Source organism: Pinus tabuliformis, chromosome 6 (genome assembly GCF_031772625.1).
Source record: "Pinus tabuliformis cultivar Carrire ecotype Pingquan chromosome 6, CPIR1, whole genome shotgun sequence".
NCBI lineage: Eukaryota > Viridiplantae > Streptophyta > Pinopsida > Pinales > Pinaceae > Pinus > Pinus tabuliformis.
In genome coordinates this window covers 1,237,308,382-1,237,380,470 of record NC_142292.1, presented here as the reverse complement: position 1 = coordinate 1,237,380,470, position 72,089 = coordinate 1,237,308,382, and the positions used below count along the sequence as shown (strand labels likewise).

General features: G+C 37.2%; 1 pseudogene; it reads right to left on the bottom strand.

Moving 5' to 3' along the window:
* Nucleotides 1-25,042: 25,042 nt before the first annotated feature.
* Nucleotides 25,043-52,079, bottom strand: LOC149263162 (uncharacterized; annotated as a pseudogene).
* Nucleotides 52,080-72,089: the final 20,010 nt, after the last annotated feature.

The following is a 72,089-nucleotide window of genomic DNA, read 5'->3' as shown; positions in this document are numbered from 1 at the left end:
CAAATGAGGCTGTCTCAAGGCAGAGTGCTGTTGCAGTCAACTTGTGAATGCCTTCCTCAACTCAAAATTGAGCTCATGATAGCTCATTGGAAAGATATTTTTGTCTAATTATCCTTTGACTCATCAAGAAATTTATTTGGCCAACCAAGCTAGGAGAAAACCTGATTTTCCCAAGGTCACTTCAAAGGTGCATCAATTCTCTCGAGGCGATTGTATTTTTGACATTTCTCCAAAACCATGACACCTGTGTAAAAAGTGAAGGAGGTTTTTCTTCTTTGGCATGCGTTGGACAAAAACCTCTCTCCGTTTTCTAAAATTCATCTTTGATTTCTCTAAAACATCTTTTGAATGAAACTTATCCCGATGTGTGAAACTAGGAATTTTGTGGAAATGAAGCGAAATGAAGAGGATGAGGGGCTTGTAAATTCTTGGGGAAATTTTGGGGAGTAGGGAGGGATGTTAGGAAGCAAGGGAAAGTGGAATCATGGAGATCGAGTGAGCGGAAGGGGTCCAAAAGGGCAAAACACAAGCCCAACCTAGAAAATTGCCAAGTTGTAGCAAGAAACTAGGGTTTGCGCGAAAATGAGGAATTTGGGGGATCTCAGAGATGGGAAGTGTTTGATAAGGTACATGAAGGATAGGGGAAGGTGTATGAACATCTGGATACCAGGTTTTCTAATGATTTGACCATCCAAGAGAAATTGTCTTCAAAACCCTAGGAGAGGCAAATGAACCTTGCCTAGGCGCAACTGAAGCATGAACAAGGTGTAAAATGACCCAATGGAACCTGACATGATAATGACAACCCTTTGAATGATGATACACTCAGCTGAATAGTAAAATAGATTGACATTTGGGCAATTTTGAAAGGAGTGAAAGCAAACCCTAGACCTAATGCCTAGTGACCAAATTTTGCTTGAAGACTCTTTGAAATGACAAAATTTGACCTTGACACTCTGAGACCACTTTGTAAGAGCATATTTGATCACTGGAGGAAGGCTGGAAAGAATGACACTAACAGGGTGGTTGAGTCAAATATGTATCCCGATTTGGTTGGGTGATTGATGTAAGTATGATTCCTTGGTGATAGGAAGGTAATACTCATTTGAGTTATAGAGTCATGTTCTTCATTGAAAATCTTTCTGAAGATTCAACATGTGCTCAGGGGGAGCATGGACAATATTGTGCAAATCAGATTCAAAGGGGGGGCTTTGGTTTTCCCTTTGCCCATGATGTCAAAGGGGGACAGTATCTTGGTGTTTTAATAATGGTTATTTGATGTATCTAACAGGTTTCTATAGGTTGAGGTGATCAACGCCAACATGATTTCCATCAAGCCCAAAGGGGGATATTGTTGGCATTATTATGCATGTGTTTTCCTTGATGGAAACTCACTTATAACAGAATAAGTATATGGTAACTAGATGACTCCACAAGCTAGTTTAGAGGTGACCGAGTGATGGAACAAAATAACAGAATGATGGGACAAAGGTTTACATAGTAGAATCAAAAGTTTGATACAGGTGAACATTTGAAGATCTATATACGGGTTCGTCAAGGCCAAGTCACGTATGCACACAAGTAACTTTAAAGAAGAAAAAATGCAAGTATTCTTAAAACCAAGTGTACTTACCATGGTATTTCCATGTGGTATTGAGCCCAACAACGGTTGTTTTGATCTCGTATAAGAAATCCATTGGTTGGAGTATTGTTTTGACCTGTGGTATTGAAAAAGGCTAAACTATATAAGGAGGTGAAGATCAAAGTGCTAAGTGTGCATGTGAAAGGTTTTTTTATGAATACTTCAATCTGAAGTATATTTTCATTGTAAGGGCCATAATTGACACATAGATCTGAAATAATTATGCACCGATGAATACAATGATGTATCAGGATCATGAGACCTGAAATGAATTTCCATTGTATGATCTTCTCAAGGATTGACTAGATCTAAGTATTGACACATGTTTTTATCTTTGAATATTATGATTTGGGTCTTTCTGAAGTTTTGAAGAGCTGTGTAATTTTAGGTCAAAATTTTCAGATCTGTATGCAGGTTGGTCTCAGTGAAGTCACGTATACATGCGAGTTCATTTCTTCAAATTCATGTATATAAAGGAACAATTTTTGTTCAAATTTGTAGATCTATATACATGTTGGTCTTGGTGAAGTCGCGTATACACGTAGGTTCATTTCTTCAAAGTCGCATATATAAAGGAAGGGTTTCTGTTCATAAATGACTGATTAGTGTTGTTGTATCTCTACTGCCTATCAATGATGTCATCATGTAGATTTGGGTTGAGTGATAATGTCTGAAGTAGAACTGATTGAATGATGAATTTGAATCTGGTAACATGTTGATTGGTTGAAAAGATTATTGATGTTGCTAACTGTTTGAGGATTCTGCAAGTAAAAAAATATTTCGGAATAACTCTGGTCAACTCTGTGTCTGATTCAGAATTACAAGTTTTTAGTATATTGAGATCTGTACAGAGGTTTCTCTACAGAAAAGCGTGTATACATACATGTTTCCTTAAGTGAAGTAGCGTATACATGTTGCCATATGAATGATCAGGGTTGCAATTGATTTTGTGTGTTGATGCAGTATTCTGAGTTTGGTTATGTGTTCTGGTTACATTGATTTCAATGTTATGTTTGAATTAAGTTGATATTTTCTTCGGTTGATATAAAAGTTGTGATGTATTAAAGCAGGTTGATCCAGTGTGAAAATTTATGAAACATGGTCCATGGATGTTGCTGAGGGTTGGAACCTTTAGTGAGGAAGTCGAAGCTTCCTACTAGTAATAGTTGGTAATCATATAAGGGGGTTGGAGCTCCCTTCCAGCAGGAGCTGGAGAACAAGTGAAGGTTTTAGCCTTCAACAGGTGGGTGCCTGCGTACTGGCATAAGCTTGCACCAGTACAAAAATGTAAGAAGTTTTTGATATTAATAAGTTTGAAGATTGAGACAACATCAGCTGTGGTTTTCTCCCACATTTGGTTTCCACCTTAAATCCCGGTGTTCATGTGTGTTGCGTATGTGTGATACTTTATTTTGTTCTTATTGCACTTGCTTGCTGCTTATAAAATGCCTGATAAATCTCTTACATTTTGGTTTAAGTTTAACAGATAAAGAAATATCCATTTTACAAGTTTACTAAGCATATGCTAGTTCTTTTACAATAGTCGTGTACATATGCGAGTTGGGTTTAGTGAAGTCGCATATGTACTTTAGAAAACAAAAAAATATTATTGTGAGTTTTTTTAAATATTGACTCAACCTCCCCCCCCCGGAGTATTTTTCCCAAAATTTCTCCTTGCCATATGTGAACAAGAAGCCTGCAAAAAATTTCACTTTTTTAGTAGGACAACCTATGGGAAGCTTTTGATAAATGTTTACAAAACAAAAAAATGAAATATGGATGTTTCCTTTGAATTGATCCTGTAATAAGGGGAATTGAAATTATTTTTGAATGAGCATGAAATAAGCCTTCCTTCAAGAAATATGAGAAGATTGTTATTTTTTCCTTTGTCATAAAACCCTCATTACATAGGAATATCTAAAACTTCTAACAAAAATAGACAATTTCCTTGCCAACTTTGGAAATTTATATTGAAGGCTATGGGGGGTGTATCTAACCATAGAAACTCCACAACCAAGAATAAGGGGGAGAAGAAGTTAATGAAGAAGCAGAATAACATGGACAAGAGGGAAATTAGCCAAAAGAAAAACTCAAGGAGGAAGAAGCAAGAAAGGAAATTTTTTGCTAAAAACCAAAATAGTAGTGCCTAAGAGAGACCCAATCAAAATAGAGAACTCCAAAGCCCATAAGGAAATCATCTAGGCCACAAAAGAGAAGAAGAAGGCAACAAAAAGCAAGAAGGCATTCTCCATCAAAATAGAACTCAAACTGCAGTGATGAAAAGAGGCTTTCCAAGAGGTCTCGAATCTCTTTCTAGCTTTTGTCGAAAGCCTAGAAGATGTTATAGAAAGGTAAGGGGAAAAAATTAAGCATGACGTGAAATTTTACTCAAGATTTCATAGATTTTGTGATGTGCTACATAATGCTACAGGTCTGCTACACGATGACTTGTGTTGCTATAGGATCTCATCTAAGGGAATTTTGATGGTTTCAAAGGTGTCCAAATGGTGGAAAAAGGTAGTAGGAGATTGGAAAAGGATGTGGAAGACCTTACCAAACCGAAAAATATTCAAGAACACATGTTGCATAAGGGGAAAAAGGCAGGAATGTACAAGAGAGAGGCCACCAGGGCCATGAATGAGGCACAATGAGGTTACTAAGTTGCTCACAGGATGAGCAACTCTTTTAACAGGGGGTATCATGGGCCACCAAATTAGAAATAAATTAAGGCCCATTTGACCATCCTTCAACACATTAAACCTCTATTTTTTCATTAGATATTGTATTTTTAACTTTAATATGTTAATTACGAAGGTTTATGGATAATTGCATATTTGTGCCTAATATTATTTATTTTTGTGGAATATTGTGAGAATATTGGGCAGATTATGAAGATTTCGAGGAGGAGATAATTTAGGGACTTGCTTCCTACTACAGGAGGATCAATATTGAATAACATATCAACAAGATATCATGAAAGCATGCACAAATTTTGGAGCTCCAATCATTGAGAAAATATAGGAATGTGTTCCCTGTCATCAATGTAGATTCCTAGTGTTGGGAACAAGATCCACTATTTGAGGGATTTTGGAGGGGAAAATGTCCTCATTTCATGGGGAATGCTTCCTAATCATTTTTTATAAGTACCAAGTCGAATTTTCCTATAGGGGTTGATTTTTCTTAGTCTTCCTATGGAGAAAACTTGCATTTTTGCATCTCCACTTTCATTTCTTGCAGGGATGTAATTTTATTGATGGAATAATGAAGATTGGTGCCATGTTCAGCTTCTAAAGCTTGGTATCCTTCATAGGAATCTGAGTTTTTTTGAGCTTGGCCATCCTAGGAGCTTCAGAACCCTTTTATATAATTTCCTTTTCTTCTTTTCGCTTCTTATTCACATGCATCTCTTGTTCTTGTTTTTTTCTATTTCTGCATTTAATATTGATGATTTCTTGTTGTAGGGGTTAAGTGGTTGAATTAGGTTCCGTTGCAGGATAAAAATCATGATTTCATCCTTGGAACTACTTTGGAAGGTCACAGTAATCATTGAGCTACTTGGATTAGTTTGCTTATTCCCAAATCTAAATTTTTGGAAGTCCCTTGTGGCAAATCGTAGTAATTTGCTGCTATTTTTAGAACATGATAATGAGCTTCAATTGAGTTGAATCCACTTGCTTTATATCATAAAAACATTCAAGTTAATAAAAAAATTTACCCCATTTCATTTTCACTTGATTAGGTTAGGCATTTGATAGATTAACTAGCTCACTAGTTCTCGAATTTCTAAATTTTAGACCAGTAATATTCTACTATTTTTTAGCATATGTTAATAGGGGTATTTTTGAGTGTTTCCACTTGGAATGGAGACCTAAGAAATCCTATTCAATAAAAAATTTGTCCCATCCAATTTGGATTTTATTTTATTTGTCATTTAGTGAATTATATCTCCTTGTAGCAAATCCTGTAACTTCCTATAGTAGCCTGTAACTTCCTGTAGCAACACTTGTAACTTCCTATAGCGCTTTTTGAGCACATATATACTTGCCTAGATTTTCTCAAAAAGATTGGTTTTTGTCCCTTAGGGTTGAATCATGACCCCTAGGATCTAAATCCATGATTGAGGAAGAGTAAAAACCAATTATGACATGCCTTTTAAAAAAAGTAGATTAGGCCTTTTTATTTGAATTCATGCTCTTAGGATTTCAATTGCAAATTATTGTTCTTGCCTAGGATTAATTTATTTTCAATGTAACATTTCCATTTATGCAATTATTTTAGGATTTGATTTCATTACATTCACTCCATTACATCATGACAAAAAAAGAAGGACACATTATATGATGCACATATAGTGCTGATAACTCTTAAGTTTGTACAAACCCTGAGTTGATAATTAAAGTTGGTAGCCTTGCGAGTTGCAGCATTCTTGTTGAAATACTGAGGCTGATCAGGTTGGTCACCTGGAAAGGTTGGTTAGCTCATGGAGGTTCTGTATCATGTGTGGAAAGCCAATTTGGTTTTGTTTTGTTGGTTCCACTTCCTTAACTATACATGGGGAATTGAATTAGATCATAGTAGCCTATCGTCACATGTTTACCCCACGCACTGGTTAACTTGGGTAAATGTGGGAGGATGGTGGCTACATATTCATTTTTCCTCATCATGATTTTCATAGATTACCTTGTCACCACTGTGTAGCCTTTCTTCTAGAAACTTTTCCAAACCTTCCTTCAACCCTTCCATCTTGATAGTCATCATTGCTTCCATGTCTGCTTTTAAACCATCATCCAAAATTCCCATGTCTCTTTTTATACCATCTATATTAACATTCATCATGAATTCCAATTCATTTTTTGTTACTTTTTGCGAGAGTGAAATTTGTTGCACTTGGTCTCATAATTTTGATATATCATGTTGCATCTCTTCCTCTTCTTCATACATCATAGTAGAAATTTTTGGTTTCTTACTTGGCGTATCCAATTTTTGTTTTTTTTTTTTAGGCATTTGGAATTAAAAAAATATATCTATGCTTCACTATTCCCTTTGAATCACTTCAAACTAATTTTTCAAACAAAAGCTATGCAAAAAAAAATACACACCTTTTTTTGCTTTTAGGAGCTTGATCTTTAAACTATTTTATCTCTATAATTTCAGGCTCCCAAGGTCTGAAATTCAATCCTGTGGCATCCCTATGAGTCTTATTTCCAATGCCACAAGCTAAACCAAGATTGGATTCTTCAACATAAAGTTATGCCAAATATCCCATGATGACCTGATTATGAAATCGTTCAGTAGAGTGAACTTGCACGAGATGCAACGTGTCACAGTTTTAGCCTTCGACCCTAAAATTAATATAGGAGAAAATGAATCCTGTGAAATTTTGATCAATTCTTATGAAATTAAAATCCGATGCTTGATCAAAAAGCTATGATGATTTTCCCTAGGTCATCTATTTGATACTGAATTCTTGAGCATGTAGAAACCCTAAATTATTTGGACCATATCTCATAAAACATAACAAAACAGAATATGAAATTTTTATATGAAGTTGATCAAGATTTATTCTCCACATGGTCGAAATTTCAGCTTCTGAAGCCTCACAAAAAAAAAAGGAAAAAAAAAAAAAAAAAGATGACCTATTTGAAGTTGCGAAACCCTAGAATCCAAAGCTCTGATACCAAATGTTATGCAACCATATCACAAAATAGAAGAAAATATAGATCAACGACTTGAAAATTAGCCTCTTTAAGGGGGAATCTCCTTTATAGCACATAAATAAATAATTCAAATGACAAGACCTCCTTGGTATATATAGGAGTCTAAGGGGTCACAATATAATCAGAGCCTACATAATAATAATAATACAAGGGCACAAAAATAACAATAGTGGGCTTCTATTGGGCACAACAATAAAAATATGGGGGCTACATGGGCACAATAATAACAATAAGAGGGATACACTAACAATAACAATAAGGGAGGTACACTAGTATTTAGGGACATAACAGTGCATTTGTTCTATAGCTGACCAAAAATAGCCAAGAGGGATAGGAGATAGAGAACACGAAGAGGATTTGTGCACTATAGTAGACCATTGGCCACATATCATACTTCTTTGTACTCCCAACCATATTTCCATTCAGAGGAAGGGAGCATAGCAACCTCACCTTCTAGCTAGGTTTTTCTCCTGAAAGGGTTTCCTAGGTCATATCTTTTGTCAAATGTGTGTGTGATATTTTATTTTGTTGTTCTATATTTTCAACATAATTTTAAATTCAAATCCATGCATTATTAATGGCAAATCTATAGATGCAAAATCTAATAAAATTGTAATAATGTAGAATTTCAGATTTTAAATATAATTTTATCAAATTTGTTGTGACAAACTGTATAGTGGCATATCCACGACAGTTTATGGATCAATCACTCAATAGAAAATGGATGAGAATTTGGTACCCTTAGAAGATCATATTGGTTTCTTGGAAGAGACCATATGAGGGCTAACCGAAGGAGATTCAAAGACTTGAGAACAAGTGAAGTCTCTGTGTAAAATATACACCAAGTTGATGTATAAATTTGAAAGGATTTCCAAAGTTGTTTAAAAGGACCAATTCAAAGATGATGTCTATGAATTAGAACCTTACTTCAGCTGTAGAAGTGCAGTCAGAGACGATTGTAGTTTTGAGGAAAAAAGTTGGACATATTTCCTCATGTGATCCAGTGAAGGTGAAGGTGAAAGAAATTGAATCATATGATGGTACGAGAAGTATGAAGGTTCGTGGAAATTTTTATTGAGATGTAGAGTAGTAATTGGATAAACTGGGGGAGTTTTCAAATGAGGTCAAGGTATAGGTTGCTACCCCATTCTTAATAGGGAGCACAAAGTTGTGGTGGGGAATAAGGGTAGAGTAGGTTGCCTCAGGTTAGATTCAGGATGACCTCACCACATGGCCGAAGCTGAAGGAAGGATTGTATGTCCAGTTTGGACTATAGGATCAAACTTTAGATGCAAGAAGTAAGTTGATTTTTTTGAGATAGATAGGCAGTATATAAACTTACACTCAAGAGTATTCAAGTCTTACGTTGGATATTCCAGATATGGCTGAGAAGCAAAAGTTGTTTGATTTCTTGATAGGTCTATAACCTTGGGCTTAGTCGGAAGTGAAGGTGCAGAATATGTAGACTCTTGAGGAAGCTATCGCCATAACATACAAGATTCTGGATCTCTATGTAGTAGGAAAGCCAAAAGGGAAGGAGAATGGTGAGAAGAATAAGAAGTTAGATAAGGAGAAAGGTAGGTCTTTGAAAGAATATGTATCGAGGCAAAATGGCTTTAATAAGGATATAAATTCTCTTTCATGTTAATTGTGTGGAGAGGATCACATGGAAAAGAGCTATTGATTAAGGCAAAAAGTGACAACTTTAAAATACGTCGAGAAAAAGAAGAGAGTGAGGAAGAGTTCTCACGGATATGTGGGAGTGATGGAGCTCATGGGTGTGACTTCTTTAAAGGGGGGGCATTTCAAAGCATGATTCAAACCAGACCGTTGTATGTGCTAGTCAACTTAGTTAACTAATCCAATCGAGTTGGAAATCTATGTTGTAAATTCAACTGCCTCTCTAGTCAAGTTGATGGTCTAAGTCAGACAAGTTGATTCAGTTATGAGAATTAAACTACTGTATCTATCTCAACAAAGTATATATATGAAAATGTATGCATTAATGTAATGGTTTTGATAAACTTTCAAGAGAATATAATATAAAGTATTTTTTGTTGGTTCTTTGCTACTTTGTGTCTCTTCTACTATTCTTATGTTGCTTATGGTTTTGTGAGTGCTTGTTGTCCTTTCTACTGGTAACCATTGCACACTATCTGCTCGACTACAACATTGATTCCATTGTTGGTAGTATGGGACTAGAGTTCTTATAACATGCAAACATAAATGGTAACTTTAGAAGAGATACAACAATGGTGGAAGAAGAAGATTAATAATTACCTGAAGAACTACGTGAAGTGAAATAGACTATAAATTGAGGATGCTAGGGCACATTTTTCATGGAAGCACATGAACAATTCATTGAAGCAATCCATAATAAGATTAAAAACCTCCTCGACTAGACCACTAATGGATTAGAAAGAAGATGAGGGCCCACTGATATTGAAACTCACAAATGGGAGTTAAACCAACCTACACGAGTGGGTTTAAAATATCTTGGATGAATTTTATGAGGAACAAGAAATAGAAGAACAAAATTATATTGATCAAATTAAAACAATTTTTTTTGACGATTTTCAAGACAATTTTTTCTATACTATACTGACCTTGCTCTACAATTTCCTCCTTGATAAAGGAGTCAAACATCTAGTAGAATATTGAACACCACTTCAAGAACCATTAAATTTTGACAATCATTGGAAATAGATCGACTGGGAGAAGTTCCTCGACACTTGCTATAAAAGTAAGAAAGAAGCGTGGGAGTATTTATTGACAAAATAGAAAATGGATGTTGGTTTTTCCTTTGTTGATTGATAGTAAGTCAGCTCCACTGGGGGGGGGGGGTAATTATTTGTGAAGAATAAACAAAAAATGAAAGGAAGGAAAAGAAGAAGTAATATTAAACTGAAATGGGAGGAAAATGGTTGACTATAAAGAAACTATAGGATGAAGACAATAGACAAAATACTTTAGATGGATTTCGACTGTATAAGTAGTCGACCAATATTCAAAAACTAGTGTAGGATAAGAGACGAAAAAGATGAGAGGAAATAGGAGAATAATAGCAAAGGAAGAGAATCCAAACTCTAGAGAATGAGAGTGAAGATGCATAAGACTCCTTTGATGCTCAACATCAAGATTTGAGAGGTGTACCATTTCCTGTTCCAATTTAGACTAATAGTATACAAGTAAGTCCTAGAAGGAAAGTAGATGAGATGGAGATCGATGACTCTGGTTCTTCCTTACCACAATTTCTGGTTGCATCAATGTCAAGTACCGCCTTTAGAGAATTACTCCAACAACGACTGCATATTAATTATGAAGCATCCATAGTTTGGTATAGGATAGATGAACAAGGTAATTTAAGTGATCAAATATAAATTGAAATTCCTACTGTAAACCAATAATAGATTAATAATAAGGAAAATGAAGGCATACTTCTCCATATTATAGATCTCACAAACTTAACCCCCCTACCACAATTATTATCTGTTGAAGAACACAAAGATACAAGTTTAGACGTTGAAGAGTCATGACCTGGAACACGTTGGTTCATTGAATATATAGATAAAGGGTGTCAAACTGATGAAACATTAATAAATTTTGTAGAATTCGAAGTCAAAAAGCAGAAAATTATTCCATACTCAACGCGCTAGCTAGAAGTCAAATTCGATAACATCGACCAGTCAATTAGGGAGAAAGAAACACCTCTTCCAGTAAAAATGGGACTAACTCATATTCCAGTTTATGAAGGAGATGAATACCTAAAGAAACACTAACTCGTTTGTGAGAAGTTATGGGAGCTAATGACATTACAGATGAAGATAAATAAATGGCCTAGTTTGGAGACACTTTTTGAAAGCAAGCACTTAATTAGTTTATGAATACTATAGAAAACCAACCGAAAATAAAAATGATATTAAAATGAGTTTTTTATCCTTTATCAAATCACAATATGTTAAACATATTATGAATCAAAAACTAAAAGAAATTAAATAGTGGCCACATGAGACAATAAGGGAATATGATACAAGATTTAAATATTTACGAAGCAATATTCTATACATTATAGATGAAGCATTATTACACCAATGGTACAATGGTGGCCTATTGCAAAAAATCTGAGGACCACTTAAGATGCACAGAGTATAGACATGTGAAGAGGCCCTCAAACTGGCTCAACACATTGAAAAAAATTGTGAAGGGCGGTCAAACACCTCAATGACTGATAATAAGCTAGAAGAAAGGATTAAACAATTACAAAGTTTTTTATTGGAATTATCTCTCCAGAAAAATAACCTTTGATGTATTACCTATAGAAGTGAAGTGCATATCAAAGATAATTGCAAATTTGCTGACTATTTTGATCAACATTTTTGATGAGTTTAGATGGATGTATACTAGGATATATGTAAAATTGCGTCAAATCACAATACTAAAGAGTGTTAGTATAATTGTGTAATACTATGCCAAAATGGTATGCCATATGTCAGGATAATAACCACTCAACTCAATAATGTTAGTTCAATGTGAAGAGTAAACCCAATTATCATGTTGTTTACCATACTCGGGCTTTAAAGCAATATAATGAACCACCTATCCAAGGAGGAAGAAGAAATAGAAGAGGAGGATATGGTGGTTTATGCAAAGGATATAGTGGTCGAGGTCATGGCTGTGGTGAAGGTCGAGGAGATTATATTGTTTTACATGCTAGAAATAGGGCCACATAACACCTAGTTGTCCATTGAAAGATAAGGGTAACTTAGGTTTTGTAATATGTGCGGTCTGGGTGATCACTCATTGGAGGATTGCCTTAAAATTCCTGAAAAGATATTAAATAAGAGAGTTGTCAATCTATTATAGCCTATTCCAAACCAGGAGATCCTAAATCTGAAAAACCTCTATGTTGTCACTAGGTCCACCATGGGTCAAGAAAATACTCTTAAGAATCAAAAAATCCTCTAACCTACTCAAAGTTCTGCTAAATATCCTGATATGCAAGTTCAGAATGACACTATGGGAAAAGTAGTTAAATTTTTCAAAAATGAAGTCGACAAATAGATATCAACAAAGGATACTTTACTCGAGGAATTTCAGGAATTGCTAAAAGAGGAACAATCAATTGGTCATCTTGTTGAACTTTTAAATCTATTAAAAGATTGGAACAAAAGAAGAAATCCATGCAAAAACTTGCGCCAAATTTGACAGGGAAAACATGCTGTGGTCGACTTTGGATTGTAAGTAAATATACTTTCGAGAGAAGCATGAATTAATTTTAGAAAACCATCGCTTCACAAGATGACTAACTATCTTAAATTGGCCATATAGAGGTTCAATGAGCCAATCAAAATATTGCAACAAGTTAAAACATCGATTATGGGAATTTCAACCTTTGTTGACTTAGTCGATAGAATTCTCGCTTATCTAACTTCAGACGGGAGGCCATGGGGTCCAAGGATGAAATCCATTATATATTTAGAAAAAGAAAGAATTAAATTAAAGGGTAATAATAAGAAGATAATTATTCCTCTTGACCCACGCGAAGGAAAACCATGGGTTGAACCATGGGAAAAATATTTAGAGACAAGGAGGCTATATCAAGTCCTACATGAACACAAAGTTAATGTGGAGCCTAATGAATTCATAGAGATATTAATTGGTTCCCCACTTTCTATTGGGAAAAATTGGAACACCGAGATCTATGAATGGAAAATAGAGAATTGTGAATCTAAAGTGAAAGAATGTTGGACAATTGAAGCAGTACAAAGGAAGAAGGTTCGACCATATTTTACCATACAAGTCGTAGCTATAATCCAAGAAAGGAAAATAAAGTAAATGCCATAATTACTACCATATGATCTAAAATGATGGCTCCAGTGATCTAGTCAGATTCAAGGAATAGGCTTCTCCTGTAAATCACATTGAGAAAGTGACTAAATCTATTGGAGAGAAAGGGAGAATGCAGATTTTAGTGCAGACCTTTATTGGCCAAGCAGCCTGTTGGCAGGATACTCATTCGACCTGACTCCAGACTTGGACAACAACAACAACATATTTTATCAAAATGTTTTTAGGTGGAAATTTATCAAGACACACAAATATCCCAACATTCAATCTTAGACAAGATCCCGCTCTTCATATACAAACATGTGAGTCAAAATAGCGAAGAACTGGATATAGGAATGAAAGGGTGTGGCCTCATATGTTTCCTATTACTTTGGACAATTTTCCTAATAATGATAGAATTGGAGGAAGGTCGTGGTCAATCATTACAATGGAAAGAATTAAGAGACAATATTATTAAAGAATTTGAATTTTGACTAGAAGAGCCGGAACTAGTCAAGACAACTCAGCACATTAAAGAATTTATAAAGGAAAAATCCCCCACTAAGTGTAAAGAAAAACTAGCAATTGCCATCTCATCGACCTTTGTATGTACTAACGTGTCATTCTTATCAAATGAAAAACTTTCCAGTCATTTTGAGATGGAAGGAACTCATATTATTGGTCAAGTTTTTGTTGGAAGAAGTAAAATAATGAGAATCTAAAAAGAATTAAATCAATGTTTAAAGTGGAGAAGTAAGAAAATGAGAAGCCTGATCAATTAGAATTTCCACCCGTGTACAAAAAAAAAAAGTTAGAGATAGGACACTCGACATGTTGAAGGCCCCCGATTGGATGGATGCAAATATCAAAATAAAGGAAGTCGATGTATCAAATGATGACCGATCGAAGATGGCCTGGCTAGGAGACTACTGGTTGGACAAAAAACTGACATAATTATCGACTTACCAAAAGAGTACCGAGATATTTTTTCCTGTGATTATAAATATCTCAAGGGAATTGTTAAGGAAATGGGGGAAATGAAATTTTTCCTCATTCCAAGGGCCAAACCAAGAAAAGACCATATAATATTGCACATAAATATGAGCCCATTTTCCAAAAAGAGATTGAAGGGATACTAGCTGATGGCATCATCTACCCCATTGACAATTCAGAATGGGAAAGTCCCATGGTTGTGCAACCTAAAAAGCACGACCCTACTAGATTGAAAATATGTGTTGATTTTTGTGGACTAAACAATCTCACAATAACTGATCCATTCCCTACTCCCTTTGCAAACGAAATAATAAATGAAGTAGCAGGTCATGAGTGTTATTATTTAATGGATGGTTTCTCAGGGTACAATCAAGTACCTATTGTGGAGGAAGATCAAGAGAAAACCACATTTGTTACTGAAATTGGATCTTTTTCATACAAAGTAATTCCCTTCATCTTAAAGAATGCACTTGCACTATTTTCAAGGATCACAATCAAATCTTTTCAAGAATACATTTATAACATGATGCAACTAAATTTATTTAAGAGAATATAGTAACTCAATTTGGTTTTCCCATAACTATAATTAGTGATAGGGGAACCCATTCTATTATGCTACAATTCTAACATTAATGCAAAATTTCACGATCTATCATAAAAAAACCATTGGTTACCACCCACAGGCAAATGAAACTATAAAATCATTCAATAAGACATTGCATAAAGGAATGATCAAGATATTCAACCTCGACAAAGATTATTGGGATGATAAAATCCTAACTGTCTTGTGGGCATATCACACAACATATAAGCACTCAACTAAGTATATAATATATAAACTAGTTTATGGAAAATAGGTAGTCGTACCACTTCATTATACATCAAATGTTGCAACTGTGTCAACTATCCTAAAATATCATTAAAAAATTTGAAAAGGAATGATTCCATAAATTTCAATGCTTAGAAGAAGATATACTCCATGCATTTCACCAACAACAATTCAATAAGAGTAAAAAAAATCATGGCATGAAACAATCTTGTAGACCAAGGACTTAAAAGTTAGATATTTAGAGCTACTTTATGGCAATTGGTGAAGGGAAAACCTAGAAAATTACAAATTGCATGACTTGGACCCTTTGTCATTGAATACATACGTTCTTTAGGAGATGTCTAGTTAAAGACTTTACAAGAGCACTTATTTAAATCACCTGTCAATGGTGCTCAATTAAAAAAGTATATCTCTTGATACACATTGGCATGTGGCTGGTTAAAACCTCTATGAGGCACTAGTCGCATGGGATAACCTTAAAACCACTTTGTGGTAGGCTAATCTAACCAATTACATGTACATTAGTATCTTTATGTTTAATTATGTCATTAAAATTTCTAATCAAGTCAATTAATATAAGTAGTTCTAAGTTAGGAAGAAGTCATTGAATCAATAAAACAAATACCTATTAAAGAAAGGGATTGCTGATCAAACATACAAGCTTATAAGAAGAATGGATCAAGGCCCGGACTTGAGGAAATTTATAAACAACAAAGCACAAAAAACTACGAACCAACGTCAATACCAAAGCCAAATAAATGAAGACCGACCAAAGAGATTCAAGGAACAATTTTGTAAGGACACCAACTTGACTTGGAGAAACAAATATTAAGCTAGAAGGTGGACTAACTAGACAAAAATATTTGACTCGTCCAAGAAAAGTAATGAAAGGTGTCAAGAAAGAGAGCAACCAAATAAATTTATTTAACTCTGCCACAGGGACTAATGCTGGGAACAAAGAATAGTTGAATGAAACTGAACTGAATAGACAAAAAGGACAAAAGTTAAAAATCAAAATTCAAATAATTTGAGTGGATATGTCCAATTAGCACATGCCACACAATCAAAATGTCACATCACAATTAAAACCATGTCATCCATCACTTGAAATTATAACAAAATCGATCACCATATTTCAAAAATTTTGGCAACCATGTGGATTTCATGAATCAAACAATATGGTAAAATAAAATAATTACATGATGAGAAATTTGAGGAAGGTGATTTCAGATGAAAATTATTATGCATTTAATTCAATTCCTATAAACTCAATCAAACCTCCAGACTTGCCCACCATTCTTCCCGAAGTTTCCCCAAATACAAACTTTGATCTTGATGAAATTCCCGACCTATAGAGTCCTATTATATCAGATTCTAAATTGCTTGATTTCTTGAGGAATGAATAATTCTAGAAGGATTTTGACATGTCAAGGAAGTAATTTCATTTCGAGGATGAAGATATTACTATTGAGCCAAGAACAAAAGCGAGATTCGATCTGATGACTACAATAGAACATGAAATTCAAATCCAAAATACTAAGCAAGAATAGATGTATGAACCTCCACGAGAGAAGCAAAGTGAATCTTTTAAAAATTAGGGAAAAGTAAATAACAATGTAGGTTTTAACCCGGTATAGAAATTTCTTGCAGATGAATTCTAAAAAATAGAAAATAAAAAATGACGAGAATATAAAAAACAAATACACAAATATTTCCCCTGGATCCCAAAATTGGGACTACTAGATTGATTTTTCATTATGTTCCTTTCAATGTTACAATACATATATCTACATGCCGAAGGATTCATAAACCTTGGATTATAACATAACCATAGTTCCCTTGACCAGATCTACAAAATACCATGGGTAGAAAACCATCATGCCCAAAACCATGTGCACAATCCATGCACAAAACCATAGGTAGGTCCACCCTCCTAATATAGGGTCCATTCTTTTTTCCCATGACACTACCCTAGACCCCGTGCAGGGGGGCTATCACCCTACTGAAACCCCCAGATAGGGGGGACTATGCCCCACTCTGACCCCCTTGCTATGCCCGACACAATGATTAGGGGGGCGATAGACCCCCCCCCCCCCCCCCCCCCCGCATGTGCGAGTAGTCGTGGAAATAATATAACACACACATTAAAAAACAAGTGAATTTCAAAGTAAGAAGTACTAAACATAATTGATATTAGTTATATCCTCAATGCTCCCTAGTCGTAGACATGCATGGCCTCAAAGAGGAAGTTGCTAAATTTTTTGTTTGCGAGTTTCACAATGACATTCTCTAGCTCTAAAGGCCAGTTCCAATTATATCAACGACCGTATACATTATCACAGGACTTCCCTACAAAGGTGACAACGTTCAAAATATAATCAATATCACCACTTGGATCCATGAATTCACGGTAGGAATGATTACTAAAAACTCCAAGGGTTTGATTATTACCCAAGTTTAGGACCCAATGGTGAAATGGGCATGTATCATTGTTCCCTGATGCCTTAGTCCATTCAAAAGAGCCTCCAATGTCAAACTAAATATGCTAGAAGCAATTGGGAAAACGACTAAAAAAGGGAGAGTCTATAATTGGGCATAACATGTTGCTGACATGGTGAAGATGCATTGCTACAAATGTCAAAATTCAGGTAAGTTCATTCAATTCCCATATTTGTTAATTTGGTTATTCATAAAACAAACATCACAAGTTGGGGAGACAACATTCACCATGAGGTAGGTCCCCCTAATGCGTAAATTCAAAATATTTACTCATGGTTGGTTGGGGAAGCTAGAGTTGGTTAGCCACCATGAATATTTAAAAATTGGTCGTTGAATGTAAAAGCATTGTTAAACAAATGGAGGGTACCCCAACACATCTGATGAATGTTTCCCACTTTGTCACACATTCAATTGTGCCTCGAAATAACCAAAGTTTGGCATGTCGATTTTTTGGAGGTAGACCCTCAAGAGCTCCCATAGCAACCTAAAGTCAACCAAATATTTACAAAGTTGAGTCAACAGACCACAAAGTATTTCCAATCCCACCACAGGCTCGAGAAGAGTCAAGAGTTATAATCCCACCTCTCTCAAATGCTGAATAGGAAGAAGAAAGGGAAGTAGAATTATATACAAAGCCATTTAAATTCAATCTCTCAATACTATTATAAGAATTTCCCAAGAAGCTTGCAAGAGAAGAATCATAGAGTTCGAACCCAACCAAGACATCAACATTAGTATCAATTGGAAAGAAATTCTAACAGATATTAGACTTGAGGATCCACAACAAAACTAGAAGCTGGACACAATTGCTCAACAAATTTTAGAGGGTAAAGTAGTGAAAAATCCCAAAAAATGACAACAATTCTTATCATCATCTATTGGGCCAGACATCTTGCAATTTCTTGGACATGCTAAAGATGTATTTATTGAAACAATAAGATAGAAGATGATGGAGGATAAACAAACATAGGTGCATCAACAATCGAATCTAGCAAATATCAATACACAAAATGGAAAGTCAACACAAACATAAGCTCAAGGACAGTCAAATGAAACTTGGAATCAAAGGGAACAAGTTTTAGATATCGAATTGACGAATGATTCACCCCCTCTAACCTAAAAATAAATTATAGAAGAAAATGCGGGTCAAGATAAAAATCCACTCAAGAAGAATGATACACAAGAAGTCCCATTCGAGCATACTTGGTCTGATGATATAGAAAGGAAATGCTGGAAAAAAATCAATCCAGAAATAGAAGATATTTCAACTACACTGACAACTCACCAACAAGCTCCACTAGTATAGTCGACTACACCTAAAACTTCCTCTCAAGAGATGAAGAAAGAACCGACATACACAACTAGTAAGATATTCAACCTGAGGCATGCTTCTGACAAACAAATATTTGTATCTCTAAAAAATTCTATTAGAGAAACTAAGAAAAGACTGAAAAGAAGGAAAATGGATAGCAAAAAGCTCCAACAATGACAACAACAAGAAAAGGAGATCTATTTGGAATGTTAGAATTAGGTAACAAAAAAACTTAATATCAACATTCCAACTAGTGTCAATGATTCACTTATTGCAGTCCAACAATTAGTCCATCAACTGGTTGACCATAATGAGGAAATGAATGCTCAAGTCAATGAACTGCAAGATAGAGTGATAATACAAGGAAATTTAGAATTGTCCACCATAATATAGAAGGCCTATCAATAATTTTCTTAGGCTAAATAAGAATTAGAACATACACTAGATCATGGAGCCACACTTAGCACAATTCTTAATAGTTGGCCAACATATTTAGCATCTACATGTAATCAGATATTTGTGAATTTTTCTCTCAACAAGTGACTCAACTTCAAGAAACGTCTGCACATGATAATAAGATTGTACAGGAGAAAAAACTTCATACTTATTTACTGAAAGAGTAGAGGACATGGTTAAGAGAAGGTAAGAAATCATAGATAGAAGCCTCTAATGATACTATCTATTTTCAAGAAATTCTTAGTAAACTACAGCAATTTGAACAACATGTATTAGTTGACCATCGATTATTACAACAAACACCACTTGATAACAAAGTATAGCATCTGGAAGAATTAAAAGAATTTGATGCACAGGAAAGGCTAGTTGTAAAAGAATAGTCCATTTTTATCAACATCTCCAATTTCTTGAACCAATTATCTATCAAACAACATTCCCCAAGACTCCAACACTATCACCTGCACTAGAGAAATCATCTTTGTCATCTCTACCACAACCTAAATTTACTTTCTTTGAACCACATTTTTCAGGATGCGATCCAACTTATGAATAACACTGTAACATTTAGGAATTAAAATTTGAAGGTTCTAACTGATCACCTAGGGAAAGGTAGAGAAGATGAATTTGTATTTGAGATTCAACACAATTAGTCTAAGAAGCACCAGTCAACCAAGAAACCAGACCTGTTGATTAGCCAACTACCCATTAAGAAGCATTTTAATCTCTTTCTAATTTTTTCTTCATGTTGTAACAAATTTTGTATAAGTTTTGTAAGAGTCCAAAGCTCCCCTTCTTTGGGATAAAGAAAGAATTGAGGGTGGGGGAGATGTTGGAGGGCTAGTTGATTTAGTCAACTAGTTGAGTCGAGTTAGAAATCTATATTCTAAAGTCGGTCAACTCTCTAGTCAAGTCGATGATCTAAGTTGGATAGGTTGAGTCGGTTCTGACATTTAAACTATTGTAACTGTCTCGATAGAGTATACATATGGAAATGTATGCATTAACATATTGGTTTTGATCATATTTAAAGAGAATATAATATAAAGTACTCCTTTGCTAGTTCTCTGCTACATTGTGTCTCTTCTACTATTCTTATGTTGTATGATTATGTGAGTTCTTGTTGTCCTTTCTATTGGTAAACAATGCACGCTATCTGCTAGACTACAACATAGACTAATTTGAACTATGTGAAGATTGATGTGAGTGGGATTCAATTAATGGCTATGGTGGATAACGAGGCTATTCACAACTTTATACGGGAGGATGTGGCTAGGAGATTGTTCGAGTCTATGGATCTTTCAAAGAAGTGAATTTTAAGGGCACAAGAGCTCTTGGAACGATTAGTGATGTTCTCGTACAAATTGGTAGTTGGAATGATTAGTGATGTTCTAGGAAGCTTGACTTCATAATTATCAAGATTGATGACTATGAGATTGTATTGGGCATAAACTTTATGGTTGGACAAAATGTTGTGCTAGTACCACATTTGAGAAGATTGTTCATTCTTTCAAGAAATGAATCAATGATTGTTCTGACTGTTGGAGCCATGGTAGATGGATATAGGATGACAACTATCTGTGTGGATACATGACAGTCAGATGGTGAGATTTGTGAGATATTATATTGTGTGGAGTCCATACTCATGCAATATTCAAGGATGATGGTTAAATTGGAAGATGGGATTTTGAAGATGTCAAGAGACCCTAGATGTTTGATGTTGATATTTCCATGGTTAAGTGCGAGAATGTTTATGTTGAGACTTCTTAATTTGGTGATAGCAGAGGAGATGATCAGTATGTTGATGATGTAGAGGATGTTGATGCTTTGAATTTGAGCTTGCACGGAGACCTAGAACAAGATGATGGAGATTGCAGGATTATATATGTAGTTTAGGATGAGGTTTAGGATGATAAACCATGGCATAAAAACACTAGCAGAGAGTTTTCGGAGTCTAGTGAGATCATGGAAAAAAATGGTTGTCATGATGATCTAGAGTTGGAGAGGTTGATTGGGGAGAGTGAGGGTAGGATTGGTTCCTATCCCCCTTTGTTGAGATACATTGTAGATATATATAGAGGGTTCATACTAGACATAGGTGGACCATTTCCTAGATCAAGGAGTACATATTTAGGGGGAGAGATGGAGTACATAGAGTGTGGAGAGGTAGTCCCAAGGGGCTACCCCACTTCATCTACTTACTGAGCTCATGGATAAATTTCTTAAGGTGTTGAATATGGAGAAGCATGAGGTGCCATGTAGGGTACTTCATGATGATGAGTAGGATGAGGATGAGGATGAGTTACATTGACATGATGATGTGATGATGGTTGTACATGTTTGAGTGAAAGAGTTCTTATGGAGTTGGTGTTATGACATGAAGGGATCCATCACATGATATTCTTACATGGACATTCATGGAGTCACATGGGATGTATGTCGATAGATGAGATTCTTTTTGATATGATGAGGAGGTTTTTCATACGTAGAGGATAATCTACTTACAATGATGATGTTATCTTTATTGATGGATGAATTACTAAAGAGGTTCATTGTTGAGGATGACAACATTTTTAGAGTGGGGGAGGATGTAAGGCCCTCAAGAATGTGTCACTTGTAATGAACCAATATGGGGTGGAACAAACATCACAACATTTTCAATGTTAAAACAAACAATTTGGGATTTCACTTGCAATGAACCAATATGGGTCGCGGTTGTAGCGCATGAAATCAGCCGAGACATGGTCATGATTGTGGCGCATGAGTTGTGGTTGTCCCTATGAGACAAGGGGACAAAATGGGACATGCACAAGATGACCAACCAAGACATGCACGATATGACCAACCAAGACATGCACAAGGTGACCAATTGAGATGGGCATGAGATGACCAACCAAGATATGTGACTTGTATAGGCAGCTGAGACATGCAACTAAATTGGTAGTCAAGACATGTGATGAGCTATGTGATCGAGAAACGAGTCGACTCGAGTTGAGTTAAATGAGTTGGGGTTTCATCATGCGAAGGTCAGGTTGAGAGAACTGAAAGGTTGGCCCTAACTAAACTGACACGACACTTGGTAGACACATCCTTTCACATGACCCAAGTCATATATAAGTAACTAGAGGGTGGAGGTGAGTGGGAGGAGACTCAACAAAGATGCAAGAATGAAGACAAGGATGAGGAACGAAAACAATATTACGTATAATAAATATTGCATCAGGTGAAGGCGTAAGATACGATTGTGATTGAGCTTGCTCTTACCGAGTGAGCCACTTGAAGACTTGGCGAGTTCGTGTAGTGGAAGTTATTTTGGGTTTTTCTAAATTGTATAGCTACAGGTAGTTTTTAGACACTTCGGGTCTATTATATGTCGTGTGGCCAGGCTTGGACTATGGCACGATTGTTTGTTGGAACTCGTTGTATTCTGGGAGTAGGAGGTTGGTTGAAACCTGAGTTGTAATACTGTAGACTTGTGAAATATTTTTGAGGGGCCCTTCCCAATCTAACTAACATTTCCAAGAGAAATTAGACTAGGCTACACTTATGCACCAAAAATCATGAATCAAATAACATTTATTAATGGAAAATCAACAATATTTACAAGAAGAGGAAACACACAAGATAATTGCCAGAATGATCCTCCTATCAAATACCTATCCAAGCTTATTAAAAGTGAATGGTGAACAACCTTAGACTCTATTTTGAGTCTAAATATTCGTACAAAAATATCATTGGGGTGGATCAAAACCAATCCCCTAATCTCAAATATGATATATATATATATATATATATATATATATATATATAAATTATAAAAATGAATTACCCAAGATAATATTGAGTGATTTTCTCCCCAAAATAGAAATGAGATACAATATATTAGTTCCATAATTCATCATGACTAAGAGTGATTCCTCTCTTGCTGTGTTGGTCGTTTATTTTGTATTTTCCTCAAATTTGGTCACTGTTTGCAAATATAGGAAAAAATGTGCATTTTAGTTAGATTGACATTAAAGAACCAGAGATATCTATCAAACTATTCAGTATTTTGGAAAATGACATTTTTTGTAACCAATTTACCATATTGATAAAACCGATGTTGTGGAATTCTTAGATTTTCCCTCATTACCTCAGGAATCATGTATGGAGTCCACTGTCTAGAAACTTTGACCTGTAATTTTGTTTTGGAGCTGGAGCTTCACATGTGTGACTTGGGTCTGATCTGAGTAACATACTATTCTAATACCTTTGGATTCAAAAACCACGTGGAAAAATTTCTTCTATAAGGGTGCAAATATGATCACCAAGATCAAGAACCGAAATTGAACAATTGTATAAGGACTAAGCTAAATAATTCATCATTAGCAAAAACAACATAAAATTCATTTAATATATTATAATATTAGGAATTAATGATTGTAAGCAAATTTTACCTCAAAATGCATGTCAAAAGGTATTGAGTTCTAAGGGGTGAAGATGCATTATAAAGCAGGAAATAAATGGTTATGAGTGTAGGTTATGAATGGTAAAAATGTTAAATAAATCTTTGAAACGTATGGAAAACTGGGAGCCCAACATATCCCCTACATCAAATTATTTGCATGTCCTCATGTAAAAGAAACCATCTTCAAAGCTTCAACAAAGTCTTGTAGCATGTTCAAATTGAGAAACCTTGAAAGGCTTCAATTTCTAGTACCTTCATTATCAACTAAGAATTTCTTAATGAGCCTTAATTATAATCTATTGCAAGACGGGTCAATGGTTTTTTCCTCTTTATTATTGCATTTTCACCTGCTTATAATGCTTCAATGCATTAACCTTCATCCCATGTCCACAAGAGAAATTTTGAATTCTGTAGGAATGACAATTCATGTGTAAAAGGAAGATTGAAACAAAGACATCATGCATATCCTCTACACTTTTATTCACCATTCATTTTTCCCTTCTTTCACCCAAATATTCTATTTCCTTTTCATACAATGGAACATTTTACTACACTCAATTCTCCAAAATAAAGTAGTGGGATCATCAACATTCTTCCTATTATGTGCTTAACCCAATAAAGGTCTTGCCATAAATTCATCCAATGCTTTATCTGCATTGCCCCAACCAAGAGACTATATTCTTTCTAGTGAAAGATTATAAGAGGGCTAACTATTTTGTCATATGATCCAAAAACTACATCTGCTGGTGGCACCAATTGATGAGGAGGAAGAAGTGGTTCCTAAGGTTAAAGAGGAATTTTTAGGTACCTTCTCCAGTATGGATCAAAGATGGTAAAAAATTATCCTTTCTCATCATATATATCCGAAGGTTCATATAGTAAATATTAGTTAAAAATATGCAAAATGAATCCTAATTCAAGAATTTGTTGTTTGAGCTTGTGATATTGAACAAATGATCTAGGATCCTAAAGAAGATTGTAAAAGATCCGAGCAACACTAGTGGACCTATGTTTCCAATTTCATATCTAAACTTGCAACAAAAGCCTAAAAAATTAATTCTAGGCATATTTACAAGAATGTGATATTCAGGCAAAACCCAATCAAACTATAAAGATTCATTTGCAAATAATACTCCTTAACCTAGAGTAAACAATATCATAATGGTACAGGCGATATAGTAAAACTACATGAGGCTCAATTGTTAGCGATCCTAATTCTTTTAAAAGGTAACACATGAAATTTGTTCAAGGTATACAAAATTAATTAGCACCCTCAATACATCTGGTAGTGCAATACCATGGACATGATAACTTTCTTTAGATGTCAGTTGTAAACGATTTTGAATTCTCTATAGATGGCTTCCTTTAGGCTCCCTATTGAATCCCATTTCCATGTATTGTTAATAACTTGATCATCAACAAATCCCAAGGAACTCGTTTCTCCACTTTTTGGTTGGGAATCCTTTTCATATGCAACTCCATTCTAGTTTTGATTCTCCTTTTCTGCTTATGTTAGTATAGTTCACTAAAAATTGAAGTAAAATTGAAAAGTGATTCAACGAATTTCTCCAATTTGAGGAGATAGTTATGGAAAAAGTGTGATTCAATATTCCAATTTTAGTACAACTCTAATGCCCATTCTTGATGAATATGATCAATAAACTGGGATGAGAGGTAGAGGTCTATTCACAGGGAGATCAACGACTTAGCCAACAATTGGATAGTGAAAACAAGGGCCAAGGCCAGGGCCACATGGAGAGACACTGAATTGATCATAAGGTTTTCTGTACATGGGCTTGGACCCATCATATGGAGTGGTAGTAGTGCTTGCCATGTGACCTATAGAAGACCCACTTCCTTTCCTGTAGTTACATCCATCACTACTAGTTCATTATTTGATGAATTAAGGTGACAAAGACTATCTAAAATTGAAATATATTGTTTCCCTCCGTTGATTAGGAAATGGGCTAATGGAATGTTTTTGAATATAGGTTTAGATAATAATGAATCATTACTCTATTCACTTTTTGGTTTAATAAGATATCCCTTTAACTCCATGACTCCATACAATATCTCATTCTATAAATATTTTCTTTCTTAAATAATTGATTGATAATGATTGCAAACCTACCTAATTTTGCGAGCCTAATCTAGATAGTCATGGCAGACTGGCTATGATTTAGATCATCTACGAGTTAAGAACTACTATAAAGCCATCACCTTGTAATTTAGAGAAATGCTCACACTCTTCACAAGAGACTCTCTATCAGATCACAAAGCTCCGTGCATAACAATGATGATCCAATTGGTTTGAGTGTTGCTGATTTGAAATATGGCTCCAATTATTAGAAATATATTGACATTATTTTGACTATTGTTGTAGCTTGCGGACAACAACATCTTGTGTAGTGATGTTTTAGATTATTGAGATATCTAGGACAAAAATTTATAACCTAGGCAATAATTTCCAGTGTCTAATGGGAAAACCATATAAAATAATGAAATCAATGACTCCATTATTATGATGGACAAATATGCATAGACGCACACAATATACTACTCCACTCTATCCATGATCCATGCAACCCTATGCATCTCATGAATTACATTCTTCATGACTGGAACTATGATCATTGGGATGTTCATGCTACCCTCCTTCCATGTGCACCTGGATTATATAAGTATCACATCCATTAGCATAAGAATCATCCTAGAAAACAATGACCCCATAATATTTTCACTTCTTCCATAAAAAATATGTTGATTTCTTCATAAAGCCCCATTGTTGTTTCTAAGAGGCCTGAAGGCTTCATTTTATGAAAGAGTGACAATCTTCCCATATTACCAGTAGATTAAACACAACCTAAGGTGAATAACGAATTCAATACTAAAATATTGATTTGAAGTTTGCTTCCTCTACTACTTAACAAATAGGAAATCCATACTTCTGAAATGAACATAAACTAGAAATTGATTTTTTTAAAAGAGAAATGAAACAAACCAAAACTTTTGAATTGTGAAATGAAAGAAAGATGACAAATTGGAAACTTATTTTTCTAAAATAACTATTGCTTGATGCAAGCCTCATAGTAGTTGGGGCTTCACTTTAAACTACCCGAGTCATCATTTTATTCATACTCTTCTTGGCAAGTGTTGCATTTAACTTTAATGCCCAAAACCTGAGAAATATGTTCTATATTTAGGTGAAATATTTTCTCTAAAACACCTCGAAATTGTCTCCTCACTAAGTCATATGCTAACATCCAAACATATATAATCACATAAAATTGTGTTAATCATGTAGGTTCACTCCATTTGAGAGAGGAGGTTTCATCCAACATCAACACTTTCTCACATTTCATTCTACTCAATGCCCTGTAATGCTAATAAAATCTCTACTCATCATCATATATCCCTTTTGCAATGCGTAAAAAGTATCTAGCCATGAATATGGGTCAGAAGGAGTCATCAACACGTTAGGAGGTTAATATACATCATCACATTTTTACTAAAAACAGGTAGGGGGAAATGTTAGACGACTATTTATATGAAATAGTTGAGTGATGGGCATGGTATAACAACAATGAATGCAATTAGGTAAGAAAATAACAAGCATGTGAGAAGTTTCTAATAAAAGTCCTTTATCCCTAATAAATCAAATGAATTAAAATTACTTTATCTCATAATTTGTTTAATTTCCAGTACCCATTGAGATGATTGCTATATTTTAGTATGTGGAGGTTATGGAGACGAACTTGAACTGTAGAAAAACACAAAGCTTTGAATCCCATATTGTTGATTAAAGAGGATTGAAGCTAGTGGAGTGATTGTTGATACTAATAAAACTTATTGTTGTTGTCCTGAGAAAAAATGAGTGAAATTTGATCCATATACATGTTTAGAAATCAGAGAGATGTTGAAATCGAACTAAAGCCAAGAAATTGTAAGCTAATGCTGGAGATTGGATCCCTTATTTTTCTTGGCATGCTACTACAAAATAATGTTAGAATTGCAAACCATAAACCCACATATAACACAATTCTATCTATGTGAATAAGTGTTGTTGAGGTTAAACATACAAAGAAATCATTGGATTATCGACCATTGACGGATTTTGTTAACCAGTGCAAGACAAATAACCATTGATGTCAATGAATATCAAGGTGTAAGAGTGCATTACGACAGGTATGAATGGATGTGCTGAACTCGAGTCACCTATGGGATTTGGGAATCAAGAGACATTGAGGTATTGCCTTGTTTCCAGTGAGGAAGTGTGCCATTAATGTATGTAAACTCTAAGGCACTCAAAAAATATATCTAATATTAGTCCCAGATAAGGTGTTGAAGTTGATTGGAAAAGATCTACTGGAAGGTGGGCCTTAAGGAATCCCACATCAGTGAGATTGAGCATCAGGAATATTTTGAAGAACCATTGGACCCAACATAAACTTATAAAACTTATTATGAATCTTTCCCACTAGGAAGCATGGTTTTCAAGCAAATTTGTGTCTAGTTGTTCTAGTTGCTTGGTTTTAACAATTATATTTATTTTTTATATTTACTCTTTTATTAATTTATTTATTGTACTATCCTACCCTACTTTGAGAAAGAACATTATTCCTCAAGTATAAGAGTACTTATAGAGAAGCCATGTGTGTAATAAGATAACAAATATACTCATACATAGGTTTGAAAAGTAGACTTGAATGTATACCAAATCACGAGAGACCAATTGCTTTAGATGATATGATGAAAAGGGTTGTTGAAGAAGAGAGTGGTGCTTGGAGCCGATGGTCGTCTCGAACCAATATTCAATATAATCATGATGTTCTTGGATCTATTTCTCATCTAGTCCACTCTGTATTTCCTCCTCTACCATGCAATGAAAATATTCTATTGTTGAATGGTTGATATTTGGGGTGCATGATATATCTAATTATAAGCATGTTAAGAACTTCTCAATCTTAGGTTCTAATGGCTTATCTTCGTCAGATTTAGTCCATGATTATTTTTTCTCCTGGACAGATTGGCAAGGATGACCAAAGAAGGTTTTTTGATATTCTTGTGGAGATAGCTCATGGATCTTCCATTTTCCTATTGTTTCCTTGAGTATATGTATATTCTTGATTACTGCAAAGATTTTCTCTTCCTGAGATGCAAAGAGTTTCCTAGTTATTTCTAGGACTTGAGATATTTCCTAGAGTATCATTCTTCAAACTCTCAATCAATTCCCCCTTTCGCTGGTTGTTGAACCCTGTATAGCACATGGATTAGTATGTGGGGGTGTGGGGGGGGGGAGTGGGGTTCATACGACACCAAAAGTATTTTTTTTGAAATAAATAAATGAAATATACTAAAAGAAAATAATTTCAAAGAAAAACTTGTCATGTACTTGGACGCTCTCATGCTAATAAGACCTGCTATCATAAGTTGTTCATCATGAGTTAACTTCTTCCTTTCCATGAATAGAACTAAAAGAAAACACTTGCATAAAAACACACTAAACCAACACAACAAGGCTTTGGAGAAACCCAATAAAGTGGTTGTGATAGGCCGAGATCCTTTTCAAATATTTTGGAATAAGGGCGTCTTTGTGTCTTACCATTTCTCCTCCTCCAAGTCACAAGTGTGGGCACAAATAAAAAAAATAAATAAATTGCCAATGCTCTAATACCTTTTTAACACCTCCCCAACAATGTCACTAAAAATATTGGACATAATATATGTATTATATTTCCAACATTTAATTATCGAACCAAGATCATAATACTTGGAGATACTAGAAAAATATATGTAAGATCAAATACCTCATCTATCTAATACCAAAAACTAATGAGAAATCAATTTCAAAATTAAATGACGATGCTGATAAACACGCTAGACTAATATCTTTTTGGTCAATCCTTGTCTCAAACCCCTTGACACAACCTTAGAATGCAATATTTCCCTTCTCTGAGACAACGTTCATGCACTCGATAGTGGCTTAGGTTTAAGGAGAAATGGATTTTAGTTATGATTTGTTAGTTCCTTTAAATCAAATGTTGAAATGAGAGATAAGGCATTAAAACATAAATCATTTAAAAGCATGAAAATCAACCTATGTTATCTAAACATAAAGAACATCTAACTAACAAAACAAAAGGGTATATATTTACCTAGGGTTGAGGGGCCTTTCCAAACTTGACTAACATTGCCAAGAGTGATCAATTCAAACTACAACGATGCACTAAATTTCATGAATGAAACAACACTTATTAATGGAAATTCAACACTATTTACAAGAAGAGGTAACACACAAGCTTGCTGGCACATCAATCTGCAAAATTTAATAATCAATAATCTAAGACTTTTTTTTTGAGTTTGAATAGTTGTACAAAAATATCATCGAGTTAGATCAAAACCAATAGCCTAATCTTAGATTTGCCTAACTATGAAATATATACAATTTAGCAAAATGAATCACCCAAGGTACGATTGGGAGATTTTCTCCCCAAAATACAAATGAGATACAACAAATAATTTATGTAATTCATCATGGTTAAGATTCATTCCTCCCTTGATGTGGCACTGCTTTTGTATTTTCCTCACATCACTGCTTTTGTATTTTCCTCATATCTAGGCACTCTTTGCAAATCTACAAAAAAATTGTGCATTTTTGGTAGATTTTTGTTAAAAAACCACAAAGTATCTATGAAATGATTAAGTATTTTGGAAAATGGTCCACATTTTAACCAATTTTCCATACTAGACAAAACCCATGTTTTCCAAAATTTTTCATATTTTTCTTCATCACCTCGAGAATTGTGCCTAAAGTTGAGTATTTTGAAACTTTGACCCGTAATATTGTCTTGGAGCTGGAGCTTCACACGTTGTTAAGTTGGGTGCAGTATGAATAACGTACAATTGTTTTAATATCTTTGGCTTCAAAATCCATGCAATGAAATTTCTTTTAGAAGGGCGCAAATATGATAACCACGATCAGGTATCAAACCTAAATTGTTGGTGCAAAAATTGAGCTAAAAAACTCATCATTAGAGAAGACAACTTAAAATTCATTTAATCTATTATAAACTTAGGAATTAATGATTATAAGTAAATTTTACCTCAAATTTCGTGTCAAAGTGTGTCGGGTTCCAGGGGATGAGGATGCATACTAAAGCGAGCAATATATGGTTATGAGGGGCTAAAAGGTTAAATAAAGCATTGAAAAATAAGGCAATATGGGAGCCCAACAATTTCATTTAATAGAAGTACATGAATGATGAGAAAAAAGTTCAAAAGGTGCACGTGTGTTGGTGTGCATGATTACATTGTATGAATACATGGTTTAGTGCATTGTGTGAATTCCTATTTATGAATATTCCCCTGAAATTGGTTGGTAGGTAGCTAAAATGATAGAGTTGGTACTAACTCATAAAAATGAGATCATCTTAGGGGTTTCTAGATATTGCAACTAGGAAAAGTTTCACATTGATATAATCACATATGAATGGACTACAAAAAAAGATTTAAATGATGAAGTAGAGTTGTTAAATGATGAAAACTACAACTAAGTAAATTTAATACTATTAGATTAGATTTGAACTACTTGCTACAAATATAGTTGAATAAGACTCATGAGTTGGATATCAATATGGTCTTGTGAAGTGTTTGTGTTGTGTATAAAGATGGGTTGGTTCTAGGAGGAAATGGCAAGCCCAGTTGGTAGTAATTTCTTGAAGGAAATGGAGTTGAATTGCTATGAATTTCAAACTATGCCAAGGAATTAAAAGGAAAAAAACCCTTGAATCTCTTCCCTGCTAGTGTTTTGTTAATGATGAAAGAGTTAAAAGTAAAAATGTTTAAGCCTGAGAATGTCAACGAAATCTAGAAAGGAAAGTAATTGAATATGAGAACTACATTGGTAATTAAAACAAGAGAATGCTCAATAGAGTGCATGAAAATGTGCCAAGGCATGTTAGATATTGAATGCAGATTTAAAAGTGTCGAGACATGTGCATTTCGATTAGCTTGATAAATTGATCTAATTAGTATGAATTTTCCATGTGATTAAGAATGGTTGAAGGTGATTAGCTTGATAAACCGATCTAATTAGTATGAATTTTCCATGTGATTAAGAATGGTTGAAGGTGATGATGATACAATTGTTTGATAACCACAAAGAACAAGTGTAAGAGGATGCTCATCCGAAGGCTAATGAAGGGAACATGTAAGCTTCCAAGGAGTATCAGCATGATCAAGTAACATAAGGAATATCGAATTCTATTATGTAGGTATAGATGGGTCATACCACAACAATATGTAATTTGAAGGAATGGGTAAGCATCCTTTTAGGGTCAAGTTATATATTTAATTATATGGATTATGATTAAATGCACATGAGTTATTAATAAGGGTAAGGTACAGTTGAGGGAGGAAACAATTGATATACAAAGATTTAGTAAAATTCTTGGTGATATATGGATGAGTGGAGCTTCCATCAATGGACAATAGTGAAATGAATGAGTAATACACTCATATAAAAGATTGTGGATGGAAATGTGAGTCAATTTTGATAATACAATGCTAGTTTCCTTTGAATATATGTGATATACTAATTTGAATTTATGAAGGGAACAAAATGAAATACATATTATAACTAAAACACAAAGATACAATGAAACTGGACTTCATTGAGTAAATGGAAAATGTTGAAACTTTATACATGCAGAATGAAAGAAAGCTAGCTTGAATGGTGGTAGTTTATCTCTGAGAAAAGAAGTGACATCTACGTGCCTTCCTAAAATTTGTGACAATGAGGATAATATGCATTTTTATTATGAATAATTAATAAAAAACCATAAACATTCAAAAACCTAACCCTAGAAGATGAAGTTCCAACGACTTATGGGCTCCGAAGCGATAAGTTGGAATGTCAACTTCTCGAGGTCGTAACTTTGGCATATATATTTGTTTGGCATTCATGTTAGCCTATTGGAAAGGTCTATCAGAGGAGTACAATTTCTTATTGTCAACAATGTCTTCTACTACTGTCAACCCATTTCCCCAAAAATGTCATTTAGGGCCTCAAAACGACTCCAGAATTTCAAGACCTGAAAATTGCCAAAAAAAGAAAATTGCGAAAATATGAAAATTGTGTTGTGAGCCAGTGGAATAGGTGGGTGGCCACCAATATCCACCCGGATTAGTCCTCACCCCTTATGAAGAAATGTTATCCATTGCATTGAATGCCTCCAAGAGATGGGTAAACTTTTGTTGAACTTGGCCCCTAGTGAGCCACTTGCCTTAGTGCAGGAGTTGGTCTACTTTAACAACTCAATAAAACTAGACCCTGTTTTGGTGAGTTATCTTACTTTTTGTACCCACAATCTGATCAGTTGTGGCTTATTCAATGAAATCTATGTTGTGCTTTTTCAGTGTCAACTGATCTACGGTTTTTGATGTGTTCAACAATAGTGGAAAGTATGGTTGAAGGCAATCCACATTAAACACTGGGGGGAGGCCAATGAATGGGGGGATACTTATTTTAAAAGAATTATCACCCAAAGCCTTGGTGATGGTGTAAGGTCCACAGAAAAGTGGTCAAAGATTTTGATGGGTCCCTACAAGGCATTCCTTCCGTAGATGCAACAAACCTTGTCTCCCACTTGAAACTTGTGTGACATCTGATGTTGATAATGGAGTTTTTTATACTTAGTATTTGATTTCTACAAGATATCATGAACATTATAGCAATTGCGCTTAATTCATTCAATAAAATTTGTAGATTTTTTGGCTTCAGATTAAACATGTGCATACTCTCTCTGTGTAGTTGCAGAGGGTAGTGTGACATCAATGGGACCGAATGGATAAAATCCCAGGCCAAACTAAAAGGGATTATGGCTATTTGAGCTATAGAGAGCTCTATTGTAGATGTGTTAAACATAGGTGACACTCTCATCCCGTGTGCATGGATGATTGGAGTTATATATGCAAAAAATGTGCATGATCATCGTGTTAACGAAATTCGTTTGGCCATCAGTCTTGGGGTGGAAGGAAGTTGATTTGGAAATCTTGGTGTCCAACATGTTGAAAAAATGCAGCAAGAAAGTCTCAATTTGATTTTGCCTTGGTAAAATTGAGAAAATTTTAATTTCCACATCAATAGACAACTTGGATTCAGTTAACTTGTGTGACATGGCTTGTGTCACATAGTTTAATCTGTAAATTTGATTTATAGGAGTTGGTGTCCAGTTAAACATGTGTGATTTCTATTTGTAGCAATCAAGTTCAATTATTTCAAGTTGTTTTCAATTAAGCTAGTTCTAAATGTTGGAGGAACTAGTGGAAGTTTAGTTGTGCAGTGGGACTTCATTCTAACTCAGTGATCATCCAGTTAACTAATCAATCAACCCAAAATAGATAGTGCATGCAAATAATTTGAGTTCCACAACTGTGGTGGAGATTCCAAGGTAGTGTAACATCAATTGTAGACTAGTCTTCTGTTTACAGGTCTTTCATGCGGTCTCATGATCAACCTTAGGAATTGTGTAATAATTTTAGAGGAAATTCCTAAATAATAGGTGCCTAATTTCCTTAGGAATTGCTCAAGGAAATAGGGGCTCAAAAAGAGGTATAAATTGACTAAGTTTGGGTCAGATCTTCTCAGTGAGAAAAGAGATAGATTATTCACTTGCAAGTTTTGCTCAGTTGATCATAGCAATTGTACTACATCTCTATTAATCAAATTAATGCAAGTATAAAAGGGGTTTTTAGCAGATCGCTTTCCCCTATGTATCTATGTTATTTCTCATTGCATGTTTGTGATTGATGTTATAAATTGTGAATTTAATTCCGAAGAGCAGTAGAGTAGGTTTTCGTCTTGTGATTTTGATTAAAGTTTCATGAGAAATTGCAAATCTACACCATAATTTATACATGGTATTAGAGTAAGATTCACATTACAACAATAATTTTAAAGTTGTTTTGCAGGAGGATCAAATTTGCAGTTTAGTGTAGTAGGATCTCTTCAGAGTTGGGATAATGACCTTCAACGAGTTGAGACTTGAGTATGCCTTGGATGGAGTCTCAAATTTCATTGCATGGAAGGATCACATGGAGGCAGCATTGGATGACAACAATTTTCTAGAATACATCAAGACAAATGTTGCAAAACCAAAAACATCTGATGCACAAAACCTATCCCAATGGAAGAAAGATGTAGCCAAGGTGAGGAGAATAATTTTGGAGAGAGTACAAGATCACATTGACTCAACTATCCATGGAAAATAAACTCCTTTCACAATGTGGAAGGCATTGATAGAGTTGTTAGAGAATAACAATGATCATAGAAAACTAGCCCTCAAAGAAAAACTTTTAAAAATTAAAATGGAGAAGAATGATACTATCTTGCAGTATCTGAGAAGATTTAGACAAGTTCACGATGAGCTTGGAGGTGTTGGTGTGATTGTTGCATAAGAGGGCCTACTGAGACTATCTCTTCTATGCCTTTCAAAATCCTGTCATAGCTACCAAGACTCGGTAAATGGAAGGGAAAATTTACCAAAGTGGGAAAGGTTGTGGTTCGACTTGGTACAAGAAGAGTTCAGAAGAAATAACCACGATGGAACTTCATCCAAAGCAAAGGATGAAGAAAATTTTGTAGTGGTTGGAAAGGGAAAGAAGGGAAAAGGGAAAAAATCTCAAACCAAACTAGAATCCAACAAAGGGGACAAGAAGAAAGACTTGTCCAAAATTAAATACTTCAATTGTCCTGAATTCAGGCACTATGCCACAAAGAGTCCACACAAAAAGTCTAGCAAGAAGACCTAAGGAGGAGCAGTAGGTGAAGCCTTGGCTTCATAGTTCAAGCTTGACTTCACCCTTATTGTATGCATGACCAACATAGTGATAGGGAGCATGTGGTACTTGGACTCAGGCGCATTCCACATGACAGGGTGTAGAGAGTTTTTCAGTGACTTGGAGGAGAAACATCTCCATATTCACATCGATTTAGGGAATGATGGAAGTTACAATGCGAGTGAGATTGGTACAGTCACATTTCAAAGGGAGTTAGGCTCCCCTCTCAGACTCAAGGATTCCATGTTCATTCCATGCCTAAAGAAAAATCTCATCTCTGTTGCAGTTTTGGAAGACTGTGGTTATGATGTGATATTTAGAAAAGGGAAATAATTCTTGAGACACAACCACAATACATGTGAAGCAGATCGAGGTTCATGTGAATAACCTGTATAATTTAGATGTGGAAGATTATGCTACATTAATCAGTAAGGTAGAGAAAGTGTAGAGACGTAATGTCAGTGAACTTTGGCACATAATACTTGGCCATTTGCATCATGGAGCCTTGAAGATTTTACAACAAATAACCACTAGCCTCCCCAAAGGAGAAATTGAGCAACATGATGTATGAAAAGTATGTACCTTGGGGAAGTATGCAAAATCCACATTCCATGATCGGGGCAAAAAATCACATGCAGTCTTTGAAAGGATCCACTTTGATGTCCATGGACCTTGTTATGGAACCAGCTCAAGAAAAGATAGAAAAGATAGATCAACGCCTTAGAATTCAGCCTCTTCGAGGGGGAAACCTCCTTTACATTACATAAATGAACAATTATTCGATGATACAAATGACAAAACCTCCTTTCTATATATAGGAGTCTAAGGAGTCACAATATAATCCAGCCGACCTAACAATAATAATATAAAGCCACAAAAATAACAATAGAGGGATTCTATGGGGCACAGAAATAACAATATGGGGGTAATAGGGGCACAACAATATAAATAAGGGGTATAACTACAATAGTAATGGGGTAATCACTAGTATTATAGGGACCCAACATGCCCCTCTCCTTCAAAAAAGTGTTGTCCTCAACGCTTGAGCAGTTCTGGATACTTCTGCATAAAATTCTCATCCTCCCATGTGGAATCTTCAGCAGATAAGTTCTTCCACTTGATAAGATACTCTGAAATTGATCGATTTCGTAGCTGTCGAGTTCTTGTTTCTGTGACTTCTTCCGGTTCCAATATAATTTTTCCTTCCTCATCAAGTTCTGGCAATATTGTTTGAACTGGGAGCTTGTCGCCTATAACCTTCTTTAAACATGAAACATGGAAAACTGGGTGTAATCGAGAAGCTGCAGGAAGCTCCAATTTACATGCCATAGTACCAATCTTTTCCAACACCTTGTACGGACCATAATACTTTGGTGATAATTTATTATCCTTCTTAGCTTGCTTTAGGGACATTTGCTTATATGGTTGTAGCCGTAGGAATACCCAATCACCTACATCAAAACTTCTTTCACTGCGATGTTGATCTGCCTGTTGTTTCATTCTATTTTGTGCCAACACGAGGTTATCCTTTAAGAGTTGGAGGACTTGTTTTTGATGTTCGATGTGATGTTCCACTGCCTGAACCTTAGAATTTTCTCTTAAATATGATGTGATTGATGGTGGTTGGTACCCATAAAGTGCCATAAATGGGGTCATTTTTGTTGCTGTATGGAAGGAAGTGTTATACCACCATTCAGCCAGAGGCAACCATTTGACCCATTGTGTCTGTTTATCAGATACAAAGCAACGAAGATATCCTTCCAAACATTTGTTTACTATCTCAGTTTGCCCATCGGATTGAGGATGATAAGATGAGCTATGAGCTAACTGAGTACCCAGACAAGAAAATAATTTTGTCCAAAAATTTCCAGTGAAAATGGGATCTCTATCACTTACAATAATATCTGGGTTTCCATGTAGCTTTTGAACTGTTTCCATAAATGCAGTAGAAACTGTACTGGCTTTAAATGGATGTGATAATGCACAAAAGTGTGCATACTTGGTAAGTCTGTCAACTACCACCATGATGACACTCTTTCCCTCAGACTTGGGTAAACCTGTGATAAAATCCATTGAAACCTCCTCCCAACATTGGCTTGGAATGGATAAAGTTTGTAATAGACCCGATGTCTTAATTGTTTCAACTTTATTTTGTTGGCAAACCAAACATTCCGCCACAAACTTTTGAATATCTGATTTAAGGCCATCCCAAAAAAATTCCTTCTTAACCCTGTGGTAAGTTTTTAAAAATCCTGAGTGCCCTCCTAAGGGAGAAGTGTGCAATTCCATAAGAATCTTTTGTTTTAGCTAGGAATTCTTATAGAGGTATAAGCGATCTTTGTACCATAACGAATCATTTTTCCAGCTAAATGTATCAGAAGTACTGGAATCTTGTTGTAGCTTTTGAATAAGTGCCCACACTTCTTCGTCATTCTTCCATTCCTCCTTTGCTTCTATTATCCAATCTGGTTGGATAATAGAAATGGCACACAACAATGCTTCCATATCCTCATCCTTTCTTGAGAGGGCATCTGCCACCACATTTTGCTTCCCTTTTTTGTAGATGATTTCAAAGTCATAACCCAACATCTTGGTGACCCACTTTTGTTGCTCTTCAGAGGACAATCTTTGTTCTAAAAAGTATTTAAGGCTATCATGATCCGTTTTTACCTTGAAGTGTCTTCCCATTAGGTAGGGTCGCCATTTCTTAAGTGCATGGAGTATTGCCAACATCTCCTTCTCATAAATAGCTTTGCTTAAAAACTTTCCCTTGATTGGACGACTTTCAAAAGCAATGGGTCTTTCATCTTGCATTAGAACAGCACCAATTCCATTTCCTGAAGCATCACATTCCACAATAAAGGTTTTTGTGAAGTCCGGTGTAGCTAAGACCGGTGCTTGGCACATTGCCTCTTTAAGATGTTCAAAGGCCTTTGTTGCTTCCAGAGTCCATGAAAATGAATCTTTCTTCAATAATGTTGTTAGAGGTGCTGCTATTCTCCCATAATTCTTAACGAACTTGCGATAATACCCTATCAACCCAAGAAATCCTCACAGATGCTTTATGGATGTGGGGATTTTCCATTCCTTAATGGCTTTAATTTTGCTAGGGTCTACCTTAACTCCTTCATGAGATACAATATGACCCAAATATTCCACCTCCTGGACTCCAAAGAAACATTTGGATCTTTTTGCATATAATTGTTTCTCCTCCAATAGTTGTAGCACCTTGTCAACATGTTCAACATGATCCTTCCAAGACTTGCTGTAGATTAGTATATCATCAAAAAATACTAACACAAATTTTCTAAGGAATGGTTTGAAAATTGAATTCATCAAACCTTGAAATGTTGAAGGTGCATTGGTAAGGCCAAAAGGCATGACCAAAAATTCACAATGACCCTCATGAGTTCTAAATGCCGTTTTCAGAATGTCTTCAATCTTCATTCTGATTTGATGATATCCCGAACGAATATCCAACTTGGTGAAGTAAATTGATCCATGCAATTCATCCAGTAATTCATCAATGACAGGAATGGGGAACTTATCTTTAATAGTGAGCTTGTTGAGCTCCCTATAATCTGGACACATGCGCCATGATCCATCCTTCTTGTGCACCAATACTACTGGAGCTGAGAAAGAACTTTGACTCGGTTGAATTATACCAGCCTCTATCATTTCTGCAACCATATGTTCAATTTCACTTTTTTGGACATATGGATATCTGTACGTCCTGATGTTTGGAGGAACACTTCCTGGAATCAGATGAATAGCATGATCATGATCACGCATAGGTGGGAGACCTTTGGGAGTCTCAAATACCTTGGAATGATTGTCTAGGACTTTTTGGAGATCTGGAGAAATAGATGATTCCAATGTGGAAACATCTAGCGAACATAATTGTGCAATTACACCTCTTTGCTCCTTTTTTAGAAGCTTTGTCATGCCATTAGAGCTGATTATCTTTCCTAGTTCCCTGCAATACCCCTTAATTCAACTTCCTTTCCTTCCACAGAAAATTTCATGAAAAGTTCTTGAAAATTAAAAGCTATTGTACCCAAGGATAGTAGCCATTGGACTCCTAGTACAACATCAGCACCTCCCATTGGAATGGAAAGCATTGGGCTAGTAAATACATATTCTCCCATGGATAGCTTGATATTATGGCACTTTCCAGAACAATTTATTGTTCCTCCATTTGCAATCATCACTTGACACTCTGGTGCTGGATATAGGAAGCAATTCAATTCTTTTGCTACCCTACAATGAATAAAATTGTGGGTGCTTCCTGAATCAATCAACACTATTACCTTTTTCTTCTTGATTTGTCCTTCTATCTTGATGGTTTGAGGAGTGGTAATTTCCGCCAATGCATTGCAAGATATGGTCAGATTTATTTGTTCTTCATCTAGGATTTGTTCCTGGAATATATCCTCTTCTTTTGACCTTTCTTGCTCCTTTTCTTCTTCCTCTTCACAATCTATGTAGAATAATTTATTCTCAGCACACTTATGACCTTTTGTGTATTTGCTATCACAATTGTAACAAAGCCCTTTTGCTCTTTTTTCTTCCAATTGTTGTGGTGTCAACCTTGTAGGTTGTGGAAGACTATGGGCAACAACACTTCCGTCTTTATAGTTGTGAATGGTATGCTTCCTAGTTGCCATAATTTTGCTTTCCATTTTTCTTGCTAACCTGAATGCCTTCTCTAATGAATCAGGTTCCCAAAGGCGCACATCATGTTGGATATTATCCTTTAAAGACCCTATGAACACATCAATCCTATGCTCCTCTGAAATATCTTTTACCCTTATGTTCAGTTTTTGGAACTCCTCAATGTGCTCCATTATTGAACCCTTTTGTTTGAGACTTATCAATTGGCTAAAAAAGTGTTGCTTTTTGTATCCTCATAATGTGCTATCAATTCTTCCGTAAAAATTGCCCAAGTGATAAACTGTTTACGAGAACAAAGCCATTGATACCATACAAACTGATTTGGTTCCAAATATAAAGTTGCCATACGTACCTTTTGTGTGTTTTGCACATTATTGAGATCGAAGAATTGCTCCATCTGTAATATCCATGTGGCGGGATCCTTGCCATCAAACTTCCTCATATCGATCTTTGGAACATGGTGAGTCTTCGATCCAACATTAGAGTCTATGGAATCATGATTTACATTTCTTTTGTTCTCATCATGAGTTTCCTTTAGTACTCTTTCACCCTTAGGGACTATTTCTTGTAGCAACTTATTCATATTTATCTTCAATTCGTCCATGTCTATCTTCAAATCTATCTTCAAATCATCCATCTTAGCTTCCACGTCAATCATCTTCGCTTCTACGCCTTTCTTTAAACAGTCCATCTTAGCTTCTACACCTTTCTTTAAACCATCCATCTTAGCTTCTACATCTTTCTTTAAACCATCCATCTTAGATTCTGTTCCTTTTTGTGCAAGGGACAGTTGTTGCACTTGGTCTTGTAATTTTGATATATCATGTTGCATTTCTTCCTCTTCTTCATGAGTCATGCTAGAGCTTTCAGGTTCCTTACTAGGTGTTTGTATTTTCTTTCCTTGGGGCATCAGTTACCGATAATAATGCTCTACTATGCCCTTTTAATTCCTTCAAAATAAATTTTCAAACCAAGCTTAAGCAAAAATTTAAGAAAATCTACACACCTTTTTTCACTTTGTAGGAGCTCGATATTGCCTCTGATGTATCTCTGTACTTTCCAATCATCTACTTTTGAATTTGTGAGCTGTAGTAGCCCTCTGTGTCCTCTTTCCAATGCCACAAGTCTGACCCAAATTGGATTCTCCAAGGAAGAGTTATGTGAAATCTCCCACAGTGACTTGCTTATAGACTAGTTCAGTAGAGCGAACTTGTACGACGTACCACGAGTCACTGTTTCGACCATTGGATCTGAAACATGCATACAAGAAACTACAGTCCATCCTCTTTCTGTACCTTTTTACGAAATTTCAATTCGATCCTCAGAGAGAAAGTTATGACGATTTTCGCCAGGTCACCTGTTTTGAATGTAATTTAGGAGTCTGTAAAAAGACCAACTTCTGCAGATCATATCTTCGAAACTATCATGCTAAAAGCTCTAAAATTCGGACCCAAGGTTCAGCGCCAATTCTTCTCAAATGGTTTTTTTTTACGACTTCTGAAACGTCCCAGAAAAAAAGTTATAGCAAAAATTCCACGATGACCTGTTTGGAGCAGCGAAACCCTAGAATCCAAAGCTCTGATACCAAATGTTATGGAACCAGCTCAAGAAAAGATAGAAAATATAGATCAACGCCTTAGAATTCAGCCTCTTCGAGGGGGAAACCTCCTTTACATTACAGAAATGAACAATTATTCGATGATACAAATGACAAAACCTCCTTTCTATATATAGGAGTCTAAGGAGTCACAATATAATCCAGCCGACCTAACAATAATAATATAAAGCCACAAAAATAACAATAGAGGGATTCTATGGGGCACAGAAATAACAATATGGGGGTAATAGGGGCACAACAATATAAATAATGGGTATAACTACAATAGTAATGGGGTAATCACTAGTATTATAGGGACCCAACAGACCTTTATCGATAACCTCCACTGCCAGACACAAATATTTTGTAATTTTTATTAATGAATTCTCAAGGAAGTGTTGGATCTTCTTCATGTTGAAGAAATATGAGACATTATCCAAGATCGTAGAATTCAAGATACTAGTTGAGAAAGAAACTGACAAGAAGGTGAAGTCTCTTAGGAGCGATAATGGTTGCAAATGAATTCAAAAATTTCTGTGTGAAAGAAGGATTTCAAAGAGAGCTAACAATACCCCAAAACCGACAATAGAATGGGGTAGAGGAGTAGAGAGTGGAGACATCCAATCAAGCATAAACATCCAAATAAGTTAGGAAAAGAAATAGGGAAGGTGATAGACTTGTGCAGGTTGCAAGAGAGTATGTGGGAGCTCCTTCAAATTTGCATGAGCATAGGAGGTCACTTGATCGGTACATTAGCTACATGGCTTTTATGACTACATTTGTAGAGACTAAGCCATCCTCTTTCAAGGAAGCAATAGAAAAACTTGTATGGGTTGTTGCAATGGTGGAGGAATACAAATCCATTATAAAGAAAAATGTTTGGGAAGTGGTCCCAAGACCAATAGATAAATCAGTTGTGGGTTCAAGATGGATCTTCAAGGTTAAGCATGCAGTAGATGAAAGCATAGAGAAGTATAAAGCCAATTTTTTTCCAAGGGGTACTCTCAAGTTGAGGGAATTGACTATGAGGAGACCCTTGCTCCTGTAGCAAGGTACTCATCCATTAGATCAATTCTTGCACTCACTGTGTAGATGGGGTGGAAGAACCACCAAATGGATATAAAAACATCATTTCTCAATGGGTTTATTAAGGAGGAGGTGTACATAAAGCAACCCGAAGGCTTTGAGACATTTTATTGGGAGTCTCATGTGTGTAGACTCAAGCGAGTATTGTATGGTCTCAAACAAGCACCCTGTACTTGGTACACCGGGATAAAAAACTATCTCACTGCTTTGGGCTTCACCAAAAGTGAAGTAGATGCAAACCTCTATAATATTTTGGTAGAAGGTAAATTTCTTATTGTTGACTTGTATGTTGATGATTTTATTTTAACTAGTGATAAGCAACTGATTAGATCTTGCAAGGAGGACCTTGCAAGGGAATTTGAAATGAAGGACATGGGTCTCATGCACTACTTCCTTAGTTTGGAAGTATGGCAAGGCAATGGGGAACTATTTATATCTCAAGGAAAGTATGCAAATTAGATACTACAAAAATTCTTCATAGAGAGTTGTAATCCCATGGAGACATCTCTAGCGACCAACTGGAGGAAGGAGGATTCAACTTCATGTGAGGAAGTGGATGATACAATTTATTGGTAGCTAGTGGGTTCACTGATGTATCTTGTGAAAACACGACTAAACATGTGCTATTCAGTCAACCAGCTGAGCCAATCTATGGTTAGGCCAACCAAACTATATTGGAAGGTAGCTAAGCACTTTTTATGGTACCTCAGAGGCACTACCTAGTTTGGACTATGGTACAGACAAGTAGATGGAGTGAAGTTGTGTGGCTTTAGAGATGTAGATTGGGTGGGGAGTCTATCAAACTAAAATAGTACATTAGGTGGAATTTTTAGTGTTGGGTCCGCAACTGTTTCTTGGTACATCATGAAGCAACAATTTGTGGCGCTCAGCTCGGTAGAAGCAAAATACATGGCTACAAGTCAAGCAACATGTGAGGCAATCTAAATGTGAAAGATACTTGTGGGACTATGTGGTCAAATGATGGATCCAACTGTGATCTATTATGATAATTAGGGTTCCATTAAGCTCTTATTGAATCCTGTATTTCATGATCGATCCAAGCATATAAATATCTGGTATCACAATTTACAGGACTATGTGCAAAGGTGGATAATGTTGCTACAATACATTCCAACAAAGGAATAAGATGATGACATTTTGACAAAGGCTTTGTGAAGAGGGAAGTTCAATTTCCACAGGTAGGGGTGGTTGATAATCTATTTCTTGCTGAGAGGGAGTGTTGAAAAAATGTAGCAGGAAAGTCTCAATTTGATTTTGCCACATCAACAAACAACTTGGATGCAATTAACTTGGGTGACATGTCTTGTATCACTCAATTTACTCAATAAATTTAAGTTAGAGAGTTGGAGTTCAGTTAAGCATGTGTGATTGCTAATTTTTAGCAATCAAGGTTAGTTATTTCAAGTTGTTTTTAGTTAAACTAGTTCCAATTGTTGGAGGAACTAGTGGAAGGTCAGTTGTGTAGTGGGACTTCACTCAAACTCAGTTATCATCAAGTTAATTAATAAATAAACACAAAATAGCTAGTGCATGCAGAGAATTCGAGTTCCCCAGCTGTGGTGGAGATTCCAAGGCAATGTAACATCAATTGTAGAATAGTCTTCAGTGTATAGATGTTGCATGCAGTCAGATGATCAACCTTGGGAATTGTGCAATCATTATAGAGGAAATTCCTAAGTAATAGGGGCATAAATTCCTTAGGAATAGTACAAGGAAATAGGAGTTCAAGGAGAGGTATAAATTGACTAAGTCCGGGTCAGAGCTTCTTAGTGAGCATAGAGATAGTTTATTCACTCGTAGGTTGTGATTATTTGAGCAAAGTAATTGTAATACATCTGTATTCATCAAATTAAGCAAACAGACAAAGGGTTTTTTAGAAAATTTCTTTCCCCTGAAAAACACTGTGTGCATGTGTGTTATTTCTCATTGCATGTTTATGATTGATGTTATAAATTGTGAATTGAATTACATAGAGCAGTACAGTAGGTTTTTGTCTTATGATTTTGATTAATATTTCATGAGCAATTGCAAATCTACACCATAATTTCTAGACAATAATGACTAGAGGCTTGACCATCATGTGCTTAGGAACCTGTTATCCCAATTTGAGATGATGGTCTGGGGGATCCCAAAATGTACCCACACCCATTCGAAGAAGAGCTTGGTAGTGGATTTTGTTGTGAAACTCTTTTTGTAGGTAATTAATATGGCCATCTTAGAAAATCTATCAATAACCAAAAGCACATAGTCATTACCATCCTTCGTAGAAGGAAGTTGGACATATAGTCCATCGAGATGGATTCCTAAGGCTAGTTATGAGTAGGTATAGGGGTTTATATGCTTTTCTTCTTAATGGTTGGTTTGGAAATGGTGTAGGTAGTGTAAGACTTGATATACTTGCAAACATATTTTCAAATTTTTGTCCGATAAAAATACTTCTGCAACAGTGCCACTACCTTTTCCACACCAAATTTCCCTGCTACTTGACTGTAATGTGCCTCCTAGATCAACTTGGAATGCTCACTTAAAGGAACAAAAATGTGTCCCAAGTATCATAACATTGTATCCTAGAGGTGGAATTCTAGAACTTGATTGTATTCCATCAACATCTAGTATGTGGCAGTGAATTCTAAATCACTGTTGTATAATTGTGGCCATATATAGGTCTTGTGCCCATAAGATTTGAGAACGATGGTTAGTGCCACAAGTGGGCGCCAAATAAGGAGATATGTTACATGAATAGTGATATCGTTCTTACATTTAATGTTAAAATGTAATTGTTGCAGATTTGTGGACCACTTCTGATGGTGATCATTCTATAACTTCCTCTGTGTTTGCATAAATTAAAGAGTCAGTGATCCATGTGGATGATCATTTCCCTCCCCAGAATTTAATGTTTCCATTTTCAAAAGGCTTACACAATGGAATACATCTCCTTATCATAGGTGGGGTATCTCTGGACAATATCGGAGAGTGTCTCATTGTGATAGGCCAACATATGCAGTTGTTGAATGAGGACTACACCAATAGCATAGATGGATGCATCTGTCTCAATATCAAATGGATATAGTAGGTCTAGCCGAGTGAGGACTGGTGTAGAGAAAATGTGGTGTTTTAGTTCATCGAATGCCTTCTGTTATGACATCGGCCAAAAATAAATTGGTTTTTATCAACCCTTGGTAACTTGACTTAAGGGCCAAGCAATATAAGAGAATCCCAACATGAATATTTGGCATAAATTAGTAAGGCCCAAGAAGATGCAAAGATTTTTTAGGGTCGTCGGGGCTAGCCGATCTTGAATAACTTGGATCTTAGTTGTATCCACATGCACACCTTGCTCATCAATAATATAACCTAGATATTGGACCTTGTCCATGCCAAAGGAGCATCTTTCCAAGTTAGCACATAACTTCTATTTCCGCGGAGTGTGAAGGACTTGTTGAATATGTTATAAGTGCTCTACTTGACTCTTCCTGAAGATGAGGATATCATCCATACATACAACCATGAAAGAGTTGGTGAAATTATGTAATATTTCATCCATCATCCTAATGAAATTTTCTTGGGCATTATGTAGGTTTTAACCCTGTACATAAATTACTTGCATAAAAATTCTAAAAACAGAAAATAAACAATGGAGAGTGCATAAAACATAAAACAAATATACATAAATATTTTCCCTTGGATCTAAAAACTGGGACTACCAGATTAACTTTTCATTATGTTCCTTTCAATGTTACAATACATATATATACATGCCGAAGCATCCATAAACCCCAATCCATTAACCCTGGATTAGAACATCACCATAGTTCCCTTGACCTGATCTATGAAATACCATGAACTGAAAATCATCATGCCCAAAACCATGTGCGGAATCCATGCACAAAACCATAGGTAGGCCTTCCCACCTAATATAGGGTCCAATTTTTTTTCTTGGGGTGCTGTCCCAGACACTGTGCAGGGGGGCTACTTCCCCCTTGCATACCCCCCCTATGACCCCTTGATAGCACCCCACACAACATACAGGTGAGGCTACCACCCTCCCTATGACCCCCCCATGCATGGGGTAGTCATGGAAAGAATATAACACAAACCAAAATTCTCCCATTTGTTGTTTTATTTCCACAGAGGGCCACAAGGGAGCTTAGTCACTAGTCCAGCCCTGCAACGCCCATTGTTTCTCTACACTAAGAGAACTTATCAGTGCTCACAGACTTTGTCAATGCATCTGCAATATTCTTCAAAGTGTCCACCTTAAATAGAAACACCTTTTTGTCCTCAACCATATCCCTAACAAAGTGATATTGAACATCAATGTGCTTTGTCTTTGAATGATAAGCATCGTTCTTTGCCAAGAAAATTTCACTTTGGCTGTCACAATCTATCTTTATAGCTCACTGTACTAACCCTGTACTTGAACATATATTTGCAACCAACTGCTTCCTTGTTTGCATGAGTGGTTGCCATGTATTCTACCTCTGTAGTTGAAAGTGCCACTACAGACTGTCTCTTACTCATCTAATTGGTTGCACCTCCAAAAAGGTTAAACACATACACACTTGTAGATCTTCTTTGATCTAGATCTCCAGCCCAGTCTGCATCAACAAATCCACAGATGTCCAAAAGTCTGTCTAATCCTGGTCTTGGTAGCACAAACCATAATCACTAGTGCCACACAAATACCGGAAAACCCGCTTCACTGATGTCCTATGCTCCTTCCTTATTTTTGACATAAGCCTGCTCAATAATCCCACTACATGTGCAGTGTTTGGTCTAGTACAGACCATTGCATACATCAGGCTACTGAATGCACTTGCATATGGAAAACAAGACATGCCCTCTTCCTCTTCTTGTGTCTTGGGACACTATTCAACATATAACTTTACACCTACAAGAATAAGAAACTTCACCGGTTTAATATCCTACATGTTAAACCTCTACAATATTGTCTCGACATACTTCCTTTGGTTTAACCAAAGCTTCCTCTTTCCCTGATCTCATTTAATTTCCATGCCCAAAATATAGTTTATAGCACCAATCTATTTCATGTCAAATTTGGAGGACAATCGGGTCTTCAAATCCTGAATAATTTCTTTGTTATTTCCAACCAACAACATATCATCCACATACAAGAGTAGAAAAACAACACGGTCACCAATTAATTTAAAATACACACAGTGATCTGCTTTTCTTTTTGTGAAGCCAAGTCCCTGTATAAATGTATCAAATTTCTGATATCACATCCTTGATGACTGTTTTAACCCATATATAGACTTTTTCAACTTTCATGCAAGTGCTTTCTTACCCTTCACCACAAAGCCTTCATGTTACTTCATGTAGATCTCTTCTTCTAGAGCCCCATGAAGAAATGTTTTCTTTACATCCATTTGTTCTACCTCAAAATCAAAAGCAGCAACAACAGATAAAATTAATCTAATAGAAACTACCTTAGCAATAGTGTTGGCTTATTGGGGCTTGACCCAGGTTCAGAGGTGATTTAGCGAAACAAATCCCAGTACTACTGGCCCTTTCGGCAACAGTACACAGAGTGCAGACTGAGGTATCACCTGAAGTAGTATGGGAGGGTGCTAGAACCAGGTTTCCGCACCCTGGAGATGTCTGATGAGTTCAAGTGGTCCGCAGTTTGACCCTTCGCACTTGTCGCTACACGCACTTACCCGTACCTCGCACCCTGAGATGCTACCTTCGCGCAACCATACTCGGGGGCCGAACGCTGTTATTACCCAAGTCCTTACTAGTATTCTACTGTTAGTTGATTAACTTAGCCTACTTGCATGCGTTAAGTTATACTTAGCAATATAAATAATTCATCCAAGTGTGCGCAGTAAATAAACAATATAAGTGCAATTTATATCAAACATGCAATAACTTAAGAACAGATACACAAAATTTGGATAAAACTTCTCTTTATTATTCTCTTCTTTGGTTACAAACTCGACTCCACCCTGCAAACTCAGTTACAAGGTTCCGCGCACTCAGCTACGGACAACTAGGCCTCTGCGCACTTAGTTGCAGAGCCTTCTCCTACCCTATGACCCAAGACACACTTAGACCCTTGCTCTTAGATTCTATTTCACTATCCTCTACTTGGTTCTCTCTTACACTTAGAGCCTTGGACATTACATTATAAACTAGGGCAGACAGCCCTATAACTCTAACATACTTTCGTGCCCATAATTCACGGGGCTTTACAACATCATTTGGTCAAAACATGGGCTTTGAGCCCCAAAACATGCCTCGGGGGGATTCCATGCCCGACAGGGCCCCAACACAAACATTGTGACTCACCCTCGAGTCACTCTGTCGGTGCGGCGATCTTAGCACTAAGTTCCTCCAACTGTCCTCGAACTGTGTTGATGTAGGTAGTGCACTGAGCCACTGCTTGCTGAATCTGTTGCATCCTCTGTTCCGAGACCTCCGTTTCTAGGGCGCTTCTCTACATTAACGTGTGCATCCCCTGTAAGTGCACGAGCTTTCCTTAGATGTTTGCTGTGATAGTGAAAGCCTCATCGATCCACGGCTAGACGCGTGCTTTGAGAACTGCCTCCTTATGTCGTGCCGCATCCACCTGCTCCTTCAATGCCTTAGCTTGCTACATCCTCGCAAGCCGCAGAGTGAGGACCACTGTCTGTGCAGTTCCTCTTACACTGTCATATTGCTGCTAAAGTTCTCGCGCCTTTTTCTCTAGGTGTTGGATGTTGGGGTCCTCCTGCAGAGTGGTGAGGACCTAAAGTGCTTGCTCCAACAAAGTGGTGCAGTCTTGTACTGCACTTCCAATTTCTTCCAATCCCACTGCGATATCGCTAGCGTGTTGTTATCAGACCTTCGGGGGAGTGGAAGGCTGCGCCTTTAACCATAGCTTGATGATCTAAAGATTCAACTCCAGCTGAACCTTGGTCATTTCTTCTCTAGCCTTGCGGACTTTGGTTGCCAACTTGTGGATCCACACCTCTACTGGGATGCCCAGCTCCAGGATGCATCGACAAGTGTCATCTACCACCTGCACCAGCTGTTGGTTCTGCGACACCAATTCTTCATGCTACATACTGAGATGTTCCATGTTTAACTTTTGTTTGTTGAGAACTTGGATCGCGTGGCTCTCCCTATCACGTAGCTCTCTCGTTATCCCATCCTGTAGCAGATACAGTGTCTCTCGTAGAAGGGCAGCTAGATTAAGGCCAAGGCCTTTGATAATGTTAACCGCAAATTTGTCGGTCTCATTCGCTGCTACTAGGGCCCCTTCTGATAACACTATTGTTTTTTCCATTTATGCACACAACATCTGTCCTGTTGCCGAGGATCCTGCTATGAGGTGGGTGGAAAGGGGACCCACTTGAGGGGGACGCACCTGTAACTCCTGTAGATGCACCCTGAGGGACCCCAACTAGTCTGGTGCTCCTGCATAAAATCCTGAAGAGCCTCACTGGTTACATCGCACACTGTCTCGCCAATGTCATGGAGATCCCCCTCGGTTAGGGTGATCGGGTCAATGGCCAACTTCAAGGCCTTAACACTATTCCTTAGTCCTGTTCTCTCTACCGTGTGTGGGTGCTTCAATTGTGTGGACACAGTCCCTGGGTCTACGCTCCATTTTGATGTTTCTGCTTCTTCTGCCTCCTGCCCCTATATTGAGGACATTGCTTGGTCCTCATCCACCTTCGCTGTTGCTTCTTCTGTCGTCTGTCCTAGTGTTGCTGCTTCTACAACCTTTTTCTGCTTGGCGAATTTCTATGTCACTTCTCGTGCTGCCCTTTCCTTAGCTTCTGCTATTTCCTTTCGCCTTTTCTCAGCCAATTATGTGATGCACAGCTTGGCATCATCCTTCTTCTTCTACGTTTGCACCTTCTCAAGTTCTACTAGATCTGGGGCATGCCATTCTGGAGGCCATGTCTCCAAGACAGTAAAAATTGCATCGTCAGTGGATAAAAAAGGTAACTTCATCCATTGCTTCGCGAGATCCTTACACGCCCTAATAAAAATGTTGTGCATATCAGCTTTAAAGTCTACAAAACTTTGCAGACTGTTGTACACCGCGGGCGATAGGCATGACCTCCGATTGATCCACATCCGGATGCTCATCTCCATGAGCACCCAAAATATTTTGGTGTCGTGTATCCATTTCGTGTCCTTTTTGGCCCAGAGCAAAGTGCACTTCGCGGCCTCCAGTAATTCTCTGTTAATGCTGGGGAATTGACTGTCCTTTGGTAGTTCCCTTGCTATGAGAATTATGGATAACAACAACCACACGTAGTGGAAGGTTTTACCCTGCTCTTGTGCTTCGCGATAGTTCTTCAAAAATTCTTCGCAGAGGAATTCGAACCAGTTGAACTGGACCCCCTCTGTGCACTACAATGCGGTACCTCATCAACACAACACTTCCTCATAATTTTTCTGACTAGAAGTTGGGTTGTTACGTGTACCCCTTTGTCCTTAATGCTGGAGATGGCGTGACCCCTCTTCCTCTTCTCCAGCTTGTATTTTTTCTTCATGGCTTCTGCAAGGGCCAAATCACTACCCTTTCCTTTGGCTATGGTTGTGGGGTCCTTTCCTTTGCAAGGGAGCTGAGAAAAGTGGTGGATTAGGTCTTCCGTGATGGGGATAGGCTCCTCGAGCCATAGATACCCATCATGCAACAGGCAGAGCAGTTGCCTGATGATGAAAATGGTGATGGGCACGAGGTGGAAATGTGGTATCCATAGTAAGTGTAGCAACCCGGCCTTTTCTACACCACGCATCCACTTCCGCAACTCTAACATTGCCACCACCCCCTTAGTGTTCTACTTCATGAGGTTCCTGGTCTCTAGGTGAGGGAACTTCTTGTGGTCAATGAGGCCCCAATATTTAAACGTCATGGTTGGCACACAGATCATGTGCGTTCCTTCAAACACTATGCCATCTGGGAGGAGCGGGGTCTAGAGTGAACTCTTGGTTTCGTCTAGGTCCTTCGACACATTGGTGTTCCTTTCCGTGGAGGGACATATTCGAGAAGTTTCATTACAGAGTGTGTAGGTTGAATATCCTCGTCCATATCTTCGTCTTCTTCTGCTGTGATGGTCAGGGCCTGTAAATCTTCTTCTTCCTCATCTATGTCGATCGTGATAGCTTTCCCTTTTTCTGCCATTGATAGCTTGCTGCGTAGTGGGTTCCTCAAGGACACGTGTATGGGGGCCATTGCTTGTTTATCTTTCTTGGGCCTCGGTGTTCGCGGTGATTTGGGGATTTCTGCCACAACCCCGACGCCTTCTAGAACATCCTCCACCATTGGGGTCTACGCAGCCTCGCCGGCGGTTACCTCTTCAATTCCCAAACCATCCTTAGTTGTTTTCATCGTATCTAGGCTGTATTCTGTCACTCACGAACTTAGGGGCTCAATTATCGCTTGATTCTCAATGCTCAGTTCTCTACGCAATCGCTCAATTCTCAAATGACCAAGTGTTGTTTGCTGGGCAGCCCTTTGTGTTTTATAGCGCATTTTGAATTTGAATTCGACTGTTCCCCCCAATTCTGGTCCATTAATGCTTTCTTGGCGGTAGATTTTCTGAAATCTTGCCCATAAATTGCGTCTTAAATGCCCACTGCTTGCTCCATTTGGCCTCATGTCGCACATCCCATCATGAATAGTGACCTCAATGGTCACTTTCTGGCCAATCAGCGTGGTAACACAACCTTCCATGCGTAGACGCAGACCTTGTGACACTCTACTTCTGCGCGCATCCCCAATATCGCGCAGATCCCGGGTAGAATAGTTTGAAGTCCTGCGCTTCCTTTCAACTGCTTGGAGTGCTAAGACTGCTCTTTCTGCTGCTAGTCAGGTGGTTGCACCACCCTTGTGGGGCTCCATCCCTCCTTCCACCATGGTTCACGAAGAATCCTCACCTTCCATTGTTGTGGTCGGCATCGCGCACTTTACTACTTGCAACGTGCTACCTTAGTTACTACGTTTGGCAATATGCAATCCAAGCCAAGGCAGCAGACTAACCAATTCTCGGCAATAGTTCTCCAACTTGTCAGTTTTATCTTACGCACCTTGTCTTACCATCCTCATTTTTTTGACGAGAAATTCTTCCTTTATTTCCTCTTTTAGCTTCTAGACTTCCACGTTCATCAAAGTTCTTTTCTTCCTTAATTGTACCCTTTCTTTTTCAAGTTTGCGGAGTCTAAATTTTCCCCGTCAGATTTCTTCCTCAAGTCCTATGTGTTCTGTTTCTCACGGCTGTGTGGTTTCTTCGTTTTGGGCTTCGCGCACTGTCGTATTTATGGGTGATGCTATGCACAGAATAGGCTTTTCCTGCTCCCTCAGGATTACAGCCCCTACTTCATACTTCAGCTTCGGAAGTGCTTGCGTGGTTAGGGTTTTGCACATGGTCGTATAAGGCCATAGAACCACTGGTACGCGCAGGTCCTAGTCAGTGAATCTCACATGGTGGATCGTGTTCAACACTTCACACACCTTGTCAAAGGCCTCCCCGCGTATAATCTTTGGCGCGCTTGGTCTTATCATACTTCGTCATTTGCGCCCTCGTCTTGCCCGCTCCTGCTTTTTGTTCCTGTTTACTATCATGAGGACAATGTGCATTTGTGCAGGTTGCGTACCATACGCCTGTACCTGTCTGGAGAGGTGGGTGCGCAGGCTGTTTCGTCCATCATACCGGGCTTCCTTTCGTAGCTGAGGTTTTCCAAACTATATAAGCATCACTCTTATGCATTCGTGCCAGTCCTCAAACTGCTGCTAGTGTGTACCCCACTACCTTGTGGGCATAACGCGTAGTGCCCATTTCATAGCATCAAAATGCTGCTATTCTGGTACTTCTCTTTCAATTATTTTAGGAAATTATCCACTGCTATCAACCTGTAATACATAGGCAGATCTCTTACCTCCCTTGTCACACAACACAGTGATCTTATCATCATGTTGCAATTAAGCGTGGTTACCTCGTGTAACCAGTTCTGCCATTGATCTATTTCCTCGTCCGAATTTGATGTGCAGGAACTTTTGTGCTCCATGAAATCCGTCCATCTACTATAGGATTCACCCAGTCCTGTTCCTGAGCAGTTATCTTGTAGATACAGTCTAGATCGTTGTTGCTATCGTCATCGCGCATTGGCTCTGTGTAGCGTGATCCTTCTGCAGGGTCTAAAGGTAGCACTACGCGTAGTGACTTTTTCTCAAAAATCATCTTGCGCTTCTTTAGATTGATCACTCCATTCATATCAATGGCCTAATCTAGTAGCGCAGGATAGGGATTGTTATCATTGAAAATCTCTTTCACTTCGAAATCTGCAATTGCGTTGGCACCTTTGATATATACCATTATTCCCTGCAATATTCCCATCGATAGTATCTTTTGCCGCTTTACCATTCGCAATTGAATAGGAGACCATTGCAATGCGGGTCTACCCATGCACTCCCATGTCTTCTTTCACAGTATGTTCGCATCAGATCCTAAATCCAGAATCACTTGATCCATTTCGTATTCCCCGATTTATGTAGTCAATCTCATCTCCCTCCCTGTTCGTGTTGTGTGCTTCTCGAGCTTCCGGACTACGCACGGTTCTCCTGATCCAGCACATCTAGTGATGAGTTCCTGCAGTCCCTTCATAACCTTGTTGTCGTGTAGAAACTTAATGAATGTCTCTAGAAGGGTAGTAAGCATTGACGGGTCCATCTCTGGTTCTAGTTTTTCCTTACTACCTGAAGTGGAGTCCTTTGTGACACTCTTCTTAGCTTCCATGAATGTCTCCTTCGCGCACTACAAATTGAACTCTGGTTCCTTTGTTGGAGCCTTGCGAACCCAAGCACTCTCTTCATGTTGCTTTCCCTTGTCATCTCCTGTCGTGATACCACTTTGGAGCACAATGTTTACATTCGGGGTCCTCTTCGCGCGGCTCAGACTTCATCATTTGCAGATTCTGGGTCGGCAGAGGTTGGAGTATCCCTTTATTGCGCAACCTCGCTATCAGTTTGGGGCAGTCCTCCGTCTCATGATCAAACTGGGTACAATATAAACATGATGCTCTCGTGGATTTATACAATTGCGAGCATAATGCCTTAGCCCTCCACAATTGTAAAAAATCAGTTGTCTGTAACCCATTCCTGGTCCCATTCCGCCTTGTCCTCGTCCGCGCCCCCAAAATCCAGTGCGCGCCATCCATGTATTTTGATCGAGGGATCGTGTTTTGGTTTGAACCCTATAGGTAGGAGTTTGATCCATCATCAGTCATAACTTCTACATGTGCGCTCATCATGGCCTACCGACCCACAAAAATTACAGAACAATTGTTGAGACGTCTACGTATACTTTTGTAATAGGTGGCAATTATATATAGCGTGCTTCCCTCGTATCTGACAAATCACACACCATAATGTAGGCGCCGCACTCAACCCTGCTTGTGCCTTTGGTCTCAGTGGCATTGGCCCTCCTCCCACTAGGTAGTTTGAAAAGACTGGACAATGGTCCTTGTCATGCCCATGGCCCTTACATTTTATGTACCATACCTCCTCGCGCGCTTCTGGGCGAGTTGTCTTGTCCTATTTCAAACTTTGCATTTCTAGACACAAATTTTTCAGTTGCGCATGGATTTGTTGGACTCCCAGACTAGGATATTGTATTGGGGTCTCATGTAGTCTCATTGCAATCTCCAAAGCTTCATCTTGGGTGGATAACTTCTGTTGTGACAACGTGGTCCTTAGATGTGGCGTTCGTGATGCTACAAACCATGCGCGGTGCTGCCCATCCGTCAAAGTCATGTTGGCTTCACGAATCATACCCTTCAATCTTTGATCCAGCTCCCAGGGGGTCTCGCCTAGAAGCATCATGATTTCCTTAAACCCAATAATGGATTGTGTCTTCGATTTTGGCCTCCTAAATTCCTTGTTCAGCGCAGCTTGGATATCTGCGATCCCTGCATTTGGATTATTATTAGAATTCTTGATGTACCACGTTAATGCACGTTCTTACAATGTTCTTACCAGCATTACCTTCTTTATATTGTCATCCATGACTCCTTGTGCTTCCCATACAACCTTTACCACGAACCAAAATTGGTCTGGATCTTCATTCCCTACCCCTTTGAAAACCGACAACTTTATTGTGCTCACCATATTGAACTGTGGTGGCGGAGGTGGTGTGGGCGGAGATGGGGGTGAAGAAGGTGAAACTGGTGGTGGTGTAGGTGGAGGTGGTATGCATGGAATTCGTTGCCTTATTAGACTGATCACACTCCTTGGTGAAACCTTCATGAGCTCTTTCTCACTTTCTCGTGAGGTGAAATCAGAGGACTAGTCTCTAATTCTTCTCTATTTCCATTTCTGTAGATCCTCCCACTTTGCGTAGCCCCAAACATCAATTTATTCGCATAACCTGCTTTTCACACAGTAGTATTTTAATCCAAGTGTTCAAAGATTTAATGTACTTACCTCACGGTCCTTTGAGGAAGCGTCACTCCACCTCACTGTAGCTGACTGACGTGTTTATCGCGAATTCGGTGATAAACCCTCCTATAATTCGATCGAGCCAATGGTCCATATCACACATGATCTTATCTTCTGATGCTTCTAGTCTGTGCACCAACTCTGGATTCAACATAATAGTTTTGTCAAGCCTACACCTTCCTTGACTGTCTGCTAGCTTCGCGATCCACTCGTACAACTCACAGGGGAAGGATGCAAAGAAAATTTCATGGATTTCCATATATAAGTAACACTCTAACCACAGTTCCTTTGATACTCATAGATTACTTCTTTCCTGCACCATGAACTCGTGAATTTTTCTGTCCAGCCACCCTTCAATTTCTTTCTTTGTTGTTCCAGTGACACGACATCAAACATCTCTTATGTAGATCCCGGTCCCGGCAACAGAACCATTTTTTTTCTTGTTCGGGCCTGACCCAAGTTCAGAGGTGATATAGCCAAACAAATCTCGGTACTATTGGCCCTTTCAGCAATAGTCCGCGGAGCGCGGACTGAGGTCTCACCTGAAGTAGTATGGGAGGGTTCTAGAACTAGGTTTCTGCACCCTAGATATGTCTGATGAATTTAAGTGGTCTATGGTTCGACCCTGTGCGCTCGTCACTACGTGCACTTACCCGTACCTCGTAGCCCTACTCGGAGGCTAAACATTGTTATTACCCAAGTCCTTATTAGTATTCCACTATTAGTTGATTAACTTAGCCTACTTGCATGCGTTAAGTTATACTTAGAAATATGAATCATTCATCCAAGTGCGCACAGTAAATAAAAAATATAATTACAATTGATATCAAACATGTAATAAATTAAGAAAAGATACACAAAATTTGGATAAAACTTCTCTTTATTATTCTCTTCTTTGGTTACAGACTCGACTCTGCCCTGCGCACTCAGCTGCAGGGGTCCACACACTCAGCTGCAAACAACTAAGCCTCTGGGCACTCAGCTGCAGAGCCTTCTCCTACCCTACGACCCAAGACACACTTAAACTCTTACTCTTAGCTTCTATTTCACTATCCTCTACTTGGTTCTCTCTTGCACTTAGAGCCTCGCTTTATTTATACAATCCCATGGTCGTGGACCATGGGTAGGTTGAAATTACATTATAAACTATGGCAGACAACCCTATGACTCTAACATATTTTCGCGCCCCAATTCGCGAGGCTTTACAACATCATTCGGTCAAAACATGGGATTTGAACCCCAAAACATGCCTCGGGGGGATTCCATGCCCAAAAAATAGGAGAAAATATATCACCAAAATCAATTACCAACACATAGGAATAACCTTTTCCTATCAACCGAGCTTTGTATTTCTCCACCTTTTCTTTTGCACTCATATTTTTCTTGAATACCCATTTGTTGCCAATGGGTTTCCTTACAACCGACAACTCCACCAAATCCCAAGCCTCATTTTTGTCCAAAGATGTCATTTCATCAACAATGGCCTCTTTCCAGAGTTTGCCATCCTCTGAATCTACTGCTTCCGTCACAATTCAGGGATCATCATCAGTAATAGATAAAACAAAATTTGAACAAAAAGTAGATGGACTATACCTTTATGGATGCCTTCTTTCTCGAACTGATATTCTCAAAGCTGGAGTTTGTGGTTCTTCATCTTCTGATTCCTCTTCTACTGTAGAATCTTATTCTTCCTCCTTCAACTCAAACTATATTTTCTCAGGTTCCTTTGGTAGGACTTCATGTTTAATAACATATTTCATCTCTCTAAACACCACATCTTAGCTGTACACAACCTTCCTTGTTTCTGGGTTCCAAAGCTTATAACCTTTTAAACCATCCTTATACCTAACAAAGATGCACTTTTTATATTTACTATCCAACTTTGTTCTTTTCTCCTTTGGAACATGTACATATGCATCACATCCAAATACCGTTATATGTGAAAGAGAATTTTTCTTGCCAGTCCATACCTCTTGGGGAGTCTTATCCTCCAACAGTGATGAAGGTGATCTGTTGACCAAGTAACATGCAATCTCCACCGCCTCTACCTAGAATTACTGTCCTAACCTGGCACCACTCAGCATGCTTCTTGCCCTTTCCATCAACGTCTTGTTCATTCTTTATGAAACTCCATTTTTCTTAGGTACGTATGGAGTAGTCTTCTTCCATGCTATACCACACTTCTTACAAAACTCTTCAAATTCCTTCTTGCAAAAGTCTCCACTGTTATTGGTTTTCCACCAGAGCCTTAAATTATTTAAACATGTCAAAGGCTTCAGATTTCTTCCTTAGGAAATATATCCATGTATTCCTTGAGAAGTCATCTATAAATGATACATAGTATAAAATATTTCTCAGTGATGGAATAGACACAGGTCCAAACACATAACTATGCACAAGCTCTAATATTTGTTTCGCCCTCTTACCACTAGAGGGGAAACTCACCCGATTCTTCTTCCCATATACATACTTTTCACAGAAATTAAAATCCATAGAGTTATTAGAAATACCTTCTATCATACCTCTACCATGAAGTATTCGAAGACCATTCTCACCAATATGTCCAAGCCTTTGATGCCATAGCATGGTCTTTTCTCGAGAGACCACTAGATTTTCTACTCCAATTTTAGGAACCATAGAACTATTTCACCCATAAATAATAGTGCTACCTAAAAACTTGTATAGAGTTCCAATCCGAACTCCCTGGATAAATACTAGTGCTCCCCGAACCATCTTGCAAGTATCTTTCTCAAACACTATTTTTACACCTGCATCATCCAACTTGCTTACAAAAATCAGATTTCTGGCCAATGCAGGAAAATGTAGAACATCCGAAAGTGTTATAATCCTTCCACCTTGCAACTTCAACTTAACTTTTCCCCAACCAATGATTCTATCCTTCCTTTCATCCCCTAAGAAGACATCACCACCATCATATTTCTCATACTCACAGAACCACTCTCTATGGGGAGTGAAGTGAAAGGATGCACCTGGTTCAATCAACCATGCCTCATGATCTACATGTTTACTTGAAGAAATCCAAGTACACATTCCAACCTTCATCTAAGGTTGTTTTCTCTTCTGTAGAAGGAGCGTTATCAGATCTCTTTCCTTTATGAGGAGCTTTAGATTTACAATCCCTTTTGAAGTGAACTTTCTTTCCGAATTTCCAGCACACCTTTATAGGTTTTCCCGGAGATTTAGATCTCCCTCTAGATCTAGATGTCCCACTCGAGGACTTATTTTTGTTTCTGTTCTGGGACAGTCCTCGTACATACAAGGCATGACCATTCTAACCCTCCATATTTTTTCGTCTCATCTCCTCTGACAGCAAGGACGAGACTATTTCATCAAACTACAAGGCAATTACATTGCTATCTATTGCAACGACCAAACTATCCCATGAATCTGGTAGAGAACACAAAAAACTGATGCACTTATCTTCATCTAAAATTTTAATATCAACATATAATAACTGACTTACCACAGTATTAAATGTGTTTAGATGCTCTGTCACTGAGCCTCCATCTTTCATCCTCAAGTTATACAACTTTTTTCGTAGGAACAATTTATTCACCAGAGACTTAGATTGGTACAAAGTCCCTAACTCGTCCCCCAAAGCCTTCGCTACAGATTCCCCTAATACATTCAACAATACTGAATCTAAGACACATAATTGTATGGTCTTTTCCTTCTGATCCAACTTTGTCCAGTCTTTAGCTGTCATTGTTGCTGGTTTAGTACCTGGATCTACCGCGATCCACTGATCTTTATCCACTAGCATATCCTCCATCTTGACTTTTCACAACTCAAAACTCTGACCATTAAATTTCTCAATCTCTATCTTTCCACTGCTCGCCATATTCTTTCACCACAAGGATTGATCCCGCAGATCTCCCACTGAACAGGGTCTACCATAGGCTCGGGCAAAAGCCCCTCAGCAGCAAAGTTGTCCCCTTAAAGCCAAAACAACTTTGATACCAAATGTAGGTTTTAACCCTATATATAAATCACCTGCACACGAATTCTAAAAATAGGAAATAAACAATGGCAAGAGCATAAAAAATAAAACAAATATACACAGAGATTTTCCCCTGGATCCCAAAACCGGGACTACCAGATTGATTTTTCAATATGTTCCTTTCAATGTTACAATACATATATATACATGCCGAAGCATCCATAAACCCTAATCCATTAAGATTAGATTAGAACATAACCATAGTTCCCTTGATTGGATCTACAAAATACCATGGAATGAAAACCATCATGCCCATAATCATGTGTGAAATTCATGCACAAAAACATAGGTAAGTCCACTCACCTAATGTAAGGCCCAAAAAAAAAATTCTGGGGTGATGCCCTGGACCCCGTGCAAGGGGGTTACTTCCCCCCTGCATACCCCCTGATAGGAGGGGTAGTCACCCCCCCTGTGACTCCCTAGTAGTGCCCGACGAAACGTAACAGGGAGGCTACCACCCCCCCATGCGTGGGGTAGTCGTGGAAACAATATAACACAACCCAATACATTCATCAAACCAAAGGGCATGACCAACCATTCAAAAATACCCTTCTTGGACTTGAAAGTAGTCTTCCACACATCAATTGGTTCTACTGCAACTTGGTGATAGTCAAACTTCAAATCAATCTTTCTAAAGTACTTGGCTCCCTTGAGCTAGTCAAGAAAGTCTTCAATATGGGGAATAGTGTACCTACTCTTGACTGTTATTTTTTTCAGAGCCCGATAATCAATGCAGAGTCTCCATGTCCCATCCTTCTTTTGCATGAGTATAATTGGTCTCCGACAGGGTGAGGAACTTGGTTGAATGGGCCCTTTTTGTAATAGTTCTTGGATCTTCTACCTGATTTCCTCATTTTATATAAGAGAGAGATGATATATTGGCCAATTGGGTAGAGGTGCATTGAGGGTCAACTCAATTGAATTATTGACCTAACAAAGTAAAGGCACTCTTGTGGGTGAGGAGAATATGTCTCTGTACTCTTCCACGATGTTATCCACTTGCCTTTGCTACATGGAGGAGCCTTGTGTGGAGGCCATGGGTGTGGCCATGATATTCTTCTTACTTTGAGAGCGAATCCAGAAGAAAAACATCCCAGTTTGGGAGATGATCTTATTTCTTTTCTTGCATAGATAAAAACATGGTAGTAGGTGGGATTACCTCTAGTATCTTGTATAATTTTCTGCCCAAAGAAATAATAACACTATGAGGTCTAGACTCTTACATAGCATGATCCTTCCACAAGTATGGTTTTCCTAATAAAACATCAAAATATCGTCTATTAAAGGCTTCATGATGTAGGGAAAGCGACACTATTGGTTGATGCTGTTGTAGCTTATATTGTGTTTTTAGCTTTGTTTATTAGATATATCACTATCGGGGGTTCACCTCAATGAAATTTCTTTATATTCTTTACCCTCGCAAAGTTTAAAAGGCATGGAGTATTTATTTATTTCATAGCGGAATCACAAAAGAAACAAGTTTTAAAGTGTTTAAGGCCAGACCCGAAAGGTATATACATTGTGGTTTAAAGTCCCGTCGGGTCCGTCGCACCACAGAGCTAAGGACTTTGGGTTCCGCCAATTGCGATTTGCGATGGCAGACCTAAAACATATATATACTATGTTGTAAAGTGCCAACAGGTCCGCAATAACATAGTGCGCCTTTATATATATATCTATATATATGGGTTCCGCCGATTGCGATATGTGATGGCCGGACCCGATATTACATATATTATGTTTAATTCTCCCATCCGGTCCGCATTCATCGCATAACACTTTATATATATGTATATGACATTCCGATTGCGATTTGTGACAGGCCGGATTTGATAGTTGATATATATTATGTTATATAAGTCCGACAGGTTTGCAAGGCATATGAAAAGGCATATTTCAAGTTATAAGGCAGGTTTTCGGGCGGAGAAAAAATGGTAAATGGTTTTATTGGAACTCACCCAATCCCACTTATCATTCAACATGTAGCAGCCAGGTGGAGAGAGGAAACCGCCTATTTTGGGCGGGTATTCTCTGGGCTTATGTCCCACCCGAAACCTTTATAGACCATCTGATCTGAAAAGTGCACATCTACAGTGGGATGTATCGGTGGAAAGGTATACCTCGAAAATTGTGCAGAGCCCGTATTGAAAGCGGAAAAAGAATGTTTTGTAATATATTTTCATTATAAAAGGTTTAAAATAGAAAAGCGTAGATATAAAGGATTTACACATAATTCCAGCACTTCCATAGTTATGCAGCAGAAGGGTGTGTAAGTTAAGTTTTACAGTGATTATCGGGCCGATTGCGATTTGTGATGGAAGTCAACAGAGCGCCGAATAGGCAGATTTGGCAGGTTTATAAAGCAGGATTAACTCTTTTTAGTTCCGCATTAATAAATGGTTCGGGTTAGTTTCGCTGTGTAAAGTGGAAAATTAGGGTTACAGCCGAAGCTAAAGAGGAAGACAATCTATTTCTTTGCATTTTGGCAAATCAGAATGCCCATGTAAGCCTAGAATTACACAAACTAAACATATTTCATTACAACTAAAATGAATTAAGCATCATTAGGGAATTTACAGAGGAATTCAGTAGTGGATCAACAGAGCAAGCCAACAGTTATCATCCCCTTCTAAATCTAGTTATGTTTTTGTTATTTCATGTTCTTTGAGGTATCTTTTACCCTCTGTAAAATTTGTAATAGTTTTTACTTCATATAGTTAGAAAAGTAGTTAGATAATTTGGGTGGTTTCAAAAATCAACAACTGTTCCACAATGTAGAAAAAGAGGAAAATTTACTAAGAAAGGGTTCGAATTTTGGAGAACTCAGAGACTAGGCCACTGTATTCTTGATATCATTGTTGATTAATGAAAGAATCAGAAGTTTTCATGAGTTGCTGGGTATAATTTTGTAACCTTCTCTGTCATGTATCATGTTATGTTTTCTTCTTTCAAGTATAGTAATGAAGATGTAGGCCTTTATTTGCTTATGTAGATAAAGTTAAAATTCCTTAAAAGAGCGCTCCTATACCTGAAGTTTCCACCTTCCTTTCTAATTTATAGATAATAGTTTCTGTGAAAGACCAGCATATCATATTTAACTTCTCCAAGAGTCACAGATAGTAGTTTCTGTGTTAAGCAACATATTGTCTATCATTCAGTTCTCATTTTCATAATTCTTCTAAGTTACAGATAGTAGTTTCTGTGAAAACCAACATATTATCTTTGACTTCTCCTTCAAGCTTTATTCACTCATCATTTATATCTAGCAACAAATGGCATTCTGAAATTTTCCGGTCATACATGTATTAAGGGTTAAAGACCAATTTTTCTAGGTCCTTCAATTGAGAACACAACAAACAATAAGTGACAGTAAATATTATTATTAATGTCTTAAGCACAATTTCTCTACAACCAAGAAATTGGTTTCTATTTGAGAACACAACAAACAATAAGTGATAGTAAATAATATTTATTAATTTCTTAAGCAAAATTTCTCTATAGCTAGGAAATTGGTTTCTTAAGGTACAACATTAATTGGCGCCACTGTCGAGGATCGAAGATAAGAAAACTTATCCCTGGCTTTTCAATATTTTCCTTTGGTTGTTCAGTGAGGAGGAAATATTTGACTGTTTTGAATCCAAACAATAACTCTGGCTTCAAGAAGACCACATACAAGATCAAACACTTCACAACAGAAGGTTCAAGCTCTTTCAGATCTTGAAAGGGTATTTTCTAAGAGGGTTTGGAAGGTCTAAGATTCCAATTACACCAATTCCTACATTGTCTGCATCAGGCAGCAATCCATCCGAACATTCATCTGATAAAGAGTCATCTTTTCCATCATCTTCATTTCAGGAACCTAACTTCCAAGAGCAATCTTTAGAATCTATTACTTTTCATTTATCTGCTGTAATCATTCAACCTCAACCAATAGACACATTACCACCTATGCACATTCCATTTACCTCTTAGTCAGGTTCCATATCTGTTGGTAATCAAAGTTCGATAAACATGGTAGTACTTGGATTCTTGATGAATAGATATGCACCTCTTCAATTGCCACAACCATTAAATCAAATGCCACAGGATTGCCTCAAAACTCTTCCTTGTTTTATAGGGGAAGATGAACAAACTACATAGAATCATGTGTCAGTATTTTGCAATTCTGCAGCAAGCAAAGATATTGAACATGTAGATGTTGCTCTAAGACTTTTTGTTCAGTCCTTGGATGGAGAAGCAAGGAAATGGTTTAAAGGGCTTCCCAATAATACTATTCCTTCTTGGGAAGAGATGGAATGTCTGTTTATTCAAAGATGGGGAGAAAAAAGAGACCATGGGTATTCATTAATAGAGTTTAATGCCATAAATAAAAATTCTGATGAGACTGTGGTTGAATTTTTCAGAAGATTTAACAAATTGTACAATAGTCTCTGAGCAGAGATTAAGCCTCTTTCTGTTCGTGCAAAAATAACTTTAGTAGGGGCTTTTGAATCAAATTTTGGAACATTAAGGGAAAGAAGAGCTCTAACCCTTGAACAAATCCAAATAGATGCTTTAGAGATAGAAGCGAATTTGGTGGTTGCAGGAAAAACACTAGAAACACAGCCTATCCAAGACAAGGGAAAGGCAAAGATGGAATCCTCTCAAAGTCAAACATTGGAGGATATGTGTGATGTAATTAAAATTTTGTCAAATAAAGTAAATAAATTAGAGTTAGAAAATAAGAATTTGCAGAAGCAAACACAGTATAATAAGAACTTTAATCCCCAATACATAAGACAACCTTTGCAAATATTGCAAATGGAAAGAAAAGATCAAGATCAAATTCAAGCACCATTATATATAGAGGTAGGTCCTGTTGAAAAACAAGAGCATCCTAAAGATCAAATTTTTACATTATATGTAGTGGATGAAGATGAACTTGGTATCGAAGAAGAAGAGTATGAATATGATGAAACATATGCCATTCATGATAAAATTGATGAATATTGCAAGCAATTCTCTGATTTTATGCAAGCTGAACTACATAAGAAATATGACTTGAGATTGAGGAAGAGATCAATAAATCAAGAAAATGAAAGTGAGCAACAAGATTCAACTTCCTCACCAAAGCCGACTCCATAAGAATCTCAGTCTGCAAAACAAGCGAATAAAGGAAAGCAGCAACAGAATGTAAATGGCAAGACATAGATACTTCAAGGTGAGTCTTTTCAAGATCAAACTGGAAAAATTCCTTTGGAGAGACTTGTTTCAATTCCTCAAGTAATCCCATCATGAAAAAAGGTGAGGAGGAGAACGAAAGGACTGCTAAATAGGGTCACTTGCTTAGTCTTACTAAGGAGTTGGAAAAGGTAATAATTCAGGTTCCTCATACAGAATTGACAAAAATACCTATTTATCAAAAGGAGATTACTGAGTTTGTTAGTTTGAAAGGGAATGAGGTATAAATAAAACTATAAATATGCAGGAAGACAGAACAATAGTGGTTTTTGGTCCACATGTGGAGGAAGTAGACCATTCAATACCTCCCTTTTATATTTCCTTATTGGTCCATGACTTCCTCTTACATAATTGTATGTTTGATTCGGGAGCTTCACACAATCTTATGCCTTTTTCAGTGATGAAGCAACTAGATCTAGAAGTTACCAAGCCTTATAGGGACTTGTATTCTTTTGATTCGAGCAAAGTCAGGTGTCTGGGGGTTATTAAGGATCTGACAGTGTCACTAGCCCAAATTCCAGCTAGAATCTTGGTCATGGATGTAGTAGTAGCTGATATCCTTGCTAGATTTGGAATGCTTCTATCTAGTTCCTAGGGGGCTAAATTGGGTCGTGCTCTGAAACTGGATTTTACATATGTTGTTATACCAATTTTTGGTGGGGAAGAGAGGAGATTGTACAGAGAAACTAGACTTGTAAAAATAATTACAATAAATGGAGCAAGTAATTCACTTGTATAGAGCCAAGAAAAGGATGACTTTGCTTGTTTCACACTGTATGATAATGTAGAGTTGGCTTAAGATAATCGGAAGAAGCTTGCTTCAGCCAATGTAATTACAGAGCTGCAAACTGAAGGAGTGTGGAAATGCTTCATTGATGGAGCTTATTCCAAGGAAGGAACAGATGCTAGATTTCTTCTAATTGCACTTGGAGGTAATATGTTCCCTTTTTCTTTTAAATTAGAGTTCGAGGCAATTAACAATGTGGAAAAATATGAGTCCTTGATTATTGCTCTACAAATAGCCAAACAGATGGAAGTCAAGTCAATTTCTACTTTTGGAGATTTGGAGCTAATTATTAGGCAGATAAAAGATCACTACCAAACAAAGCATCCTAGGCTCCGGGCATACAGAAATGAGGTATGGGATTTGATTGAAAACTTCTTTGAAGCTTTTAACATTCAATTTATTCCAAGAAATGAGAATAGATTAGCAAATTCATTGGCTGTGTCTAGTAGTACTTTCAAGCCTCCTATTAATCCAAGGCTAAGATATGAGGTAGGGATGAGACACAGACCCTCTGTTCTTGATAATGTTAAATATTGGAAAGCTTTTGAATATGATCAATAGATTAAAGAATTTTTTACTACAGTTGAGGAGTTTCAGGGCATAGAAATTGATCAGGATAAAGAAGAAACAACAGAAGTTGCAGAAATCAGTGGTTTAAAAGATTCAATAGCTAATCCAAAGATTTTTCAATTCAAGGATAATATTTTGTGAAAGGGACTTATTCCTCTTGAAAGGCTTTCTAACTCCAATGATGTGGCTATTGACCCAGGGAAGGTTTCACAGGATGAACACATTCAGGATCACAACATTGGAACACAGGAGAAACTCAAAATGAATTGTTTTTTCAAGATTAACTGGAAGAATGGTTCTAGACCAGGAACTCAGATGCTAACTTGGTACCATTGGAAGATTGACTTCACCTGATGGAGATCAATCATGTGTATACGTATGAACTTATACATAAATAAGCTCAGTTGTTGAGCATTTCATTTCCTGTTGCAGTTCTTCAGTTTAATCATTAGTTGATGAATAAGGGTGACTTTCCTAGTTGGAAACAAGTTGGTAGAGGTGTCAGATTGTCAGGTTTCAGTTGTTAGATTTCAGGGTTTTCATAGTTTTGGACTCCATGCCCAACTAAGGCTACTGATCTATGACTGTCAATAGTTTGCTATTAAAGCGCAAGCATTTTATCACTGCAAATATCGACGTGGGTTCACTGTACAAAGTTTTCACACAGGTAAGTTTGGTGAAGAAATATATGACTCCATGCCCAATGGATAAAGCACTGATCTATGGTTCTTAGCACTTCTGTGGCAGAATCAATATCCCCGGTTGGAGCTAGATGTTGTAGCTTATGTTATGTTCTTAGCTTTGTTTATTAGATATATCACTATCAAGGGTTCACCTTAATGAAATTTCTTTATATTCTTTACCCCCACAAAGTTTAAAAGACATGGAGTATTTATTTATTTCATAGTGGAATCGCAAAAGAAACAAGTGTTAAAGTGTTTAAGGCCAACCTGAAAGGTATATACATCGTGGTTTAAAGTCCCGTTGGGTCCGCCGCACCATAGAGCTAAGGACTTTGGGTTCTGCCGATTGCGATTTGTGATGGCAGACCCGAAACATATATATACTATGTTGTAAAGTGCCGGTGGGTCCGCAATAACATAGCACACCTTTATATATATATATATATGTGTGTGTGTGTGTACACACACATATATATATATATGTATGTATATATATATATATATATATATATATATATATATATATATGGGTTCAGCTGATTGCAATATGCGATGGTTATACCCGATATTACATATATTATGTTTAATTCTCCCGGTGGGTCCGCGTTCATCGCTAACACTTTATATATATGTATAATGACATGCTGATTGCGATTTGCGATGGGCTGGATCCTATAGCTGATATATATTATGTTATATAAGTCTGGGAGGTCCGAAAGGCATACGAAAAGGCAGATTTCAAGTTATAAGGCAGGTTTTCGAGCGGAGAAAAAACGGTAAATGGTTTTTATTAGAACTCACCTGATCCCACTTATCATCCAACATGTAGTAGCCAAGTGGAGAGAGGAAATCACCCATTTCGAGCGAGTATTCTCCAGGTTTATGTCCCACCCAAAACCTTTATAGGCCATCTGATCTGAAAAGCACAGATCTACGATGGGATGTATCGGCAGAAAGGTATACCTCAAAAATTGTTCGGAGCCCGTATTGAAAGTGGAAAAAGAATGTTTTAAATTATATTTTCATGATAAAAGGTTTACAATAGAAAAGCGTAGATATAAAGGATTTATGCATAATTCCAACACTTCCATAGTTATGTGGCCTAAGGGTGCGTAAGTTAAGTTTTACAGTGATTATCGGGCCAATTGTGATTTGCGATGGAAGTCAACGGAGCGCTGAACGGGTGGATTTGACAGGTTTATAAAGCAGGATTAACTCTTTTGAGTTCCGTATTAATCAAAGGTTCGCGTTAATTTCGCTATGTAAAGTGGAAAATCAGGGTTAGAGCCAACGCTGAAGAGGAAGACAATCCGATATGTTTCTTTGCATTTTGGCCATTCAGAATGCCCATTTAAGCCCAGGATTACACAAAATAAACATATTTCATTACGGCTAAAATGAATTAAGCATCATTAGGGCATTTACAGAGGAATTCAACAATAGATCAACAGAGAAAGCCAACAGTTATCATCCCCTTCTAAATCCAGTTATGTTTTTGTTATTTCATGTTCTTTGAGGTGTCTTTTACCCTTTGTAAAATTCTATAATAGTTTTTAATTCATATAGTTAGAAAAGTAGTTAGATATTTTGGGAAATTTAAGAAATCAACAACTTTTTCAAAATGTATAAAAAGAGGAAAATTTACTAAGAAAGGGTTCAAATTTTGGAGAACCCGAAGACTAGGCCACTATATTCTTGATATCATCGTTGATTAATGAAAGAATCAGAAGCTTCCATGAGTTGTTGGGTATAATTTTGTAACCTTGTTTGTCACAAGCCATCTTATGTTTTCTTCTTTCAAGTATAGTAATGAAGTTGCAGGGCTTTATTTGCTTATGTAGATAAAGTTAAAATTCCTTAAAAGAGAGCTCCTATACTTGAAGTTTCCACCTTCCTTTCTAAGTTATAGATAATAGTTTCTGTGAAAGACCAACATATTATCTTTAACTTCTCCAAGAGTCACAGATAGTAGTTTCTGTGTTAAGCAGCATATTGTCTATGATTCAGTTCTCATTTTCATAATTCTTCTAAGTTACAGATGGTAGTTTTTGTGAAAAACGAGCATATTATCTTTAACTTCTCCTTCAAGCTTTATTCACTCATAATTTATATCTAGCAAAAAATGGCATTTTGAAATGTTCCGGTCATACATGTATTAAGGGTTAAAGACCAAGTTTTCCAAGTCCTTCATTTGAGGACACAACAAACAATAAGTGACAGTAAATAATATTTATTAATGTCTTAAGCACAATTCTCTACAACCAAGAAATTGGTTTCTATTTGAAAACACAACAAACAATAAGTGACAGTAAATAATATTTATTAATGTCTTAAGCACAATTTCTGTAGCCAGGAAATTGGTTTCTTAAGGTACAATAGACGCTAAGATCTCACCCTTAGTGGAGCCACCTGATGGTTTATGGCTATGGGCGTGGTGTTGTTCACATATCGAACTGCTTAGCAATCTCTACTAAGATTAGGTTATTTTGGCTCCCACTTTGAAAATGAAACATAATGGAGCACCTTACACCCTCATTTGTGAGTGAAAGAGGCACTCACCTTCCTATGGATCTTTGGGATCACTTTGTTGGATCTTGGTGGTGGAAGCTATTACACTGCATTCTGCATCAATGATCTATTTCCAAGTGTCTAGGCTTGGTTCAAAGTCAAAACCTGCATTTGACTATGAATATTTTAGCTCGACCGCCAAAAATTGCTTCGTGCGACACCCATTTGTGTTATGAGTGGGGATCTTGTGGATCTTGCACCACTTTCCCATGTCTTTATTCGTCTTCCCATTACCATTCTTTGTTTGTGGCTTTGTTAGGTTGTATTGGGGTGGTCCATCCTAGCTATGTTCTTTGTTCTACTATTTGTGGATGCCCTTTCCCTTCTTTTCCTGTGAATGATTTACAAATCCAAAGTCTCACTTCTTATGTTTAAAAATTTTCTCAATTTTGAAAACATATCGGTATGCTACGCCTAGGGAGGAGATATTCAGGAACTCTATTTCTATCTGGGTGTATCGATATAGATAGCTAGGATACTTGAGCACCAGATGTCACTCTGAGTCCTTGATATGCAGGTTGGTGCACAAGGTATGAAAGATATTTGTGAGCTCTGACACTGCTTGGTCCCTTTCCTGCCATAGTGTGGTCCATCTCATGTACTAGTCTTTGTAGCTCCCCATAAGGAAATATTTTTCCTTAATAGCTTCCAAGTGGGTGCAACTGAAAATAGTGTGGATTCCTCCATGGCCCTTTTCTCACAATAAGTTTCCCACCAGTCCTTGACATGGGGGTTTTCCTTAAGGAGTGGAAATGTAATATTTTCTCTATCGAAAAAATTATGCACCAAAAAAATGTCCTTCTATTAGATTTAACCATTTATCTAGAGCATATGCATCTATTTGGCCTTCAAATATAGGAATATCAAAATTAACATGTACCTTAAAGGGGGTGGCACCTCTGAAGTGGCCACTAGATGAAGATGTGTTTCCTAGTGATATCCTTGAAGGATCTATTAAAAATTATCCATCATATTATTCCTTTATTGCTTGAGGGCTTCTTCGAGCAATAGTTTGAAATGATCTCCTACTCCCTTATATTTCTTTTTTTCCACCATGGGAGGTCATCAAGGTCAGTTAGGACGTTCTTGCAAGGGCTCAAATAGTTTGCGTCCCAACACTTTATACCCCAACCTCATTGAGGACATGCATAGAAAAACAAAGAAAGAGTAGAACACTCTGATACCATTGATCCAAATTTATGAATGGAACAAAATTAAATACATATTTAAAACCAAAACATAGAGATATAGTGAAACTATAGTTCAATTAATAAATGAAAAATGATGAAATCGTATACATGGAGAACGAAAGAAAACTAGCTTGAATGGTGGTAGCTTATCTCTAAGAAGAGATGTGATGACTAAGCACCTTCTTGAATTGTGTTACAATGAGGCTTGTACGAAATTTTATTGTGAAGAAGCAATGAAAAACCATAAACATTCACAAACCTAACCTTAGAAGATGAAGTGCCAAATATTATGGTCCTTGATTGGGTAAGTTAGCATGTCACTTCACATGGTCATAAATTTGGCATACGATCTTCGTTTGGTGTGCACAACAGCTAGTTGGAAAGGTCTAGATGACAAATTTTATGATTGTAATTGGCCCATTTCACCAAAAAATTCTATTTAGGGCCTAGAAAAGGCTTTGAAACTTCAGGAGATGAAAATATCCAAAAATAGAAATCTACCATAATAGTAAAATTGTGTTATGATCTAGTGGAATAGGTGGGTGGAAACTAATATCCACCTAGATCATACACAACTCAAATAATTAGGTTATTAAAGTGCGTAAAAGAAATACAAATTTATGAGATCAATTATAGAGTTGTTGTAAGTACCATAATGAA